Here is a 72,089-nt window from a genome sequence, read left to right as displayed (position 1 = left end):
ATGCCTCTCTCCTCTTTCATTGCATAGGAAGCCTAGGTGCCTAACTCAGATTTTGTGGATTGCACTTTTGTTCCTATTATACTCTAGATACCTAAAGGTAGGGTTACCAACCATATTTTGAGTGTCCAAAAAGAGGACACTCCACGGGGCCCCGGCCCCGCAACCAGCCCCGCCACCGCCCCAACTCCACCCCTTCCCCAAAGTCCCCGCCCCAACTCCGCCCCCTCCCCTGCTTCCCGTGAACATTTGATTCGCGGGAAGCCTGAAGCAGGAAGCAGGCAGCAGGTAAGCTGGGGGGGGTGGGGGGAGGAGGAGGCGCGGCCCAGTCTGGCCCCCTCCGGCGGCCAGCCCCGGCCCCGGCCCCAGCCCCCGGCCGCCCAGCACCGCCGGCCCAGCACCCAGCGGCACCGGATTTTCCCGGACATATTCGGCTTTTTGGGATTTCCCCCCGGATGGGGATTTGAGTCCCAAAAAGCCGGACATGTCCAGGAAAATCCGGACGTATGGTAACCCTACCTAAAGGTTGTAAAAGTTACGTGCTGTGATACTCAGCATTGTAATGCCCAAGTTCCTTCCTGAGCCCCACCCTCACTACCTAATTAAATCTACAAAACACACCACCACCACATTTAGACAACAGAGGTCAGTAGCACTGAGTGTCCATGACCACATTGTCCGACTTTATTCCAGGCATCTAAGAGCTCCACAGTGTTATAAAACACCTAATCTATTAAAACTTTTGCCATATTGCATCATTTTTGGCACAAGTCCTGTAAAAACTTTGAAAAAGCAAACTGCAGTCTGCTGTGTATTAACACTGCATGCACAGAAAGCAGAGGCGATGAGGAACCAATGTTATAATGCATAAAAATCCCTGAAAAGAATAAAAAACTCAAATATATACTAGATTTCACTTTAGGAAAAAATGTTAATGAGTGTTTCGTTTCAGTAATCTATATAAACTGTTACTTACTGAGCTCTAACCTTTGCTCCCCATGGCAACAGGGGCTGGGAACATCATGCAAGCAGCACAACCCCTCTGACTGAAAGGGGGGTGTACAGGTACATACTTCATGTTGATCACTAGTAACTCTATGGGTACGTCTATACTTACTTCCTGGTCCGGATGTAAGCGATCGATCCCGGAAGTGCTTGCCGTCGACGCCGGTACTCCAGCTCAGCGAGAGGAGTACGCGGCATCGACGGGGGAGCCTGCCTGCAGCGTCTGGACCCGCGGTAAGTTCGGACTAAGGTACTTCGAATTCAGCTACGTTATTAACATAGCTGAATTTGCGTACCTTAGTCCGAAGTGGGGGGTTAGTGTGGACCAGGCCTAAGTGGCAGACTGAAAAAGCAGCTCCAGAGAGAGCAGATTCCTTACCTCCACTTCAAAAATGAAGTCACTGTGACCAAGGGCCATTGAGTTGAAAAGAGGTTGTTGTTTTTTTAAGAATGGAAAACAGGAGACCTCCAAAAGCCACACATACTCTTTTACTTACCAAGATGATCCCCCCAAGACTTCCTTAATTTATGCCATTTATGCAGCTCTTTGTTAACCCCAGACTAGTAAGCATTTTTAAACAAAGTATCCTCCAGCAGTGCTCAAGTGAAAACCCTGAAACAAAACAAAAGAAGTAGTCTATGTGATACAAATCTATCCCAAAATAGTCAGTGTTTTCAATGAAAACATTTTTTAAAAATAATAAAACACTGAAACATTTTGCTGCAAAAACCAAAACTGCTTACCACTTGTATTTATAATACAAAATATTTTGTAGGTGGTAGGAACATAATTATTGTGCTGATATTAGAATATAAATGGTTATAATTCATAAAAACTGAAACTCAGTATTGGGTCAATTTCAGGACATTCTCTAGGAAAATTCTGTGCCTGCCTCTACTGTTCCTCTGGAGTTGCTCACTAGGGAGGATGACCCCAAAAACAGAAACTGAGGAAGGGGTAAGAAGAGACTGAAAGCTCAGAAAGGTGGAGCTTCACGTTTATATGACATCTACTAGCCAGATACCAATACAAAACAGGATCCAGAGATACCACCAAAGCAGAAAACCCAACACTGTCTCCTTCCCAGCAGCTGGTAGCAGGGAGATAGGAATCTCACCAGAACACTGCCCTTGGAATTCGCTAGTGGAGCTCTGGTCTCCCTCCCTATCTTTCACATGTACCTTTGAGCTCTCCCTCTGGTAGATGTCTAGTAAATTTTTCAAGCCCTGTATATTTAGAAAAACGAGTCAAAAAACACTACAGAAGAAGTTACGATCTTGGTCTGGGAGGTGATGTTTTAGGGCTGTCGATTAATCGCAGTTAACTTACGCGATTAAAAAAAAATCACGATTAATCGCAGTTTTAATCACACTGTTAAACAACAGAATACCAATTGAAATTTATTAAATATTTTGGATGTTTTTCTATATATCTATTTTCTATATATATATATAGATTGATTTCAGTTACAACACAGAATACAAAGTGTACACTACTCACTCTATATTATTTTTTATTACAAATATTTGCACTGTAAAATGATAAACAAAAGAAACCATATTTTTCAAATCACCTCATACAAGTACTGTAGTGCAACCTTTTTACCATGAAAGTTGAACTTACAAATGTCGATTTTTTTTGTGTTACATAATTACACTCAAAAACAAAACAATGCAAAACTTCAGCGCCTAGAAGTCCACTCAGTCCTGCTTCTTGTTCAGCCAATTGCTCAGACAAACAAGTTTGTTTACATTTACAGGAGATAATGCTGCCAATGCCACCAGAAAGTGAGAACAGGCATTCACATGGGACTTTTGTAGCCCGCATTGCAAGGTATTTATGTGCCAGATATGCTAAACCTTCGTATGCCCCTTCATGCTTCGGCCACCGCTCCAGAGGACATGCTTCCATGCTGATGAAGCTCGTTAAAAAAATAATGCATTAATTAAATTTGTGACTGAACTCCTTGAAGGAGAATTGTATGTCTCCGGCTGTGATTTACCTGCATTCTGCTATAGATCTCATGTTATAGTAGTCTCGGATGATGACTCAGCACACGTTGTTCGTTTTAAGAACACTTTTGCTGCAGATTTGACAAAATGCAAAGGTGGTACCAATGTGTGATTTCTAAAGATAGCTACAGCACTCGACCCAAGGTTTAAGAATCTGAAGTGCCTTCCAAAATTTGAGAGGGATGAGGTGTGCAGCATGCTTTCAGAAGTCTTAAAAGAGCAACACTCCAATGCGGAAACTACAGAACCCAAACCACCAAAAAAGAAAATCAACCTTCTGCAGGTGGCATCTGACTCAGATGATGAAAATGAACGTGCATCAGTCCGCACTGCTTTGGATTGTTATCGAGCAGAACCTGTCATCAACATGGACGCATGTCCTCTGGAATGGTGGTTGAAACATATGAAGGGACATATGAATCTTTAGCGCATCTGGCATGTAAATATCTTGTGACGCTGGCTACAACAGGGCCATACGAATGCCTGTTCTCACTTTCAGGTGACATTGTAAACAAGAAGTGGGCAACATCATCTCCTGCAAATGTAAACAAACTTGTTTGTCTGAGCGTTTGGCTGAACAAGAAATAGGACTGAGTGGACTTGTAGGCGCTAAAGTTTTGCATTGTTTTATTTTTGAATGTAGTCATTTTTTGTACATAATTCTACATTTGTAAGTTCAACTTTCATGATAAATAGATTGCACTACAGTACTAGTATTAGGTGAATTGAAAAATACTATTTCTTTTGTTTTTTACAATGCAAATATTTGTAATCAGAAATAAATATAAAGTGAGCACTGTACACTTTGTATTCTGTCTTGTAATTTAAATCAATATAATTGAAAATGTAAAAAAATCCCAAAATATTTAAATAAATGGCATTCTATTATTGTTTAACAGTGCGATTAATTGTGATTAATTTTAATCGTGAAATTAATCGCGATTAATTTTTTTTAATTGTTTGACAGCCCTAGATGTAATGTTAAACACGAATTAAGTCTTGAGTGGCAAAAATCTACAGTGTCTCCAGTTACATTAAGACAGACAGACCTCTCTAAACCTATGTCTGGATATCAAACTGACAGGCAGAAACAAATGGCTTTTGGTTGAAAGAGGGTTATCCTGTATGTAAGATTTCAATGTTCTGTAGCTAAATTTAAGGTCAGACTAACACTGTTTTCCATAGTAGTCATTGTTAGCACATTGTCATTTAATGATTTTTCTCTTTATTTCTGTAAAATGAAAGAATATTTTAGTAACCATTTAACTCTAAAAGAAACAGACCTTGGAACTATAACATGGATCAGTTACTGAGGGTGCCGCAGAGAGAAAACCTGATCCCTGACCTAAGGGGACACAGGGCCAGGATTAAGTAACAGCTTAGATAGAAGGTCACGTGCATAAAGACTGGTCTCTCTCTCCAAATAGTGCAGTAAGAGGGATGGTCAGAGACATTGTGAGATAGTGAAATAACCTTAAAGATCTTAGGTAGAATTATGATACACATTTGAGAGAAGTGTAGTTGATTTTAACACACGTCAATATTAGATGTAACTGATCACTTGCCAGGAATTTGCTATGTGAACTGCAGAGGCTGAAGTGAATTGGTATGAAGTTCCCACAGTGGAAGTTTTACACTTCCCCCATATGGTATAAGCCACCATGGCTATACTTAACTTAAAATATTAGGAAAAGATAAGTTCTTGGAGACCATCCAGAAGTTAATGGCTACAATTAAGATTATCATAATGTTTAAATTAGAGTTTGTAGCAATAAATATTAAACGGGTTTGCGAACTGTTGACTGTTTATATCATTCAGCCAACAGCTCTTCCCATAATGCTGAAACAATAAAATCCTTTGAAAAAAATCTTTCTTCCATATTTCCACAACGTGTGAAAATGCAATTTGTTAGGATGTAGGTCAGGGGTGGCCAACCTGTGGCTCCGGAGCCGCATGTGGCTCTTCAGAGGTTAATATGTGGCTCCTTGTATAGGCACCGACTCCGGGGCTGGAGCTACAGGCACCAACTTTCCTGTGTGCCGGGGGATGCTCACTGCTCAACCCCTGGCTCTGCCACAGGCCCTGTCCCCACTTCACCCCTTCCTCCAAGGCCCTGTCCCTTCCCACCCCCTTCCCCGAGCCTACCATGCCCTTGCTCCTCCCACTCCCACTCTCCCTCAGAGCCTCCTGCACACTGTGGGAGGCACGGGGAGGGAGGCGCTGATCAGTGGGGCTGCTGGCAGGTGCGGGGGGGGAGAGATGATGGGGGCTGCTGATGTATTACTGTGGCTCTTTGGCAATGTACATTGGTAAATTCTGGCTCCTTCTCAGGCGCAGGTTAGCCACCCCTGATGTAGGTGATCTTGGGTATGAGGCATATTGATATGCTTTAATGGAATTTTATTATGTTTCATGGTGGATTTATTTGTTAAAATTCCATAAGCTTCATTGAAATTCACTGAAAAGAGTGATTCTAGATGATGTCCCTTGACATAGTTCCATCACCGGAGGAGACATTCTAACTTTTATTGTACATAAAGCCAACTGATCAGCTCTCCAGGCATGACTGAAGAATAAGGAAGAGAGGACCTAACTTTGGAAACAAATTCCAATTGCAACTAGTCACTCACCTAAAAAGATTAATATTTTCATAGGTTAGGTCCAAATAAAGGGAGATTCCCCGATGCCCTACCCTGCCAATTTGTTACAAATTAATGTAAAGTGTCACCATTATTCTTGGAACTGGCATCCTGTAAAATGTAATACCCGAATGGTGAATTACAATTAGCGAAATTGTTAGTGTCATGTGAAAGAGAACATTTCCATTTGGAAACAATATAAATATAATTCTCTGTTCCAGAAGAAAGTTAGAGTTTTATCATAATGCAGTATTTCATTAAGATACACAGGCACACTCAGTCATTAAACATACACAATGAAATAATCAGTTAATTAAAATTACATGTATTTTTCTGATAATAAACTGTGCTTTAGTTTGATTTTCCAAGTGCAGCTAAGGAACTAATTTTTAATTATGGAGAGACAGTCCATAGTCAATGTTGTGACAAGCTTTCTACTGAAAGGTCACTTTACCCACAACTAAACTGATTTCGCTCAAGGTTCTCATAATTACTTCTGCCAGAAAAGTCTTGGTAGTATTTATAAAATTTGGGCATAATCAGACCAGGAATCCATGTTTTGAAATAAAAAGGTTTTAACTGCAAGTTTTTTTGCCAACTACTAAAAACAACTTGGCTGAAGAACTCCAAATCTAATTTATTCTGCTGTCCCCACTATGAAAGTATTCTTTGAACAAGTCTGCAAAAGTCCAGAAATTCTAAAATAGTCCACGTTTTAAAGAACGAAAATACAGCATTAAGATACTTCAAACAAGTTTAACATCAAAGCTTCTGCATGAGACTGACAAATCCAATTGCTGGCAGCAACTAAGAGAATTTTCCCTGACAAGAAGGCATGTCAATTTTTGCACAATGCTAGCTATCATTTTTAAATACACGTATTTTTAACCTTCAAAATTAAGATCTTTTTGTACCTGAGCCCACATACTGATGTGTTCCTGAGTCTGCAAACAACACTAGTGTCTTCTACTGCTTCAGCTTTGTCAAACAGAAGCAGAGTGAAATTAGCAAGACTCTTTTTAGTGTCACTGGTGCTATTAAGAAAGCTGTGATCAGCAGTGAAGCTGAGAAGAATCATGTCAATTTCATTTTGCTACTGTCTAGGAAACCTATGACCCATAGGAGAGGCAAACACTGAAGCTATTCACATGGGAGGACCAAAAGAAACAGAGAGTTAGAGATTTTCCTATGCTGTAGCCAAGAGACTAGGCAAGGAGCATCATAGCAGAAAGCTCTAAATGCACAACTGTCAAGAAGCTCCTGAGTGGAGGGAAGAGAGTGAGAATTCTCTTTTTTCCAACAACCAGAGACAAGTTTCAGAGGACTGAAAAGGGAGTGGGGGTGAAGAACTAGGAGGCTTAAAATTTTTCAGATGCCTATTAGTGCGATACAAAAGGTACAGTCCCCACAGAGGGCCCAGTACAATGTTGGATTTATTTTTCAAAATTATTTTATTTACACTTCTCTTAAATTGCATAGCCAAGGCTTGCAGTTACACAACACTTAGTAGCCAGAGTGAAAAATATCTGTACCCCTCCCTCACATTCACACAGACTGAACAAAATCAAAATAGGGCGCACTCAATCCAAAACAACACCAGGGAGCTGCACTTAATACTCAAAATGTGTATAGAAAAGGACACACTCCCTCTGTCTCTCTTCAGCTCTGCTCAAACTCTCCCACTTTCAGGAATCCCTCCTCACAGCACCCTACATGGGGGGCTACATCAAACTGAAGATGGTTCCGACTGTAGCTGCCCAATTATTGAGTGGAGTGTCACGGCAGAAGCACATTATACCAACAGGTGTTAGCTTTAACTTTTTAAACTCTAAACAAGTTGGCACCTGGTTATATAAGAGACTGCCCTCCTCCCTGTGTCATACTGCCACAATAGAAGTAAACTGCGGCACTTAATCTGGAGCTCCCTCATGATAAAAAAGGAGACAGCTATTACCAGGGTGTTATCCATGCATTCCCCTCCACTCTCAAACTCCCTCTAAATCCATTCAGATGCATTAACCTTCCAGTTACACTGCAATGTTCCACTATTTTCCTTTCTTTATTATATGTGTTGTAAATGTATTTACTGCTAGGTGCAACCAGGAAGTTAGCAATTTAGCTATGATGGAATGGGCATGTTTTTGTTATTTTGGATTAAGGTAGGATATTGTCAATTTTAATTGTACGGGCACCCAGAGCAAAGGATGGGGGGGCCTGCAAAAAAACACCACCACCAATAATAGCATCCGCATTGAAAGAATAAAATAAAAAAAATTGAGCTCTGGTGGACCAATATGTTGGAAGGAATTCAAGAGACAAGGATCTCACCTTAAAAATCCTGCCACCAGCCTTCCTGTTAAATCAGAATCTTGGCTGATCTCTCAACTCCAGCAGTATCACACAAGGAGAGAGAGTGATTTTAAAAGATAGTCAGGATCCAAAATAGTTAGAGCTTCATGAGTTTAACACACCACCTTGGATTATACCTAAAAAAGTAATTACAAACTAGCATAGTCCAAGGGGCACTTGCCAAAACACACCTTCTGCAAGAAGCACTGCTACTCTAGATATCACAGAGCTGAAAAGGTTACCACTTGGAAGGAGAAGTCAGTGCCCTATGAAGCAGAGATGGAAAATGTACATGCTTGACCACTCCTACTATCTAGACAGCAGCTGGAGGTGGGCGGCTTGGTTTCTCAGCAGGGTGCTGCCCCTCTGGACCTTGATGATGCGCCTTCATTGACATCTTTTGTATTGGCCTCAGGCTTATCAGGTCTAGTATGTTTCAAGCCAGTCTTCCCCCAACCTTCCCAAAGGTTATCAAACAACCTTATGCCTGCACACAGTATAATGGGGTATGAGACTCATTTTCAGTGTTGAGTACTATACTGTCCAATGTTCTACATATTAGCATGTATACAAATTCACCACGGGCGCAACCTATATAACTACAAATTAGCTTCTAAATAATGTAGTCTCTCTGGGGTAAGACAGAAACAAAAGCATCTTGCCTACTGTACTTCAAATACACACCAACAACCTGTGCAATCCCACTTTCCCAAATACAACCAACTGATATCAGAATCTTACAGTCATATTAACCCTTTGGTATCCTCAACAGTGCGGTTCCCTGCTGCTGCACACATCACAAACCCAGTACACCTACACAACTCAACTATGATTCAAACCATTACCTAAAATGCAGTGGATCTAGTACAAGATGTCTAATATTATAGCCTTTTTAAGGTCCATAGATGAACTGACAAAATATACTGGTTTTAATATGTTTAAACATGCATACTCAAGGTATACAGGGTTTAGTGGTGTCAACTTGGTGTCTTACTCAGACTTTTACTTACCTTACATGCACAGTGTCCAGGGCAGCACTGAGGTTGTTTGTTGAAATGTAACTGTGCAGTTCCACATTTTTAAGTGTTTAGGCCATTGAAAGTTTAATCTTAGTTTAGAACTGCCTGGCTTTCCAAGGTGTTTTTTTGTTTTGTTTTTAAGGGAGTAAGTAACTATACGCATCAGATTTGCCACGGTTATTAATGTAAGAGTACCATGGAAGCAGCAAAGCCACCACAGGCAGTTCCTCGCTTGTAAGTTCTACTGAGGGGCAAGTTTGTCAGACAGAGCATTACTGCCCACAGAAGCAGCAACTTCAGGTCTCTATCTAGGGTAAGTTTGAAGCCTGCTGAGGGGGGACTGTGAGTAGAAGCCAGAGTATGGTGCAGAAACCATGAAATATGACCTTAGTGGCAAAAGTTAGGATCACAGAATTACCATGCAAAAATGTCATGGTAAAGCCAAGTTAATGTTAAAAGGAAGCAATATGGTTCAACGGATAGGGTAGTAACCTAAGGAGTCATGAGATTCATGTTCTATTCCCAGCTCTACTGTGTAACTGTAGAGGGAATGAGCCCAAAATTATCAAAAGCAACCACAAATTTTGGGTGCCTGACTTGAAACATCGACTGTTTTCCTGAGGTGTTGACACACACAGCTCCACATGAAGTCCATGGGAGCTCAAAGTGCTCACCACCTCTGGAAAACAAAACCAAAAAAATAGACCATAAATGGCTAAAAGTTGGGCACCCAGAAGTTGTTGTTTCCATAATTAGAGGCCACTTCTGATCATTTCACTCTTTGTGGCCTTTCTCCATCTGTGAAGATGGAAGAATGATGCTTGGGTACTGGCTACCTTAATATCACCTTTGTAAAGCTACAATGAAAAATGCTCATGTGGGTGTAATACCATTATGATAACAGATGCAGACTTTTCTATAATGGTGAAGCGCAGATATTTTCCCTTTAAACTTTATGCTAAGTATTTGCATCTTAATTAAAGTGTGCAATATGCAACTTTAAAATCCAGACAAGGCTCACAGGACAAAAATTAAACTTGTCATAACCAGAATAGGGATACAACTGGCCAGGCAAGACACCCCTATGAAATCGGAGAAACCCAGAACCCACTGTTTTCTATAGTCAGGTCACTTAACACAGTTAACTTTTTAAAAATAATGCAGACCTCACAACAAGAGGACAAAAAGTTGCCCTATTAATTTATTTTTAAAAGGTTGAAGGAGGATTAAAATAAATGCATGAAATATTGCCTGCATTTGTTCAGAAATTAGAAATAGGAAGGATGATGGATCAAGTAAAAAAAGTTACAGGATCTACCAATCCCCATATGCGACAGGGTCACTGACACAACTAAAGGCAGGATATTGGATTTGAGGGTCGAACAATCTGGACCAGCCCAGCAATGCTACATTCTTTGAAGTTTAAGTGATGATATGAACATGAATGGTCTAGCCAATTCAAGATTTAACACTCTCCTACTAAACTGTGATTACAATTACAAACTGCAGATGTAAGAAAGCCAGTAGACAAACTGACAAGACATATACCAATTCACAAACATAGCATACCAAATTTGCTGCAAAACTATAGTGCTATGTTAACCACATACAGAGAATGCTAGGAAAGTGACACAAGTCCTCATCTCCCAGGTGGCTCTGGGTCAGACCTGGTCAAGCTGTTAACTGTGAATAATTGAGCCAGCTTTATTCAGGGAGCCAGGAGCACCATGACAGCACAGGTGTGGACACTGCTGGGGCATCGTGCAGGGGGCCAGCCCCATCTCAGACCTGCAGTTTCTATACATGCTGGGACTTTCAAAGGACCCTAAGGGAGTTCGGCACCCAAGCCCCACTGAAATTCAACAGGAGAAGGGTGCCCAACGCCCATAGGGTCCTTTACAAATTCCCGCCTTTAGTCCACCTAAGAGGCACCCCCCAAGGCGTGAAGCCCAAGGGAGAGCTCAGCCCCGCTACCCGCAGGGGCCGGGCCCGGGCAGCAAGAGCGGGGCCAGTCCCCACGCACCAGGCCTCGGCCCCCTCTCCCGGGCCCACACCCCCCCTTTCCCGGGCCCTGTGCACCCGACCCCGCCGAGCCGGCCCCGCTCTCCGGGCACAGCCCCGCTCCGTGCCCGGCCTCTGCCCTCCTCGGGCCGGGCCCACTCCCGCTGACACTCCCGGCCCGGCCCCGCCTCCGCCCCCCGGCCCTGTCAGGCCTACTCCCCCCGATCCCGCGGCCCGGCCCCGCCCTCACCTGAGGGAGCCTCCGCCGTGTCCGCGGCTGGCAGCGGGCTGAGGCCCCGGCCTTGGGCCCGTCGCACCGGGGGAGGGGGTCGGCCCGCTCCCTGCCAAGCGCCCAGGACACCCACGGCAGCCCGGCCGCAGCTCCGCCTCCTCCCGGGCACGTGACCGAGTGGGAGCGCGCCGCGAGACAGGACAGCGCGCGCGCGCGCGCCTCCGCCAACAACACGACTGCCGCCCTGCCTAGCTCTGAGCGCGGCTGAGCCGGAGAGTTGGGGAGAGCCTGAGTGCCCCGCCCAGACACCCCCCGACGCCCGCAGGGCACAGCCTGACCCCGCCCCCCCAGAGCCTGACCGCCGCGCCCAGACACCCCCCAGGGCACAGCCTGAACCCCCCCCGAGAGCCTGACTGCCCCGCCCAGTCACCCCCAGGGCACAGCCTGACCCCCCAGACACCTGCAGGGCACATCCTGAACCCCCGCCCCGAGAGCCTGACCGCCTTGCCCAGACACCGCCTTGCCCAGACACCCCCAGGGCACAGCCTGACCCCTCTGACACCCCCAGGGTACAGCCTGACTGCCCCTGAGAGCCTGACCACCCCACCCAGACACCCCCAGGGCACAGCCTGACCCCCATCCCCCCGAGTGCCTGATCACCCCACCCAAACACCCACAGGGCACAGCCTGACCCCCCCGACACCCACAGGACACAGACGGACCCCCCCACTGAGAACCTGACCGCCCCGCCCAGACACTCCCAGGGCACAGCCTGACTCCCCTCACTGAGAGCCTGACCCCCCCGAGACCTCCGAGACCACAGTCTGACCCCCCAAGTGAACCCCTGACACCCCCAGGGCACAGTCTGCCCCCACCACTGAGAGCCTGACCCACCAGACCCCCCCCTCCAGGCACAGTCTGACTCCCTCGAGTGAACCCCCGAGACCCCCGCCCAGGACACAGTTTGACCGCCCCACTGAGAGAGACCCCTGACACCCCCAGGGTACGGCCTGACCTCCCCCCCACAGAGACACTGGGGCGGCACCCCCACAGGAAAGCATCACCCCACCCACCACTGAAAGGAGATACCTGTCCTTCCCCACCCTCCCACAGGCACCCCAGTGGAGAAACTCACCACCACCATCCCCCATTGAGAGAGACTGGGATGCCCCCTCCTCAGCATCAAAGACATCCCTTGGGTTGGGGACCTCCCCTCCGGCTACTTGGGAGGGCCCCTCAGTCCCACACAGTGGGTAGGAGCAGGAAGGAAGATCATTCCTTTTCTCCATGGAGATAGCACCACTCCACAGCCACCTCCAGTCCCACAAAACTCACCCTCCCCCCCGCCCCCGCCCCATACACCACCACTCCCAATCCTTCACGCCCAAGGGAAGCACTTAACCTGAAATTATGAGAGATTCCCACCCCATCTCTGCTGAGAGGTCTGAGCCCCACCACAAATCCCATCACCCTGTGTGCCAGGCCTTGCAATGAAACCCACATTAAAAGCCCTTCCCCTACCAATGAGTGAGACTTGAGGAGAGTACCACTCCTGATAGGCACCCCTGATAACTACACACCACACCCTATAGCAGAATTGTATCATTAACTACAGTGTATCTACATGAGAGGAAAATCTCCCTCCCGCTCAGTGCAACAACAAAGGTTTTAAATACTGCCCTAAAATGTATCTCACTTGAGGAGCATCCCCCCCAACTCCAAACCACTGAGACTTGCCTCATACCTCATGACTTAGGATGCTGTTGGTTTTGTAACCAATTCTGCAAATAAACAACGGGCATTTCCTGGACCAGGCTGTAAAGGAAAACGGAAACCTTTACAGAAAACTAGTAGGTTGTAATATTTAAATAACTATAATGCTTCCCTCTGAGGATCTCAAAGCACTTAATAAACATTATTAGATCATGCCATACAACATCTCTCAGGGTAGGTATTGTTAGCTCTGATTTACAGATGGGTAAACTGAGAAACTTAGGCCATGTCTACATTATCACTTTTGTCACTATAACCTATGTCGCTCAGGGGTGTGAAAAAAAACCACCCCGAGTGACATAAGTTACACTGACAGAAGCACCGGTGTGAACAGAGCTAAATCAGCGGGAGAGCTTCTCCTGTGACATAGCTACCGCCACTGCTGAAGGTGGTTTTATTATGTCAACGGGAGAGCTCTCTCCCGCCTGCATAGAGTGGCTACACGTGCGATCTTACAGTGGTGCAGCTGCATTGGTACAGTATAGACATGGCCTTAGACTTGTCAAAGGTCACATTGGGGATTTTTAAAATGTGTGTGTATGTAGCTAATTAGTAGGTCCTCAGTACTGCAAGCTGTTCCATATGGGCAGATCTCTGCACTTGTGTGGAGAGCCAGTGACTTCAGTGAGTCTTTGCAAAGGATAACGGTCTACCCATGAAGAATAGCTTGAAAGATCAGCAGCTATAGGATTTTGTGCCTAATGCTACAAACCTGTATTCATACAAGTAGAGCTAAGGTGATACAGGACATCTGTGACATTGGGAACAGAAGTCAGATCTTCATGAACTCTCAGGCAACCAAGACTCAAATAGGGATTTAGGCCCAGACAGGGCCGCCCAGAGGATTCAGGGCGCCTGGGGCAAAGCAATTTTGGGGGCCCCTTCCATAAAAAAAAGTTCCAATACTATAGAATACTATATTCTCGTGGGGGCCCCTGCGGGGCCCAGGGCAAATTGCCCCACTTGCCCGCCCCCCCCCCCCCGGGCGACCCTGGGCCCAGATCCACAGAGGTATTTAGGCTCCTAACTTCCATTGAAATCAATGGAAGTTAGGAACCTAGCTACCATTGTGGATCTGGGCCTTACAGCTCAAGTCAACACCCTTTCTGGAGGTGTGTTCTTAGTGCTTTTCATTGGAGAACATTTGTTCAGCTAGTCCTTTGGGCCCTGATCGTTAAAGGCAGGGCCGGCTCCAGGCACCAGCCCACCAAGCATGTGCTTGGGGCGGCGCCTGGAGGGGGGCGGCGTGGCGGGGCCCCGGCCGGGCTCGCCGCCCTCCCCCCGGCGCTCCGGCCGGTCGGGGAGAGCGGAGCGCCGGGGGGAGGGCGGCGAGCCTAGGGCGGCAAAAAAGCCAGAGCCGGCCCTGGTTAAAGGAACGAGGCCTTTGGGAGTTAGGCACCTTTGAGGATCTGGGCTTTAGTACCTGTTTCTTTCCTCTGGGTCATACTGGCAGCCTTTGTCTGCCTACAGCCTGCTGAAGAATGAAGGAAAACTCACTGTGAGGGGATTCCTTCTGACAGCTCAGCAGAAAAGAGGGAGGGAGCCTCATTCAGAATCTGACAAGAAGAGGAGCTTTAGGCACATTTGATTTTACACCAGTGAGTTCCTGTTTGCCTGGAATATTGTTCATAAGAATAGCAGCTCCCTGTGCTCTGTTTTATTCAATTTCCTATCTGTTCAGGCAGTTTACACATCGAAAGTTTACAATCCTGAGAAACCAGCTATACTGAAGTTTAGACCGGACCGCTTTAGGGTCTGAAAATCATCCTTTTACCACTCCTGTCTTCATACCTTCTTCTGTGCTGCCCCCAATGTGGGAAGTCCCTCTTCATGTTCTAATCTCCACCAACCCCACAAAACCAGCCCACACTGAAAGAAATGAAGTGTTAGATTAGAATCTTTTTTTAAAAAAACCAACCAACCAACCAAACAAACAAAAAAACCCTACCTTCTTTAGGTTTCCTTCTGCACCCTTTATTCTCTTGTGTCTAGATTGCAAACTCCTTGAGGCAGAGACTGTTGTAATTTGTGTGTCTAGGTTAGCAGCCAACACATTATCAATGCATACATAGTAATAATTAGCCAGATGCATTATTTTTCAATGAAAGAGTTTAACTGACGGTATGATACTATGCGTGATGATTTGTCATCACTCTACCCTTTGAGCTAATCATGTAAGTGCTCTGACTTCATGATCTGGCCCTGGGAGGCTTGTATATGTAGAGAAGCTAGCTTCATGTCTAATGGCACGTGGAATCAGAGTCCAACTGTGAGGTTTTGAGTGCCCTTAGCATCTTAAAGAATTGGGGCCTTGTAGAGAGTAGGGGATGACACTTTTCAGTATATTATTGTCTAATTGGGGCTCTGTAAAATACTTTTTCCTGTGGGCTGTATATCCCTGTAAAGAAGGCCAGAGCTGGCACAAACACTATATGATTAAGATTAAGCAGCCTTTTTTGACAAAGAACCAGTTCTCCATCAAAGAATCCAGAGATCAGCTTCTCCATGCAGGTGAGGGGAAACATGTTCCCCAAGGCTGAAGGGGGGAGGAGGTGGCATCAGGGTGAAGGGGGTTGGTCTGAATGGGAGACCCCCAATGCAGGACTATGTAGAAAGCATCTGCAGCTGGCAGTCCAGCTGTGGGCTCTGGTTGACAGTCTGACTTTCACCTTAGTTTGTCAGACCAATATTTGCAGCCAGCAAATCAAATGTGATTCATCAACTGCAGACACATTGAGTGGGTGTCAGGGCCATTGCAGGAGGCTCAGGGTCAGAGGGATTTTAAGTGGCGGAATTATAAGGAGATGGAGGAGAGGGGAAATTACTTGCGGGGGAGGGAGAAAGGAGACGTTCTGTCAGTGAACTAAAGGAGGTTTACAGGCTGAGGCAGCTGTGAAAGGAGCAGTACTGGTTGTTTCACTCCCGACAGCACCTCTTTATGCTCAGACAGGCCACCTCTTCAATGATTTGTGCCTTGTGGGACAAATTCCCAGAATGCATTGCAACTGAACTGATTTAGGAAAACACTAGTGTGTTTATGGGGCTTCAATGCGTAGCTTCTCAAAATGGTTCAGCATGGCTAGTGTGGACAGACAGAGTCATTTGTCCTTTAACCAGTTGTATGTGACCAGGTAAAATACAAACAGCTCAATTCTCTATTGTAGGTCTATCCAATGGTGTCACTTCAGTGCTGCTGCTCTGCTCTCCCCCAGGAGCTGAATTTCACTCCTGAGGCTGTTCTAATTTGAGCCAAAGGGACCCAAAATATGAAGAGGTACAAAGGTGGCTGAAGGCTCCTCCAGCCTGTTCCTGTGCTGAGCACTGCTTGAGCCTCTGGCTTTAGTAGGGTTACTCCTGATTTACCCAGGTGTGAGTGAGATCAGAAGCAGGCCCAGTGTTTTTAAGAACAGCCACAGGGATGTATAGCCTACGAGGGAAATTTGAGAATAGTCCTAAGAGAGGCTCTTTCTCACCTGTTTGTAAGAAAAGAATAAATATTTCTTTTTAAAAATTGTTAAGAGCAGTATCCCCTTTAACACGTCCGACACACACCATTTGTTTTTATATTTGAAACAAATGTACCACACCACTGGAAAGACATACGTGACATGAGAAATAGACGTGCACATACGGTATATTAACCTTTCAAACCAAATCTTACTTAGTTTACTTGAAAAAGTAGAGCCTCAAAATGTGGACCCAAATTGGGGATGTTTGGATCTGGGGCTACTGTGCTGGCTCCTTCTATAAAATACACTGAGATCTAGGTTCTTCGGGCAGGGCCGGCTCTGGCTTTTTTGCCGCCCTAGGCAAAAAAGCCACCCGCCGCGCCCCCCTCCCCCCCCCAGCGCGGCAGGGGAGGGCGCCGAGCCCAGCCGCGGGCCCACAATCCCCGACCGGCCAGAGTGCCGGGGGGAGGGCGGCGAGCCCGGCCGGGGCCCCGCCACGCCGCCCCCCTCCAGGCGCCACCTCAAGCACATGCTTGGTGGGCTGGTGCCTGGAGCCGGCCCTGTCTTCGGGGCAGGGATGTACATAGAGTCCCTAGTGCAATTTTGGGCCTCTAGGTACTACAGTAATACAAATAATAATACAATGCAATCTATCAATAGAACACTATAAAGGATGAAACAAGTACATCATGAGTGCATAATACAAAAAGAAAACTGCATTTATTTCAGCCTTTTTTCATTGTATGTGAAAAAATGCACAAATACATGTGATTTCAATACAATCAAAGTCACGGCTATGATTACAATGCATTTTCATAGGTCAGTATTTTCAAATAAAAATGATCCTGTACAATAAATGTGGCATCGTTACACTTGTATTCATGACCATGTATGGATTTTCCAAAATGAAATACTATGTAACAATTCTGTTATAAGAACTTAATCGCTCCATGCCCACAGTAGAACTGCAAAAAGTGATTCCTAGTCTAGAATCTGTACGTGGTCTCTTTAACAAATATGGGGAGAAGGAGTGGGGAGCAGACATGTTTTGATGAGATTTTAATTGCTTTCTTACCAATCTGCACATACTTCTGTCTAGGTAGGAAAAAGGAAGATGACATGTAGATACCAAAGTGACAGGCACAGTATAGTTTAGCTATACTAGAGGGACCAGCTCCCTGAAGTTTTCTTGCAGCTGGTGGTCTGAGACCCCCTTGTGGAAGATTGGCACTAAGCTAAGGGACTGTCCTCAGTTATATGAACTTCCTCCTTATCTTGAAGGGCTTCAGCCTGGAAGAAGCTACTGTCGTTGAGGGACTTTCTCCCTCCTAAGTATCCCTGTGGAAATCATTCCCTTCTGCACAAGGGCTGAACACTGGAGGGCTCTATGTTGGCAGATAGCCTTGTTATTGGAGGTTCCACCATTGAACCTCCTCATCTGCCCTATCCACAGAGGCTTTTTTTTAAGGATCATTACAATCTGTTACTCCTTCTGAAAGCTGCCCTCCCAATGTGCTCCTTTCTCTGGCCTATAACAACAAGAAACCCTTTGCTGATGTATAGAACTTTCTCAAAACCATTGCAAAGTAAACATTCAGCCACTATAGCAGCACTTCCCACTAAGTCAGACTTTTAATAGGTTAAAAAAAAACCCACCTTATTTCTGATTAGTGCTATAATCTTGTCCCCTATGAAAAGGTTATGAGTTTTATCTAGTTATGCTTAAGAGGCCTGATTCATCTATCCCTCAGACTAATGTAAATCCAGAGTAACTCTACTGAAGTCCCTGGAGTTGCACTGGTGTGAAACTGATCTAAGTGAGGGGAAAATCGGGCCGAAAATCCTTCTTCAGTGGACCTTGGCTGTACTCAGTGCTTAAGTTGTGCCCGGGCTGAGCCCTGGCACCTCTAGGCTTGCTGAATCTGTTATGAATGTAAAAAAATTACTCGAGCCCCGGCACCTCTTTCATTACAAATTAAGCACTGGCTGTACTGGGAGAACAGATTCTCCAGAACAGAAGAGGGAATGTAGGGTAAAACAAAATAATTGTTACACATACACAAGTTGCTTGATGTCATTCTTACCCATTGTATATATCCTTACCTTTAGAGCTTTATACATAGCAGTCTGTGTTTGGCACAATTGGGAGAAGAAATACACTACTGTATTTAAAACCACTGAAATGTTGCTCTGAAGCTGCATTCATTAACTGCATTGATCTTCTGTGCATTAATTAATTGACTTGACACTCAAGGCCGGGTTCTGATCTCAGGTATTCCTGATGTACATTAGTGTATTACTCTGATTTTACAACATTGTAAATGGGTGGTAAAGAGTTTGACCTGCATTGCTTTTTCAGTCACTTCCAAGATCACGATACAAACGGTAAAGGCATTTTTTACCAAAATGTAATGTCAATTGTCTTCATAACACTTCGGGCCATGTCATACTATTGTTCTGTGTGTTCTCCCAGTGATATCAAGGCCGAATTCTGCATAAAGACTAAGGGTCAAATTCTGCTCTCATGATGTAGCAAATTGAAGTCCACTGAAGTCAATGGAATTACTGCATATTAACATATGTCCCTAAAAGCAGAATTTGTCTTTAAGGTTAGAATATGGCCCTTTAATTTCACAATATTTGTCTCATTTGTACATGAGGCAATACTACGTATTTTCTAGTAGAATGAAAATGAAATGAACTAAAATGAAATTCAATGGATCTTGCCATACTAAATTGACTACCAAGATTAGAGATGCTGCTCCTAGTAGAAATTTTCTGACCAAGCTTCAATGACAAGTGACTCTTTGTCAAATATATGCTATACTGACACCACTTTTTAACCAGAGTGAATAGGAAACTATTCATAAGGCCTTTGTTTCTGTTAGATGTGGCCTTTGGGTATAATACCATCTCCCTGTTTCTTTTAATTTTCTCACCTTCCCAGTATAGGCCCTGATCCAGCAGTACTCTTAGGAAAATGCTTAACTTTACCGCATTTGAATAATCCTACTGAAATTCCAGGTTGGGACACTTAAGTGCTCTGATGGATCAGAACCAGAGTCTTTACTTGTAAATTGTCCTTCAGGGCTCAGTATCAGACCCATACTGGTGAAAAGAAGAATTCGATTTGCAAATAGGACTTTTATCTTTCCAACTGAGCAGTAAAGTAATGTGCACTCTTTTGGATCACTATAAACCACAATTCCTGGAACACTTGTTTTACAATCATGTTCAGTAAACCTCCATATATGGGGGACAGATCATTGCTGTCATTGTCCTAGAAAAATCCCAGATTTCAACCCATGAGGATCAATGCACAAAAATGCCTCCCTCCCTTCCCTAGTAAGCCTTACAAAGTCTGCTCCAAACCACGCATAGTGTTATGAATGCGGTATGCAGCTTTCACTACAGCACTTCTCCTTTCTCCTGCCGTACTACTTGGCTGATGACTGACCCACACTGAGTCATCATGGAAATTAGACTAGATAAGGGGGTTAGACTAGATGACCCTTGTAGTCCCTTCTAACTCTATGATTCTATGATTTGTGATGGAAAATATTTTAGTTTATTCATGTCTGCTTAATAGCCACCTTGTCCTACCTTAGGGGTGTCTGCATTTCAGTAGTGCATGAAAGGGATCTCTCGGGTATGCCTTTCGTACCTCAACAGGGTGTGGTGTGACTTTATTAGTTATCATTTGTAAAATGTTGAGATCCTCGGCTAACAGAAACTACATAAGTGCAAAGAATTATTAGTTTGACAATCTGTTAGTTCATTGATCCCCTTAAGAAGATACTGCATACTCCTCCCCATTAAACTGCACTTGAGCCATAAAAAGGTATAATACAGGGATGGCCAAACTTACTGATCCTCTGAGGCGCATATGACACTCTTCAGAAGTTTGAGAGCCAGGGCACGCCTGCCGGGGCCCAGGTCTTCATCCCCATAAGATGCACCTGACAGGCCTCGGGGCTTCAGTCCTGCTCCTGCTGAAGCCCTGAGACTGGCAGGTGTGCTCTGCAGGACTGAAGCCCCCTCCCCACTGGGCAGAAACCCCTACCCCACCACCCCGCTACAAGGCAGAGATCCCAAGCTCCCCTCCCCCAGTCTGGTAAGTGGAGAATGGGGGTGGGGCTCCGCAAGCCGCACTATAATGGTCAAAGAGCCGCATGTGGCTCGCGAGTCACAGTGTGGCCACCCGTGGTATAATATGAACAAAGCAGTATTCACAAGATTCCAGCCCATTGGTCTCTCCAGGGTGAGAAGATCTGGAATTCTTTTCATAAAAGCATCACATGAAATACCAAGACAACCATAAGCAGACATACATATAGAATATGTACAGTAGCCATAGATATATTAACATCATGAAGGAAACCAGTACACGATAGGCTGTGAAAACGATGACAAAAATAATTTAAAAAAATCTTAAAGTGCTGGGTGACTGTCTATAATTTACTGGTGGAAAGAAAAGGAGGTGCTCAAAAGGTGACCAGAATCAATCTGTGCAATGATCACGATCATGCTTTTTATTTCCTCATTTTTATTGACAAGTCAAATGCTGAACGCTTCCTTCAGCCTGTCTTGGATGTTGGGGACTCTTAAAAAAAAAAAAATGATGTAAGTAGTGTTTGCTTTGTTTCCTGTCTTATCTCTATAACTTACGTTTTCTAACGCACCCACGACAACAGCATCTAAGCACTGGTTTGAAGTGGTGCTCACGAAAGCAAGGGATTCACCTTTTCAGAGCAGGGTTAGATGAGACAGTGTTAAAAAAGCCCTGACTCTACATGAACGCTTTCTACACTACAACTTGCACTGTGGCCACCCCCAGTGGTTCTCTTTTGGGGGCACCAGTGGTGAATTACGGGTGCCATTTTTGCCAGTGTAGACATAGTCTGACTCCAAGTCCAGATCCCAATGAGTCTATGCAATAAATTAAGTCAAAACATTGAGGGTGAAGGAGACATAAGGGTACTAAAGATGTGTAGTGATGCATGAATGGGAATTGATATAGGAATATCCATGCTAGTAAAAATCAGCTGAGCCACGGGGAATATTAAAGAAATCCCTGAAGTTCCAGGTACGACTGCCTAGAGCCAGTACATCAATCTGTATTATATATTGACTTATATGAGACAAGGGTGTCAAGCCCGGGAAAGGAGGGAGTTGAAAATTACAGCAACAGCAGCAATTGTCTGTTTGGCACAAAATATTTTGTTCTTTTTGTCATCTCCTTTGCTAATGTTTCTGCTGGTTAAATTAAAATGTTTAAGATTGGCATTTGAAATGACTGAAATCGCTAACGGGGCACTGTCAAAGTAAAAGTGTATTCCTAGCATTCCTTTAATAACAACTGAGATTATTACGACTCAAATTATTTTTTACAAAATCAAAGGGCTGTGTTGTGGCTTTCCAAGCCACTGTTGCATTGTTTGAGGTGGGGAATGCAGAAGGTCTATTCAGCAATGCAGAAACCCACAGCAAACACTGCTCGTTCCTCCCCGGGCCATTTCGGAACATGCACATAATTTTTGTTGTTGGTGTTTAAAGCCTTATCCAAAGAACGCACCATCTGGAGGTTGCTATAATATTGTTGCTCCTGCAGCATCCATGCTTCTTGGGTCTTTCACACCAATGATGAAGTTGTTGGTTCTCCTGGCTCCATGAACCAGGGAAAGCACGTCAACTTTATATACTTGATGACCCCTGGCTTCAAGGAATTCAATATCTTCTTCAGGAAATTCACCTGTCAAGATTTTAGAAGAAGTTATTTTAATTGAAGCCATTATTGCATGAGTTCCAAGTCTTTACCTTAAGCTTCTAATCCAGGGGTAGGCAACCTATGGCATGCGTGACAAAGGCGGCACGCGAGCTGATTTTCAGTGGCACTCACACTGCCCGGGTCGTGGCCACTGGTCGGGGGGGCTCTGCATTTTAATTTAATTTTAAATGAAGCTTCTTAAACATTTTAAAAACCTTATTTACTTTACATACAACAATAGTTTAGTTATATATTATAGACTTATAGAAAGAGACCTTCTAAAAACATTAAAATGTATTACTGGCACGTGAAACCTTAAATTAGAGTGAATAAATGAAGACTCGTCACACAACTTCTGAAAGGTTGCCGACCCCTGTATCCATTGTGCCAATGAACCTGCCCATCAGTGTCCTACTCTTAGGGATCTGGGAGGCAGAGAGGCATCACAAGAGTACAAGTTCAATGGCCTAGTAAGAAGCAGTGTCTCAAGACAGCACACCCAGTTCTCAGCAGCAAAGACGGTGTCTAATGGGGCAGTGTCAAGGTAGGCAGTCTTGAGTGAGGGTGTGGGTGGGAATGGGAGATATATGAGGATCACTTAGGGATGCGAAGGATGCTCCTTCTCAACGAAAGGGGAAAATAAACTGCTGCCATTGCAAAAACTGACGATAGGATAAATGTGGGGCAAGAAAATGAAAATCCAGCAGACAGAACTTCACTGTAGGCTTCACTGTAGGCCTTTGGGATTAATTTGGGATAAAATATTAGGGCTAACAGAATTAAACAGGAGTATGGGGAAAGGTGTAGTCCACCTTAAAAGTAGGTTTAGAAGCAGCACCATTCAGATTCTTCACAAAACCGACAGAAACCAGCACCCCTTTTCCTGAGCACAAGAGGAGAAGAAGTCTTTCATGCCCCTTATAAACTGTGTGGCAAAAAGTATTAATGGGTGAACTTCAGAGGGTTCAGAGATTTGGGTCAAAAGTTGAGACGCTCTCGAGCCTGGAAAGCCAAAGTGGAAATCTCTTTGCCTGGAACAAGGAAGTGCTCCCTGCTTGCTGTGCTTCAGGTTTTGAATCAGGCTTAAGATAACTGGGGCCTGATTTTCCAAACAGCCACATACCTGCAATTGCAGTTGAAGGCAACTGGAGCTCCAGATGCTCAGCACTTTCTGAAAATCAAGGCCCCATTCAGGAGTCTCAAGTTGGGCCCCCAAAAGCACTTCTTGTTTTTGATCATTTAAGATGTATTTTTTTACACCAAGATGATTTAAGAGCTGAGACACAACCTGAATTTCCCCTATAGTTTATTATTTGTATTCCAGTAGTGCTAAGGGCCCCAGCCAGAGTTGGAGGCCTCACTGTACACACACAGAAGACAGTCCCTGCCCCAAGAACACACAGTTACAAAGGCAAGACAGACACACAACAAAAAATGCCAACTGCCAAGAAGTACAAGCCTTATAAACTACAGTGCAATTTCTTCCCTGGTTCCTTTCATATAACCCTGATTTTCTCTACCTCCCTCCCCTGCTTTGTTATTTGTTGTGCTTTCACAATTTTAATATAAATCCTGAAGTGTGATTGCAAATTGGCTCAGGATACATCACCACCAACTAAGCAGATAAGTAAAAATCTCATGATAACTATACCTATATAAAGTGCAGGTAAGAGTATGGTTTAGAGTATTGTCTACCTGAAGCATTCAAAAACCACAAATCAGGCCACAAAATAATCATGAAGGTTTTTTTAAATAGTAAATTTTGGATTTTTTTTATTGTCTTCTGGTTTCTGAGCTTTTAAATTACATTCCAGTCCCATTTTCAGGCTTTTCTCTGCAACTATGAGGACTAGAAACTTTGGGGAGGGAGGGTGCATTTTTTTTTTTAAATGAAAGCAGAGATCTTCACATAATTCCAAGACACGGAGCTTCAAGAAAAATACTGAATAATGTGAAACTCATAATAAACTTGGGAGAGTTGGCAACACTGCAAGGACATCTAGACTGGTAGAGTTCTGAGCACATGAGAACCAGAAAGATATTATCATGGGTTTCCTCTTCCTGCTAGCTAGGTTGTAGGTGAGCGGAGTTATGGGCACGAGGAATGAAAAGTAAAAGAAAAAGTATTTGTGGGGGTAACGCTGCCTGTAGCTAGCTCTAGGAGAGGCAGGCACCACCGTGTATGAAGACTCTGGCTATATTAAAGGACTGCCAGTTTGAAGACATGTTCTTGGTCTTGCCTCATTCATTTGGATACACGTGGTGCCACGATCTCAGTACATTGGAGGTGTTTTCAGAGAAGAGCCACACAATTATTAAGAGCCAGGTGAATGGTTTATGAGGAAAGACTGGAAGACACTGAACACATACAGCTTGGCCAAATGATGATGGAGGGGCAAATGAGTATTTGAAGGGTGTGACCACCAAGAAGGGAGAGGAATTGTTGCGACTAAAGGGATGTAGCTAGACGGCATGGGATGACATTAAGCAAAGGAAAAAATATCAGGAGAAATGTGCTAATGGTGAGATCTACCAGACTATGGAAAAATCTTCACTAGAGGGATGGGGGTAACCCCATCACTTTGGGACATTTGGACAGGACAAAGCACTGGAGATTAGCCAGAAAGGCCCAATCCCAAATTGGCTGGGAAAATAATGTTAGCCTACTACATCTTTGCCATCTCCAATGTCTATGATACTTTATTATTGTTTTGTTTCAATTCCGTGTGGTCATTATTATATCTCATTGCTGAGTATAACGTACAAGTACTGCTCATCCTATACGCAGGGTGCTCAAAAATGCCAGCTCATAACGACTGTCTCTTTGGATATACACTTGGCGGTTTGTACGTGATGAAGACTTCGAATGGCTAAGTATGGTGATGCACAGACACAGGAACAGGAAGCAAGTCTTCTGTGTAAAACTGTCAGCTCTGTGGGATGTTTCTGCGTGGAGGCCTCCTGGCTGTACTGAAACTGGATGTACGGATAACGTGAGAGCACAGCTCTTCGATGGCAAGTGCCATCTCTTTTTTGCACACCAGGGATCATCCTAACCAGTCCACACAAAGCTGGGAACACACAGTCCCTTTTACAATTCAAGACATTAAATTAGAACTTGTCTAATTCTTTAGCTTTTACCCACAGAAACAAAATCCACCAACTGGTGACTTGTCCTGTGATCTCCAAATCCTTCGCTTTCTTTGATGCACATGAGACAATGTTCTAAAATGCTGGATCCCATGTCCAACAAGAATGACAAGAAGGATTTGGAAATCATGGAACAAGTAATGCCAGTCAATTTCACCCATATAGGTGAAAGTTGAAGGAGTAAAAGAAATGGACTAAATTGCTAGAATTTTAAATTTGACTTTGTGTCCCTTAAATTTGTCCCTCCTACCCACCAATCCCTATTCCTAAGCACACTGTAATTTGAAATGGACTTCCCTCTCCCCACCAACTGCATTGTACATTTAAACAGATGATGTCTCCTTGAGGCAGACTGCAGAGTAATCCCAGATGTATACGAAAATTCCCTTTGTTTTTTGCCATGATAGAAATGTAGTCTACCAAGATCAGTGCTGATCTCCATACTCACTGTCAACTTGCAGGATGTTGGATTGAAGCTGTGGGTGCAGCCGACCCAGTGACAGACTCTCACTCAGGTTCTTGTTAAGTGTTAAAACATTTACTAAAACCTACGCAAGAAAAAGACCCCAAATATTAACAACTTGATTCAAACACTAAGGAATAAGCATCCAAAGCAGCTTCCTAATTTGCAACCCCAACATTTTCAAATGTACCAATGTACACAGGCAAACGGATTTTTTTTGCACAATTACCCACTTTGTATGAACAAAGTGCATGTTTTTATACATGCAAATAGGTGTACCTGAGGATACTGCAGGCACATTTTTGGAGGCCCTTTAAAAAAAAAAAAATTAGTCCCTAAGGGATATATTTCTAGAATTGCATGAGGTTTTGCATATAGTTCCCATTAAATCAGCAGGAGTCATGAGGCTGAAACTCCAGAGAAATCTCTGAAAATGTATTTTTATGACCAAAAAGTGAATCCTTCTGATAGAACATTAGGAGGCAAGTGGGTGGCTTTAATCTTCCTCTGACTAATGCCTTCGATGAGGTAAAGTCACTCCGAGTAAAGTTGAGTTCTGCCCTTGCCTTGTAATAATCCAGTGCTGTTATATATACAGTCATGCCATCAGCAAGTGCTCCGTCTCATTACAAATGATAAATTAGAAAGAGCTATTTGCAGAGCTCACAATAGGAAGGATTTCAGGAAGGAATGTGCTAAACTGAACTTCTGTTGGGGATAAGAACCAAAATTCCACTCCCATCCTCCTGCAGTTCTCACAACACAACAGTTCTATTTTCTACAGTTCTTTAAGAAAATGACCTTTGAATAGGTTGTAGAAGGTCATACAATCTTTATGGAGGTTGCTAAGATTCTGTCTTCCCACATTTCTGAGAGCCGTCATCAGAGAAGGCACATAGCCCTGTTCCAGGGCTTGTCTACACAGCTAGTTAGTGAGCAGCAAGCCAGGTTGTGGATGTACACCACACTAGCCTGTTGTGAACTAACTGCCCATATAGACCTTGGTACCATGCACAAAAAGCTCCATAGTGCTGTACATTCACACCCTACCTTGCCGCATACTAACTAGCCATGTAGACAACCCTAGTGAAAAGAACGGACAAACCGCAGCAAATGTAGCTTTAGATTACCAATTACCCAGGACTGCATGGCTCAGAGGACTGATCTGACCATTTCTAGATCACCAGTTTGGATCCAGGCTGACTAGTAGCAACAGAAAGTTGTTGCTCATTGACACCAGTTAACATTTTTGTTGGTAGCCTCAGCAGAAAGTACAAAGATTGAATGGGGGAAACAGAGCTCTCCTTTCTACCCTGGTGACTCTCCCTCTAGGTCAGATGTGAGATGCTTTGGGACAGCAGGTGGGGGAAGAGGAAGCTTAACCTATGCTCACACAGTGTGGCTCGACCATATATGAGCCAACAGCTTCCACTGGACTATCAGACCTGCTCCTTTAGCTCAGCTAGTAGAGGCTCATGCTTTTAGACCCACAGGTCCTACGTTCATGCCCTGCAGATGACTCAACCGGGACTATCGTTACAAGTGAAACTCATCTTCCACGTCACACCACTGCCCATGTTTTACCAGAGGACTTCAGTCTCCATGGGCTGTTATCTTGAAGCAGAACTAAATGCACATTAAGACAATATTTTAACCTCTTCAAAAACAGGAATTGTGTATTTCATGTTTGTTCTGGTAACCAACATGTTGGTGTAGGAAACCCCCAGGGCAGAGCATGGGCAGTGGGTATAATAGGCCAGGGGTAGCTGCTGCCGCAGGACACTGAACTGGGGCTGCTCCCGCCCCAGGCTGGCTGTCATGGCTGGGACTGCTCCGGCCGGGGCTTGGATCAGTCAGCACGCTGAAGCTGGCCCGGGGCTCCTCTGGAGGCGGGGGTAGGGAGGACGGCTCGGGTTCTGGCCAGCCAGGGTCTTCTCTGGCTGTGGGAAAGGAGAGGCGGGGGGGAGGGGACTCAGGGCTCCAGCCACAGGGGCTCATGCGGAAGGGGTGGGATCAGGGGGCTAGCTTCCCCGAAGGGGCGGTCCACCTGCCGCCCATGGGGCAGGGAATACAAATACCAGCATGAAGAAACACTGGAAGATAGCTTGGGCCTTCCCCATTGCAAGTGGTTCAGAACGTGGTCAGATGCAGTACTCAAAACTGACCTGCGTGATGCTGCTCAAGGCTTTGTCGCCATTGTTAGCTCCCAGACAAAGATAAGTCCCACACATCCCTTCAGATGGTCGAACAATAGTGGGCAGTAAAAAGGATAGGGGTCTTTTTCCAGGCTGAATGAGATTCCTCTGTTGGTGAATAAAATACCCCCCAAAACTAGTAAACAGATCAGAACAAAGATTTTCCATAGCCCAAATTGCTTATGTTAACTTGTTTCTCTTTTCATTTCTGAGTCAATAACTCTAATACTATTGGCTTGATTATGATGCCATTCTCACTGCTATAAGAACATAAGAATTGCCATACTGGGTCAGACCAAAGGTCCATCTAGCCTAGTATCCTGGCTTCCGAGAGCGGCCAATGCCAGGTACCCCAGAGCGAATGAACAGTACAGGTAATCATCAAGTGATCTAGTTTACTACTAGTTTACATTTATCTCATACCTTTCATTCCAAGGCACCTAAAGCCCTTTACAAACTATATACAGAAGTCATTTTACCCACTACTAAAATGCAACCACCTCTGGAGGGGAAAGTGGCAACTCTTTAACAGTGCATAGCAATACCGCCCAACAGTTTAGCACAGGAAGTGACCAGCAGTGGTCAATGATGTTCTCTGTCTGAGACCTCAGGATGTGGTTTCCATTTTCTATCAACCTGGAGAGTAATAATTTTCAAATATAATCCTTATTTCCAGTCAATATAATGTGTGATCAGCCTGGGGGAAGTGTGCTTTCTACATGGCAGCCATGCTAGACTCTATATGGTTTCCTTGCAATACTATGCTATTTCACGTAGCCAGATCACACAAACAGGTAACCTCCTCCTGTAGTCTATATTCTATTTCTCTGCTGGATAGCATGGAAAGTGAAGAGAAAGCGAGAGAGCTCAGCCTGCATAAATAGCCTCTCTTTTTTATTGAGGAAGTTATTTGAGAATAAAAAGAGTCAAGACCAAACGAGTTCAAATTCAGAACTCTTCATGGAATTCATTACCAGGCCGGGAGAGGAGTGGTTCAATGTACTATTCAGCCAGGAAAAGTCCAACATCTGACTGTTTAGAAGGATTCCAGAGGGTGTTATTATTCCACTTCCAAATGGACGGTTCAGGGAACTGAAAAGGAAGACAAAGAAACCTTGTGAAAACCCTTCCAGTAATTCATATAACACTCCAAGGCTTGGTACTGTCAGAGCACGACCCCAGATTCCCCCTTGCACCTTGGTGGAGAATCTTCCATAGGTTTGTTTTTTTTTAGTGTTTGTGAAAGGTGCCAGCTGATAACGCCAGAGAATGAAGGTCTCTGTGTATCTAAGGAACAGGTACAGCATGGGTAGCAGCAGTGCAAGATTCTTCCACACACCCCTGTCAACGGGCCTGGAGCCGTCACCTCTAGGTGAGAAGCTATTTCAGTCTTCATACTCTCTGCTAAGGATGGCAGGTAGAGGTGGAAATCTGTGATGTGAACACCTCTCCATTAGGAACTAGACTAAGACCACCAAGTTATTTCAGATAGGCCATTGAACAGCCATAGATGGCAATGGCTGGCAATTACCAAGGATCTAGGCTGAACCAGTGAGCGTTAGGTGATGGGAATAGGTCTGTCACGACCAATCTCCGGAGTCATTCCTCTCACCATCACATTGAATGAACTTTCTTTTCTCTGCTCTCCCATCTCTAAACCCACCAGGACTGAAAAACTAAATCCTTTACCTTACAACTGCAACAATGTAGTCATCGGGTCCCATAACAAGGACCTGGCTAGCAGGGGGGCCGTTCTCTATGGAGAAGTGTGGAATATTGATAGCAGAAGGGAAGGACTGGGAGTCATTAATCAGCTGACGCAGGAAACCTGCCTTTGATTTACTGCAATGACAAGAGAGGATATGGGGGCGAAAAAGCAGTGAGTTTAGAAAGCAGAGCATCTCCTCTTTAGGGCACATCTAATATATAAATCCATCAGGCAGTACTCATCACAGGCCCGTCGGACGTGCCTGGAAGGAATGGAGGTTATTCAACTGTACTGTGAAAAGCGGGCTCCTCTGGGGTATCAAATGGAAAGAAATGAGACGTCTCAGTCACCGCATCGGGGAGGCAACTCTGTGGTCGTTGCCCTGGACCATTTGTTAGTCAGACTGTAGGCTGAAGCACCCGCCCCGTTGCCTGGAGTTCAGAGAGGTTCAATGGACGTGTGGCGAGTGAGAATGATGGAGCATCACTATGACTTTACCATGGGGTCCTGGTCCATGATTAGGGCTCCTGGGTGCTACCACAATACAAATAATAATGTGAGGCTGCCAAAAGGAAGGAAGGTGACGGCTCCCTCAGGTCTTTGTCGGGACATCCTAAGAATGGATACATATAGCTGTGTTGTGAAAAAAAGCTGCTGTGTTACCTGACTATGATTTTTGTAATCAAATGTATCAGGCAACCCCTGCCAGCTTGGAACACCCCATCTTCTTAGCAGGCATTGATCCTCCTATAGGTTAATTTATCTTCTACTAACTCCGTGAGGCAGACATTACTATGCTCGTGGCTATAAATGAGGTGGGAGGGCCTGTGGAGAAAGAGAATCTAGGGTGTGAGCTGAGCAGCCTTGAGGGAGGAACACTAGGCGCAGTCAGGTCTGGGAAGAAGGTTTGAGCTAATTTTATGTGGTATTATTGTTCATTTCTCTGTTAATAAAGCCAAACCCCAGGAAGGACTTTGCACAGCATACAGGCTTTCTTTCACAGCAGATTGGGAAAGGCTTTGATTGATAGGGGTCAGACGAAAGCATCGCATCCTGGTTACAGTTATATTTGTAGTGGGGTTGGGCCCCCCTTAGACCATATTTTAATGAGTTTGTAAGTAAGGTATAGCATGGTTTGTTCCTGATCAAATTATGTCCACACACACCATGGTTTAGGCACAGCTCCTAATGGTGTCACTGTGCTTTGACGCTATTCATGAAAGAGCTGTAGCATGTCTGTCCAACTGGAATCAGACCTTAGCATGATTCCTCTGATGTGTAAATAAGACCTTACTTCACTGTGTTCTTGTTATACAGAAAGGCCTTGTCTACACTAGCAAAATTACCCATTGTTGCCCATACGGGTCAGCAATGGCTGCAGCTGAACCAGCACTGAACATGGTGCAGCTGCAAGTGTAGACATCGACGAAGTGCATCCAGCCCCACTGCATTAATCATGGCTAAAACCTACTTTGAGATATAAGAGACAATGTTTCAATCCCAGATTTGTCAGAGAGCATTAGGGAGACAGGAAGCACCATTCTGGGTGTTGCGGGAAGGAGGGATCACAGACAGTGTCCTTAATGTACAACTTCTGATTGGCACTGGATGGGCTCAGATGGGAGGTAGATGCCTCCGCCTGAGCCTCGGAGAACGGATTTTAGAGGGGTAAAAGCGGATGATAAACATCAGGGTTTAGCCTGTTACAGAAAGAATCTAAATTAGGAAACCACATTGTAACGCCCCATAATCTTTCAGGGCCAAATTTGTTTTTGCTCATGTGAATATGGGCTGTGAAATAAGTGGATACATTGGTCACCCCTGAATACAGCACAGCTCATGCTTCTCAAGGCCCTTTGGGAACTGGCCTTTCATCAGTGAAACTTAAAGACCCACAGAACAAGGACCAGATATCATTGTACAACAGGATTATTACAATGATTCATATTCATTTATTCACCAAAGCATTCCTCATACTCAGACGTACCTGACCATGTCTTCTACACTATGGTAGATGGATGCGTCACAGACTGGGTCTCCCAAGCTGTTAGCTAGGTCCAGTGCTATTTTTAACGTCTAAAGTGAACACAAAGAAAGAAACAAAGAGAAACATTTAGGTGGCCCTGGAAGTCTCACCTTCCATTGTCCAGATGGAGTGGCACTTACTCTTCCAGCATGTCGGATCCAGCTTCTATTTTGCCCCAACTCCCTGCCTAGTAATCACCATCTTGAGCAGCAAGCCTTCATGGGTATTATAAAGTGTTGTTGCTTCAAAGGCAGATCTAGCTGATGAAGACGGCCTTTCCACAGGCCAGGTGTATGAAGCCAAGATTTCTTGCTATCCCTCAATGATCAGAAGTAAAGTGTACAGACAAGACAACCAAGGGACACGAGCTTTACATTGCAGGCAGCATTACATGAAAGTGGGGTATACCCAACAATATTTGTACAGCTGATGGCCAAGGTGAAATGTACGTACACACTATCTGTTCATCTGACTCGTGCTAGCACACTCCCATGTAAACAGGTTTCAGAGTCTCCAACGAGAAACTGCAGAATTGGAATTAATTTGCAAACTGGACACCATTAAATTAGGCTTGAATAAAGACTGGGAGTGGATGGATCATTACACAAAGTAAACACTATTTCCCCATGCTAATTTTTCCCCTACTGTTACTCACACCTTCTTGTCAACTGTTGGAAATGGGCCATCCTGATTATCACTACAAAGGTTTTTTTCTCCTGCTGATAATAGCCCACCTTAATTGATTAGTCTCATTATAGTTGGTATGGCAACACCCATTTTTTCATGTTCTCTGTGTATATATATCTTCCTACTGTATTTGCCACTGCATGCATCCGATGAAGTGGGTTTTAGCCCACGAAAGCTTATGCCCAAATAAATTTGTTAGTCTCTAAGGTGCCACAAGTACTCCTCACTCCCATGTAAGAAACACAACCATCAGTTCTATTACCTTCCCTCTACTTTCCAGCCGGTAATTACCACTTTCTGGAGCATTCATCACAACACCAAAAATCATGCCGGATTCCCATGAGACTCCTCCTGAGGGAGCTGCACATGCTCTTAATGCACAGTTCCACCAGCATCCCATTGCCACAAAACAGGAATTCGGGGTTTTTTTGCTACCTCTATTTCTAATTATAGGTCACCCACGTGGCTTGAATGGAAAATTTTAACCCCAGAACATTTAAAGGGACAGCATTTTAAAAGCACGATGGAGACATGCATGAGTGGTGCATGATTCCTGCATTTGGGGAGCCTGGGCATGAGCACCGGAAGCTCCCTAGAAGTGGTGGGGGGGGGGCCACTGGTGCCTGGACCATGGCCCCACCCCCTTCTCCGCCCTGAGGCTGTAGAACTGATTAATGAAATTGTTTTTAATTGTTCACTTTATTAATGTAACTTCATAAGTAAAGTTTTATGAATGAAACATTCATTCATAAAACCGGTTACCCCAATAACTGGCTAATTGACAATTAAGATGCTTGTTAAGAGAGTCATAGCATTCAGCCAGCTGCCCTTGTAAGTTTCAGTTTCAATCCAATTGCTGCTTAAATCACTGACACTTGCACTGTTTCAACATTGTAACTTCTGCTCACTGTTTGCCATTCATATACTTGTCTACATTGTAGCTTCTGTTCACTTTGTCATTCCTTACACTTGTCCATATTGTAACTCAAACTCCATTTTAAAACGCTCACTCCATTTTGCAAAACCCTGCTGTAATCTTATTAGTTTAGTTTAGATGTGTGAATGAGGTATGTATGGATGATGGAATCAACCTCCAGCGCCAGCCTGTCCTGATGAAATAGAGTTCAAACACCAATGGCTGAAGATGCAGACAACAGCCCTAACAAAATAAGAAGAGTCCACCCTAAAAAGAAAAGAACAAAGGTACAATAGAAGGAAGATCAAAGCCAGGTCCGCAATTGATGGGTGATCAATCACACCGAATCCAGAGGCAGCGTGACACAGCAAGACCTATAGACTCTGGATTCAAACTAAAAGTCTATTAAAAAGATGGGTGAGATGGAAGACTTTGGGTAATGTTCTGCTGCCAACATGGGAGGGCAGACCCAGCCCTTCCTTGTGCCCAGCGTTCCTGGCCAGTTAGCCGCCACAAGCTACGATCCCAAGCTGTGAAATCAAGCCACCAACTCAAGCTATGTTCAGGACTGGTAACTATACAGCAGCTGCAGAACATCTGATGTGTGTGTGTGGATGTGTGTGTGTGTGTGTATAGGTATTAGGTATTAGTCATAAATCAAATTGTGTTATCATAATAAATGTGGCATCTTTGCCTTATCCCCCAAAACGATCCTGTGTAGTTTTGTCTGCATAACAAAGCCCTCCCCCAGCTTGGCCTCCTCCCCCCGAGGCTCCCCCCGAGGCTCCACCCACGCTCCACCCCAGGCCCTGCTCCCACTCAGCCTTCTCCCCCGAAGTCCCCCCGCCCGTGCCTCTCCACGCTCTCCCCCAAGGCCCCCCCACTGCTCGCACCTCTCTGCCCCTCCCCCAAGATCCCCCCGCCTACCGCTCTTTGGCGGGTGGGGGAGGCCTCGGGGGAGGGGGCGGAGAGGTGCAAGTGCTGGGCGGGGGACAGGCCTTGGGGGAAGAGGCAGAGCGGGGGTGGGAAGAGGAGCAATGCAGGCAGCGCCATAGGGGAAGAGGACGACCTGGAGTGGGGCCTCAGGGCAGAGCGCGGGCCAGGTTATATGGCCCGGGCGCCCTTTCGATGGCGGTGGTCCAAAGGCATCCAGAGGGACGTGCGCCGCATCCTATTTGGGGAGGCTTAGCCTCCCCTGGCCTCTTATACCCGCCGCCCCTGGAAACAGGGCATCTTCATGAACACAGAAGCTTGCCAGGTGGGCCAAGCTTTCACACGTGGGCAAAGATGTACCACCAAGAGCCAACTTATCCACCCACGTTTGAAAATGCAGCCCTGTGTGTTTAGCTCGATAAGCTGGTTTCAATTAACTAAAGAAAGGAGGGAGAAGTGTTAGCCCAGAGCTAGTGTACATGCACATTTTGTTCCCTTCCAAAACTGTTGTGATTTGACTCAGGTTGATTGGCAGCTTCTTAGGATCAGGACAGCTTTATGATCCATTGCCGAAGGCAGCGTTACAAGAACAAACGTGCTTTTCAGTCAAACAGGCAGGGGGGACAAAGACAAATTTATTGGGAGATTTCAGTTTTAAGTTGGTGTTGCTTTCATTCTAGTTTCAAGTCATCGCTTAATCCTTTAGATTTATAGCCCAAATGTCTATTATGTTTTGTCATGTGTGGTGCATAAACAATTCCTCTTTATGAGTTATAATTTATCTTCCGATGTACAATAAAAAAAAATTCCCTGTTGGAAAACTGCTGCTTTCCACTAGTCAAGACACTATGGGAGGGATTTTCCTTTGTGCGAGCTAGCAGCCAAGGGTAAGGGTTGTAAAAGCCCCTTAGGCGCCTATAAAAGAATTCCCCCAGCTCCCCCAGAACAGGCAGGACACAGGACAGCTAAGGCCCAGCTGGCAAGCCTTGCTTAAAGGTACTTTTCCTTCTGCTGTGCCTGGCCTCCACCTTCTGTGTTGCATTTCCAGTGGGTGCAGCACAGAATCTCAGCCAACAGCTTAGTAACGTTGCAATTTGCTTTAAGGCCCCAATTTGAAAAACCCCACTGAGTGTGTTGTAGACGTCTACTAACATACCTGCGCTCACAGATCAGGTAGTTAGGTGTGTATGTGGCTGCATACGAACCTGCAGTTATTTGCAGGGGCAAACTGCAGGCATAAAAAGGGAGACCAACAGTACTGGCAACCCCAAGCACTCAAAAAACATGACTCAGGCCCCCAAAATCAGGAGATTGGCTTAAAAACCATGAGATTTTTAAAATAATAAACGTTGGTTCTTTTTATTTGCGTTCTGGGTTTGGTGTTCTTGGGGTGCACTTGGGTCACATTTTCAGGCTTTTCTCCACAAGTATGAGGGCTAGAATTTATTTAAAAAAAAAAAAGAAAGCTGAGGGTCTCAAATAATCACATGACTCCAGAACCTGGGGCTTTACGGAAAAATAAACCCACACCAAATATTGCTAGACTCACAATAAAATTGCAAGAGTTGGTACCACTGGAACAAATTAAGGCCCCTTTAAAAATCAGGACCCAAAATGTCTCTGCATTGCCACCAACATCAGAATAGCTGTGTTTTAAAGGTAAACTGCAAAGCCTTAAAAAAGGTTTTTAAAAATCACCCACTGTCACATTCACAGAGTTACTTCTCTGACTATAGCTGCACTTTGAATGTTGTCTATTTACATCAGCTTATTTTACTCCAAATACCTGTTACGTCTCTGGTTACTGCTTCCTCCTCAGTTCAAGGCACTGAGTTTGGATGCAAATCCCACTTACGCCCTGCTTAAAAGCCAAATGCTTCAAACCGTGCTCAAGACTTATACAGGTCAAACCTGGGAGTTTGGGCTAATGAGTCTATGGCTACGTCCTCACTACGGGGGGGGGGGGGGGGGAGTGTCGGGTCGATTTAAGATACGCAAATTCAGCTACGCGAATAGTGTAGCTGAATTCGACGTATCGGAGCCGACTTACCCCGCTGTGAGGACGGCGGCAAATCGACCTCCGCGGCTCCCCCGTCGACGGCGCTTACTCCTACCTCCGCTCATGGAGTACAAGCGTCGATTCGGGGATCGATTGTCGCATCCCGACGAGACACAATAATTCGATCCCCGAGAGATCGATTTCTACCTGCCGATTCAGGCGGGTAGTGTAGACGTAGCCTAAATCAAGGTCTGCAGAATTTGGTACCTAGGGCTTAAATAGTAAGGAGGGCCCTTTGCAAGATGGTGAATTCCATCCTGTAGGGGTATCTATCTACACAGTGCTCACTAAAACTCCCAAAGTCCTATCCAGCAGGCACTGGGCTCACTGTAAAACCTGGGAAGGATTCAACGGAGTAGGCTTTTCTTGACTTCCAAATCCCAGTCACAAACATGAAGCATCTGCCTACAGGCTATATCACCGCCATCCCCTAAAAGTCAATAACTAAGTGGCTTGTTACACTGATCTAACAAATAGGAAATAGACAGGACTGTCCTCAGCTGTGGTAATGACTGCATACAGGAAATAAATGGCAATACAGCTGTTCCTTTGCAAGGAGTTTTGTTCAAGCAAAAGGGGTTCAGATAATCAAGAGACTCAGGAGTACCCTACAGTACCTGCATATGTCTGGTACAACGTCAAAGTCCAGATTTAAATCTTAGCAGGCTGTTTTCCCATTAACCCCAGCGGGAGTTTCCTATGTAAATTCTCTGCACAATCTTTAGGGAAATAAAGCCCTTTTACGTCAACACAGAAAACTCAGCCAAGTGGTTAGCCCAGTCTTACCTCTGCTATCCAATGGAGGGTATTTTCCCTGGTTACCTGGCTCGTGATATTAAAGCCCTCCAGGATATTTAGAGCTGTGATCAGTGCAGGACCCACATGTGGAGGTGGAGGGCTGAGAACAAGATGACCTGTCAAGGTGAGAGGAGAGGAATACAGCTATTCACATTAGAAGCTGCTTTGTCAAGATTTTATAGGACTGTTCTATCTTTAACACTTTACTGTGAGGAAAGGAAAACAATCATTTCAAACGTGGGAAGGTAATTATAGGAGATTTGAAAAAGATTTCTTAAAAGACAGGTGTCACAGGGTAGCTGGTCCTTGTGAGTAGACCATGCCCAGCTCCCCCTTGTCAGGGCAGGTAAGCCCAACTGAGACAGAGGGGACAGAGCTACACTTGAGTCTAAAGGCCAGTCAGAAGGTAGGAAGAGGAGGAGAGACTGAGGCAGGTTGTGCCTGGGGAGAGGAATCACAGAGGAGTGGCGCTAACTCTGGTGGTGGGTTCCTGGGGAGGTAGCCTGGGGGCTGGTGTTCCAGAAAGGAAACGGAGCTAGCAGAATGAGAGGCAGGGAGCTGCAGAGTCACTACTTGGCCACCAGGGGGTACTTGGCCACCCTATTCCAATAGGATAATGGCCCATTTTTCTCCTTTTTGATGGATAAAGAAGACCTGGAAGGCTTTTTTCCTGCTTGTTTCTTACATCAGAAATTCAAATCTTGTCTATGTTGGGGAGTGGAGGGTTGTGAAAGACTATGGGTGACTGGTGAACTTGTAGGTTTATGACCTCACAGGTCCAAGGAAGTAAAAGACAACTGAATGTGAGGGAAGGGATTTGTATTCAGTTTGTTTAAAACTCTTTGAGTCAGGTTGCCAGTTGCTGCAAACCAATGTAACCCCACAGACTGCAGTGAAGATGCACTGATCTACACTGGCTGAGAATCTGGCCCTTTACCTTTTGTTTGTTTTTGTAAAGAAACCTGTATCTCAAATGTCTGAATGAGCAGAAAAAAAAAGAAAGGGTCATTTGTTAAAGATTCAACACCTTTCCAATGCAATTAAAGGATGAGGAAGTTAAGGCTCCTCCAAGAAAGACCTCCAGCAAAACAGAATGACCAGATTTCACAGTTCTGTTATGTTTACGATAAAAGAAAAACCAGGGAAAAAAATTACTCTTCAGGCCTTCTCTATCCACCATAAAAAGGCTCAAAAGGGCATAACCCCGTGTTTTTCCCCTTTGCAGACCACCTTTAAGGGCCATTTGCAAGCTGTACAAAACTCCTGGGCTATGACATGGCCTGGCTTACATCAGGATACAATATGGCATCAACATGTGGTCAAGTTGTGGCTCTGTGTGATGACGTTACATCAAAATGTCAACACTTGATTTCACAAGTCCCAAAGCTATCTGAGGGCTTGCCAATATCTCACAAGTGAGGATCAGCGTATACAGGCTTGTTCTGTCAAGGAAAACATGAACCTGTGTCAAATGCTGGAAGCATTCTTAACTTACTGATCATCACAGTCACTAGTTTGCAGCAGGAAGGTGACTGGGACAGTCTTAATGACCTAGGCAGATCTGTACCCTGCGGACACAAGCCAGTACTTTGATGAGGGTTGCAGCTTAGTGGCTTTGCTGCCTCACACTCATTTCTCCCCTAGCTTTGGGGGGCAGTTCAGATTTACAGTTGCTAACTGATGCTATCACGTGCCATAGGATGTAGCAGCCTGTGCACCGGAGAGGCAGGGCTGTCAGGACACTTTACCTTGATACACCGTGTGGACTGGATCCTCCACTACAGCATTGTAATTAATGAAGTCTTCTTCTAACAGGACTCCTCCATAGTTATGGACCTGAACAAAAGGGCAAGGCAGAGCATATCAAAACAGCTGCGTCAGTGAGTTATTGCAGTCAGCCTGCCACCCCAGTAAACAACATTGTATTCTGACTCTGGTTAAACACCAGTTCACCTCTTATTATGATTTTTGGCTGTGGTGTTCAGAGCCTAAGAGAGTTAGGAGCCCATTGAATTTCAATGGAATCTGAGTGCCTAACTGCCTTAGGTTTCCTTTGAAAAATCCCATCCTTTATGACTAAAAACTGCTTTTGATCCCTCCCCCTACGCCCAAGTGTCAATACATTGAGAAGTCCTGTAGCCCAGCCCCTATAGCATGCCCAGGTGATGGACACTATGAAACAGCTCTGCATCTCCCTCCATGGCATGATGGGGTGACAGGCACTGCTACAACTCTGCAGACTTCCATGGGGTGACCCAAGAGATGTATCTGGCCCATTGCCTTTAGTCTTCCTCCTCACATTTTCCGGAGTATGCACTTTACTTGCTCATTCTTCCAAAGAGACCTTTCCCCTAGGTTCCTTGCAGCATAAGAGAGTTCTCTCTCCTTTCATCCTTGGTTCTGTTCCTGTTTATTTCTCAGTCTCCTCTCCTCTATAGCAATGCCAGTGAAAGAGGGACATCTGGCTCCTTTTATTTTTAACTCCTCCTACAGACTGCTTGCTGCACATATCACTTGGCCAAAGCTATCCCATGGAGTAATGAGGCCTGCATCTCAGCCCTGGAGCCCATTAGATACCTCTGCAGTAATCATTATTATAATGAGGATACTTGGCTCTTCTCTAGTGCTTTTCATCTGAGGATCTCAAAGTGCTTGACAAATATTAATTAATTATGCCTCAGAACTACTGCAGAGACAGGCATGACCTGAAATGTTCAGCTCTGGTTCTGCTCAGAAGTGTCTGGATGTGGGGTTTTGGTTCTGGGAAGAAAATGCAATTTGTTTAAACAGTGAAGGTGATCGGAACAGATTGCCAAGGAGAGGAAGGCTGGTCCAGTGGTTAAGGCACTAGGACTTGGGAAACCTGGATTCAATTCCCTGCGCTGCCACAGACTTCTTGTTTGACCCGGGGCAAGTCACTTAGCTTCTCTGAGCTTCAATCCCATATATGTAAAATGGAGATAATAGCACTGCCCTACCTCCCTGGCGTGGTGTGAGGCTAAATAGATTAAATATTGTGAGGTGCACAGATAATACTGCCATGGAGGCCATGTCAGTGTGACACTCTGTGCCCCATAGTCACCATGGTGGTATAATTATTATATGTTTTGTACACAGTACGCCTCATTTTAAAAGTTTCAATCTGCTGAACATTAACATCCTGTTAAGTTGTATATGCTATCACTGTATAGGAAGTTATGACGTTTGGCTCTGTATGTGCCACTGAAACATATTGTGAGGTTGGGAACACCCACAAGCAGCCTTTCAGGTACAACAATAAAAAGGCCAAACAATGTTAATGGCCCCTTGAAGAGAATCAAACACTTACAAGGATTACCCCAGGAACTGTATAGAATGGAAACCTCTCAGAGATAGCACATACCCAAATGGAGACCGTTTGACTCATGTCCCAGCAAAAGATCTTTCCAGCAAGCTGGAAAAAGATATAAAAGGGGGAAGTGACATCATCACTTGGCCTCACTCACCCTACAACACAACACCTGAAAACACCTGAGGAACAAAGACTGAATTGCGAGAATAAGAGTCCCAGGCAGGACAGAAGAATTCCTGTCTGTGTATACAAAAGCTATAATCTGTTTATACGGCTAACAGGGTGAGACACTGCTTGATTCAAATCCTATCTAGTTTATAAAGCTTAGATTACATTTTTGTTTATTTCTTAGGTAATCTGCTTTGATCTGTATGCTCACTACTTATAATAACTTCAAATCTATCTTTCTGTAGTTAATAAATCTGTTTTATATTTTTACCTACAGCAGTGTGATTTGCTTGAAGTGCTTGAGGGAATCTGTTCAGGAACAAAAACTGGTGCTTTGTCCTCTCCACTTTGAGGGAGGGGTGGACTGGGTAATAAACTTATACTGGTCAGGCTTTTGACCAGGGCAAGATGGTTCAGCTCTAGGGTCCCAGCAGTGGCGAGGCCAGGTTTTAGCAGCAAGGGGAGTGAACACATAAAAAAAAAGGCGCCGCAAAGAAAAAAGAAAAACGAAAAAGAAAAACCCCGACTGACTCGCCGCTGAAGTGCTGCCGAAGACCTGGAGCGGCTGAAGGACCTGCCACCAAAGTGCCGCTGAAGATCCAGAGCGCCGCCTGGAGTCCCACTGAGTGAGTAAAAGCGCTGGCGAAGACCCAGAGCGCCACCGGGTGAGTAAAAATTTAAAAAGTGCCACTTTTCTGCTCAGTGGGAGCGGCCGCTCCCCCTGCTCCCCGCCTAGCTGCGCTCCTGGGTCCCAGGCTGTGGAGCTGGGAGAGAAGCCTTCATATGACTGCAGTTGGGTGTGTCCCTGCCTGTGTAAAGGTTTGTGTAAATGCAGGACCGGGAGCAGTCTGCAGCTTGTCACAGCATCACAGTGAGTAAGGGAGCCCAGGCTGGAATGCCAGAGGGTTCCGCAGTACCTCAGTTCCAGGTTGTACCCTGGCGAAACCCATCACAGTCAGTACAAAAAGACAGAAAGGCAAGAGATGTGGTGGATGCTCCATCACTTGGCATCTTTGACTCAAGACCAGATGCCTTTCTGGAAGATATGCTCTAGTTCAAGTACAAATTATTGGGCTCAAGAGGGCTTACTGACAGGGAAGGGAGGGGCAGCTCCCTTCACTCCAGGAGTGATTGTGTGAAATTCCATGGCTGGTTTTTTACAGAAGGTCAGAGCTGAGTGTGTGTACTCACAAAACCCTCGGACTCTTACAACCGAACACACACAGGCCTGGCTCCCTGCACTTACGTCCGTATAAATGAGAGTAAATCCACTGAAGTCAATGGAGCGACACCAGTGTCTGATGCGGTACGAGACCAGGCCCATGGCTGCTCTAGCTCGTGCTTTGGTTTTCCACCCCAAAAATCAGACTAAGCAGACTCTGCAGTTCTGGGCTCTGGTTTTTCATAATGAACCACTCAACGTAGCGAGAGGATACCGTCTCAGGTGGAACCATTAACAGATGAAGCACAGGAGCAGGAGAGTTAATGCTTTCCCATGCGGGGCATGTTCATCTGGGGCACAAACAGCCTGACGGGCACGTGCAAGTCAGGGTTTGCACTCACATGCAGTGCAGCATGCGTAAGCATCATCTCGTCTGCCTAAGGTGTGCAAATTCCCACCTGCGCTTGCCCCTTTGAAAATGTGGTCCATAGTTTTAATCCCCACTCCCTGCACCAAGCGATAGATACATCCTCAAAGATAAAGGCCCTAATTCAACTGCGTTACACTCCAGTAGCGCCACTGAAATCATTTGGCCACTGACTTGCACCAGCTGAGGATCTAGCCCAGTGGAGTCACATCAGCATAAAACTGAGCACAGCAGCTGCTAACCAGGCAAAAGGAGTGTGAATGATATGCAAAGGGGAGCAGGCATCTAATAAACAAACAGAGGTCATATCAAATTCCCAGAACAACACTCTTCCCACCTGTGCCTTTCTGCATTAGGAGGGAAAAAAGGGATCCGGTGTCTTGCAGACTTACCCGATGGCACATCTTAAATGTCGTTTGTTCAATCAGAACAACAAACCACTTGAAGCTTATCTGTGAGCTCAGTACTTTGCTCTTCTGTGCAGAGTAGGCTTTAATCAGGAGCTTAACTCCACTGCCAGGCATATTTTTTTGTGCTCCCAATCCTTTGCTTTACTCCTGTTTACAGAGCACCCTCGCTTTGCCTGGCAGCCACTTCTTTGCAATTCTGCAGCAGCAGAGGGTTGGGGGGAGGGTGGGTAACGAAACAGGGATTAGCACAGCATAGAGATGTGAGCTGTTCCCCCTTCTTGGAGATATGGAGAAAGGCCCAAGAACTTGTTGCAAGTTCTGTGTCATTACTCTGCAAACAGCAGCTTTTCACACTCAGGCCATGGCATTTTGGGAGCACTTGCAAAATGAATGTAACCCTGGGAAGGGAATAACTTTCAGGGTCATATGGCAGGGATCACCACTCTCCAGTGAAATCTGGAAGTGCAGCTTTTGTGTGCATGCAGTTTATTCTTTGGTGCTTATTTTAACACAGATGACAAAGATAACAAAAATAGCAAAGAGAAGAAAGGTATCTAATCTGGAGTAAAAAGTCAATATCAGATTTTAAAACAAGATAGGTAAGATCAAACATCTTCATTACTAAAGGCAAAGAGTAAAATATAACAAATAATCTTTGACGAGTTAAAGAGATTTGCCTATATTGTGAAACAATGGTCATTTTGCAATTCAGCCCCAGTTTGGAGTTCTTTGTAAAGAAAGATCATATGCTAATCGCCAGAATTATTCCTTTTTGAGAAAAGGAAGAGGAAGAAAAAGACCTAAGAAAAGCCCGAAAACTAAGTAAAAGAAGGTAGGAGAGGAATGATAGGACAGAGAGGGAGGGGATACATTGGAAAGATGGGAGGGGACTATGATCTCAGGGAGCACTACAAAACACAAGGTTGCCTGATGGGTATGGCTACGATTTAGTCATAGGTATTTTTAGTAAAAGTCATGGACAGGTCACAGGCAATAAACAAAAATTCACAGCTGTGACGTATCAATGACTTACACTATACCCCTGACTAAATCTTGGCGGGGGGGGGGGGGTGCTGCTACCTGGGGGCTCCCCGGGGGGTGCTACTGCAGGGGGTGCCCCGGGGGGCTGCTGCTGCAGGGAGGCATACCCCAGGGGGCTGCTGCTACGGTGGTCCCCACGGCCAGCTGCACCAGCCACTGCTCGGGTGGTCCCTGGGGCCAGCTGCCCAGGGCCGTCCAAGCAGCAGCCAGTGTACCTGGCCCCAGAACCAGCTGCTTGGGTGACCCTGGGGTCAGCCACACTGGCTGCTGCAGAAGTCATGGAGGTTGCAGAAAGTCACGGAATCTGTGACTTCTGCGACATCTGTGACAGACACGGAGCCCTACTAACGAGCAATTTAAATGATTATTCTGATACTTCCAGAAATGGGGACCATATATCCATACACTTATCTTGCTTGTGTCTACTGCAAACTGTTATTGGTTCCATTGCTGCCAGGCTCCCCAAGTCAGAGTACCATTCTGTGACAGTTGGGTGCACTCAGGACTGCCACCAGGTAGAGTTAAACATTTGGCTCTGATCAGAGCTCTATGCAGCCCACATTTTTTCCCAAGGATTTGAGGTTCCAAGTTGGATTGGTTAGGCCTAGCATGGTGTGGCCAGCCTGCATTTCCACTAGGGTGGAGAGAAAGAAATTTCACTATTTACCTCAGTCCAGAAAAGACGGATCACAGGGCAATCCCATAATATGTGGTGTACGTTAGCACTGAAGTGCAGCAATTTTAAACATGAAGTCACTTAGAAACTGGAACTTTTCATCTTTGTTCCTTTTCTTCAGACCTCCCTTCCCCCTGTGGCACTGCCGAACCAGAGGGGGCAACGGAGAACTTTCTGAACATGGTAGCCTCATTACAGCAAGTAGAACGCAGCTCAGAGCAGTCCAAGATGGTGACTGAATAGCTGAATGAGACATTGAGCACTGGCTATCATGACCTCTTGTTTATGTATCAGCATGGCAAAAAATAATACATGCTGCTTCCCTAGTGCCGTTCGTTGAGAATCCCAAAGCGTTTTAAAAGCATTAGTTAAGCATCGCAACAGCCCTGATTACCAACTCCCTTTTACAGATGGAGAAACTGAGGCACTGAGCGATTAAGCCCCATATTTTCAAAAAAGCCCCCTAATTTTGGTTGTCCAACGTTAGACCCTCTGGCCTGATTTCCAGAGGTGCTAAGCATTTGTACATCCCACTGATCTCAGCTGGGGATGCAGGTGTCCTCGGTAGCTCAGGCCCTATATAAAAATAAAGTTAGGCACCTAAAATTAGAGGCCACTTTTGAAAGTTGGTGCCTAAGTGACTTGCGCAGGGTCACGCAGTGAGACAATGGCAAGCCCAGGAGAAAACCCAGAATTCCTGACTCATAGTTCAGTGTTCTAACCAAAAGATAATGCTCGCTCCTTTATAAATCAAGCCTGTATTTATAGGACTGCAGGAATCTCCTGTCTATAGAAGTTACTAACATATCAAAACTAAAGCAGAGCAGCTGAGTAATGAATTGTGAGTGTGGGCAAAGGCTGGGTAGCACTGGCACCTCTCTGAACAGCAACTTACACAAAACCACATCAGTGGTCACCAGGGAATATTTGGCTACATTAACTATGGTTGTGACTCTGATTCAGACGCTTTGAAAAGGTTCAGGGAATGGGGTCTTCATGGGTGAGGACTTTCACCTCAAGGTCCCCAGTTCAAATACCCCAAAGCTGTTACTGACTGAAAATCATTACCATCGGATAGCTTTTTGGTGTGCAAAGAGTTAGTAGCCTCATTTAGTGGCCAGTTAGTAGCCTCATTTGGTGGCCAAATGGAGGACTGTTCTCTAAGGCCTTCCAGCACTTTTCCTAGGACCTAAATTGCCTCCAAAACTTTAACCATTCAATCCTTACAGACTAGTTTAATAGGGATTAAACAAATGGGGTTCTCCAGACAGGACTGTAAAAACCTATCGAATTTAAGAGAATTTAGATCCTTTCTGTAGTTTCTCTGGGACATTTTGACAGAGGAAAGAGTAGATTTCACTTTCATAGGTGATAGTGCCACTTCATTGGTCACTTATCCTGGTTTAAGTCGGATTAACTCCACTGAAGTCAATGGAGTTACACAGAGGTGGGAGAAAAACTGAGCGCCAAATTTTTATTTTTAAATCACTCGAGTCAAAACTGGCTACTGCTCACCCTCAGGATGCGTCCGTCCACATTTAAAACAAGGAACAGCTAGGTGGCACCATTATCTGTGCTAGGTTGCACTAACTATGCAATAATCCATGTGCAGATAAGTACAGACATAGCTCACCTCAGAAATGATCTCCTGGGTTAGATTTCCATCATAGAAGGCCGAGACCCCTTCTGAGCCAACGAGATCCAAAATGGTGGCTAGATCAAGTCGCCTCACAAACATTCCAGGCAACAAAGGCTGGCCGTCTGGAAGGAAAGTTTCTCTGAATTTGTCAGAGTAGTTCAGCTCCTTCAGTTCAGTGATAGCTCTGGCTGTAGCAAGAAAGGTAACAGCGGTATTACAGGAGGAGACCACCTAGGACATTCAGATCACCCCCAGAGACCAGCTGAAGAAGATGGCCGCCAATGATGCATCTGCAACCTGTATAGTTCTGCTCTCTGGTTTGTTAAGAGAGGTGTGTTTGTGTGTGTGTGTGAACGTGAGAGGGATTCCCATCCATTGCCCTCTTTGAAAAGTGACAGATAGTCATGGATCATGAGGGCAATAGGATCATCATGTGACCAGTCAACAGTAGGAGATGGGTTGTCTTGTGGCTATAGCGTGAGATTTGGATTAGGGGTCAGGATTGCATTGCTGGATCGGCCACAGATTTGCTGTGTGTCCTTGGGAAAGACACATTGGTCTGCATTTGTTGTGCACGCTTGAGTGCACATAGTGCACTTTCCCACATTGTGTATGGAGAGTGTTTGATGCATGAACATAAAGGCAAGCGTAAGTGTGCAAGTCCCCTGCCTGGAGTTGGACCAGTAGATCCACAGGCACTGTGGCTGGCACTAGGAGGTCTAATTTGCTTCTTCCTCTCCCAGCCTGGCCTGTTGCACCTTGACCTCCATCCACTAAGAACTCCACTGCTAGAGGCAGCATAGGAATGCCCAGTATAAGCGCAGTCCCTGCCTGCTACCAATGCTCATAAGAACATAAGAACGGCCATACTGGGTCAGACCAACAATGGTCCATCTAGCCCAGTATCCTGTCTTCTGCCAGAGGCCAATGCCAGATGCTTCAGAAGGGAATGAACAGAACAGGTAATCATTGAGTGATCCATCCCGTCATCCACTCCCAGCTTCTGGCAAACAGAGGCTAGCAACACGTCAGAGCATGGGGTTGAATCTCCGCCCATCCTGGCCAATAGCCATTGGTGGGCCTATCCTCCATGAACTTGTCTAATTCTTTTTTGAACCCAGTTATAGTTTTGGCCTTCACAACATCCCCTGTCAATGAGTTCCACAGGTTGACTGTGCGTTGTGTGAAGAAGTATTTCCTTCAGTTTGTTTTAAACTTGCTGCCTATTAATTTCGTTGGGTGACCCCTAGTTCTTGGGTTATGTGAAGGAGTAAATAACACTTCCTTATTCACTTTCTTCACACCAGTCAAGATTGTATAGACCTCTAGCATATCCCCCCTTCATCATCTCTTTTCCAAGCTGAAAAGTCTCCGTCTTTTTAATCTCTCCTCAGACCGAAGCTGTTCCATACCCCTAATCATGCTCCATTCCAGCAGGTCAGCTTTCTTTGGGTAGGTCTACACTGCAGCTAAAAACCTGTAGCTGGCCCGTGCTCACTGACTTAGACTCATGGGGCTCTGGTTGCAGGGCTGTTTAACTGCCGTGAAGACATTCGAGCACTAGGACTCTGTGAGGTGGGAAGGTCCCAGAGCTCAGGCTACAGCCTGAGTCCAAACGTCTACACAACAATTAAAAAGCCCCGCAGTCTGAGCCCCACAAGTCCAAGCCAGCTGGTACGGGCCAGCCGTGGATGTCTAATTGCAGTGTAGACAGACCCTTTTTGACACAGTCTGGCCATCTGCAGCCTCCCCAGCAGAGGGGCCATGCTCTAGTGAATGTGCCAGTGTAAAGTGACAAAGAGTCCTGTGGCACCTTATAGACTAACAGACGTATTGGAGCATAAGCCTTCGTGGGTGAATACCCACTTCGTCAGACGCATGTGAAATGTGTAAAGTGAATCAGGACTCCAGCTTCAGTTCAGGAAAAGTCTAATGCTAGCATAGGAGTGTCCACCCAGAAAATTATGGGAAAGACGTGTTTGAACATTAGGATGAGAGATGCCTCAGTAACGAGAGAGATTAGATCAGGTAAATACATGGATTTGCACTGCATCCGTCCGCACTATCAATGGGAGAACCCCAGAGACTCCAATAGTGCAGGATCTGACTCCATGTTTCCAACATGCTATTTCTAACGAGAGATCAGCCCAAACCAAAGAGTCCACCTAGGAAAGATCCATTCTGGATCTTTCATTCTCTGCTGTTCAGATTCTAACCCTGATGCAGTGCATTTCCCTGTCTGAAGACCATTAAATTCCAGGAAGTTAACCCCCATCCACATTCCAAACACATAAATGCAGTCCCCTTCTTCCTTAACATATGCAGGAGGAAATACTTCCTGGCATACATCACATAGTACCCCTTTGCTGCGTTAAGGTGCTCACCCAAGTCATGTGTGACATTGAATCCATCCTGGGCAATGCTAGCAGCAAGGCCCAAAAGTTCTGACCATGGGAGTCTGGCGAAGAAGAAAACACAAAGAGAAATCTGCATTTGAAATGGAAACACAGTAAAAGCAGAGCTGTTTTCAGGGGACTAGCACTGGGGTTAGGACAGGGGTAAAGTCAGGATATGTTTTGTTGGAAGTCTCTTTGTTGCAGCCAGAGAACAGAACTGAGACACTGCCCCCTCTCTGTAGCCTTGGGAAGTCACTTAACACCTCCCCTCCATGCTCCATCTATAAAATGGAGGTAATAAGATTGATCTACTACACAGGGGTGGGTGCGAGAATTCCCTGAGTAGAGCTGATCAGAAAACACAATACTTTCCATGAACGTTTTTGAATGAAGCAGGAAAAAAATTTCATTTGAAAATTTTTGCAGAATTTTTTGAGAAAATGAAAACCAGAAAAAAAATCAGTTTTTGAACAATTTTTTTCTTCATTTTAAACTCACTTCCTTGCTTATTTTCCCCCTGCAAATGGCAGAGAGAAAGGGATGGATCCCACACTTTTCAATTTTCATTTCTTTGTCGAAAACCCAGAAAATTTCAACCAAAATTAAATGTTTTGTTTTGGCCAAACATTCTTTTTTTTTGGTGGGGGGGACGGGACAAAATCAATCTGTTCTATTAGTTAATTAGATTTTTATCTAAGTTTGTGGTCTGGTTTTCACAGGGCTCAAGTGCCCTTAGCTGCCACTGAAGTCAATGAGAGTTGAAGTGCTCAGGTCATCTGAAAACTGGGCCATAGACATGTGACTGCAGGCACATCTGTGATAACTGCACATGCAAATCAGTCCTGTGATTGCATTTGTGAAATTCTGAAAACCCCAGACAGTGTTTGTAAAGTGCACTAGGGACAAAAAGTGGTATAAAAGTGCTGCACTTCAAAGGGAGAGACCTGGAAAACAACATGTCCCAAGGGAAAGTGAATCAGTAGCTTATCCAAGAATATCAAGAGAGTCCTGTTGCAGGATGAGCTGGGGGGACAGAGCTTACAGGGCCCTGCCAACAGCAAGATCCTATGGCCATGGAACCCACCCTAGAGCTGAATCTGCCACTGACCAGAGATTACAGCATGAGCAGCTGACGAATTGGAATAAGTAGGTGTTTTATCCTGCAATACCTTTCAGTAGAGTGCACTCTGTGCAGAGCTAAACCATATGAAATATTCTTACCTTCCATGTGACTGATGTGCCTTGTGCATTCCTTGTATCATGCCTGGCACCCCCACCAGGAGACCCGGCTGGACAAAAGAAAGCACAGAAAGGAAGAGTCAAGTCGCCCTAAGGACACCGTCTCCGATTACCATAAAGGAGAGGCCATCGCTCATCATACAAAAAGGTCTTAGCATATTTTCCATACGAAGTGAAAGATGCTAAAGATGCCAGAAATTTAGATACAAGGGTTGGTGACAACACAGTTAAGGAGTAAAAGCCTTTGGGAAGAAAGTGGGGCAAATTCATTCCTTATATAACCCCAATGAAGCCAATGGGATGAACTCAGTCCTGTGACATGAAGCCTTTGCTATTTATCTGTCTAACATTTTGGATATTTCTAAAAGTAGGTCTACAAGGCCAAAAAAAATTAATCGCACAGCAGTGAGTCACAGAACCTGGGGCTACAGCCTCTGGCTCGCGATGCTTGCGCTATGGTGCTAAAAATAGCCATGCAGACATTCATGCTCAGGCTCTGAAACCCAACCCCCTCCCTGGGCTTCAGAGCCCAGACCCATTTGTCTACATGGCTATTTTCAACTCCATAGTGTGAGCCCAAATCTGTAGACCCAGGCTCTGAGACTCGCTGCTACCCGGGTTTTTGCCATGTAGACATAGCCTCAGGCTCCTATCTCCTTGGTATCTCACTCTCTGAAGTAGACTGTTCTTACTTAATTTCCCTTATCCCCAAGCATGACTCAGTTTACTCATTTCCAGTCAGACTTGCTGGCTCAAGGGATTTCTACGTTGCACATGAAACATTTCCCCTCTAGGCCACCAGGACTAATCTGGGCTGGCTCAATAATGGAAAGACGGTCATCATCATGTAAGTGTTCTGTGGCCTCTGAAGAACAAGTGGGCGAGTCTCCCTTCAGCTCCTAGTGGACAAAAACCTAGAGCTCCTCGTAGTCAGTTACAAAAACCACCATCAGAACTGAGAAACCCTGCCCTGCTGTTGGCAGGCTCAGGAGAGTGGGCCATGGAGACCGAACTCCCCTCTCAGCCCTGGAACGAATGGCTCCAGAGTTGGACTGAGGAGCAGTGTGGGGGTGAGGATGCTTGACCTGTGTTTGTACCTGTTCTGTGAAGAGGGGATTTGATACGCCAGCACCTTTCACCCAGGCTAAATTCCCCTCTGAGTAACAGGCATCCCACCACTCGCTGCACATACATTATTGCTGGGAATCGGGGTTAGTGGGGACTGGAAGAAGACATGGGAACGTTAGCAAGGAAGCCCCACGAAAAGAAAATATAAAGGTTCTCCAGCCCACCTTCAGCTCCCAGGCCTTCCGAAGGCCTTCCTCCTGGATCCCAAAAGGGGCTGTCTCTCGGAAGTCAATCACCTGACTCTCGTTCTTCCGGATATCGTGGACCAGCATCACTCCCCCCCTGCAAAGGAAGAGCACATTGGGCATACAGAGCTCCTTGCTGTCCACTGGAGTCCCCGAGCACTTACTAATGCAGCTGTGAGCCTGTACCCCACCCCTGCCACCAAATCCCCTCTGCAGGGACATGGGGGGAGCAGAGGGATCTGGGGTTCAGTCCCACTGAGCTTGTACAAATGGCATCCTCTTACTCAGCTGTTCAACTGTTCTGCTCCCTGCACGTTGGGTCCTATCTGCTGACTTCATGGGCGCACACAAGCATTTACTCCTAGCAGGCAGGCAGAGCCATCACAGCCAGGGGAGAGGGACTTGGAGGCTGTTCAGTTTTGTGCAACTTCACCTAACCTGTTAGCTGATGCCAATGACAGAATCTTTATCACCGGTGATGATATAAGAGGCGGAAAGAGCTCACTCTGCGTTTCAGATCCCAATCTCTAATCTCGGATTTGTAAGCGGAGTACATTTGATCTACAGGTGAGCACAAGCCAAAACCCTGGAGCGGGGGTGTATTTGAAATCTAAAGCAAGGCCCCCCATTTTGAAAATGGCCCTATTTTTAGAGTGGGCCAGAGCAAAGTACTGGCTCCAAACACATCAGCTCAGACATGGGGGTGTACAAAATCCAGATCTAAAAGTTGCTACATGAGCCTATTTCTAACTTGTTCTGGAATCCTTATTAACTCCGATGATGACTGGTCGTTTGTTAAGCATCACTATTATCAGCTCTGCACAACACACACAAAATACAGTTAGTCGTCACTCTTAATAATTTACAGAACAGGGAAAATCCCAATGTCCTTGGCAGATGCCCACAGGGAAAAGCAGGGTTTGCTGTGAAGGCCTGGACTGGGATTCACGAGACCACAGTTCACTTCCCAGCTCTGTCACAGACTTCCTGTGCGATCTTGGCTAAGACCCCAGATCTGTGTCTCAGTTCCCCCTCTATAAAACAGATAGGACAGCACTTTCTTTCTCCCATTCTTTGCCTGTCTTCTCTGTTTAGATTGTAAGCTTTTTGGGGCAGGGGCTGTCTCTCCTGTGCATACATCCTAGCACAATGGGGCCCCCTTTTGACTTCTACGGCTATACAAACAACAATGCAACTCCACTTTCCAATGGAGTTATTACAGGAACTTGTTCAGTTATGGATTTTACCAGGTTCCTTCAATACAACCTTCCCTTTACACCAATATAGCAGCTCTCTGTGTCCTAACTGTTTATATGACCCAGAAGAAATCAGTTTCATCCGAGAAATGACTTATTTATAATTTCTACCACACTCGGGCTCCAGAATAAACATTTAGATCAAGAATGGGCTTGTGTCATCCTAGGAAATCATGCTTCTGTGTGTACAATGTGGCCTGTTCTGCTGCAGCTGAGATCACAGGAGTCATTTTACATTTAGTGACCCAAGTACTCAGAGGGCCACATATCATAATGGGCACAATCTACCATGCATTAGAAACCATTACAATACATCTAAAAGTTTAACAACTAAAACCTGGTGGGGGAGATCATGAAGAAAGGTATGAGACAGTAGAGAGGAAGGTGATGAACACGGGAGCAGCAGCGTTCAAACTAAAAACACCTTCAGAATCAAAAATGTTGAAGCTTTTTTTTTTTGAAAGTGAGATTATTCATTATTGTTGACTATTGCTCATAGATTCAAGGCCAGCCTAGTCTGACTTCCTCCTAACACAGACCATGGATTTCACCAAGTGATTCCTGCATCAATCCCTAAAGCTTGTGGTTGGACTAGTGCATATTTTAGAAGGGCAACTAATTTTGATTGAAAGACTGCAAGTGATGGAGAATCCACATTCCGTGGTACATTGTTCCAACAGCTAATTATTTGTGCATGTTGGTTTAAAATGTAGTTGTTCACTTGATGCTTTAATCCCCAATTAGAACACAGGAACTCTGTGCTTTAGGAGTCTTGGGTAAATTGCATATTTCCTAAATCCATTCCCAACTAGTCCATCCATTTGTGGTTTTGTTTTGTTTTGTTTTTTAATCCTAAACAGAGATTTAGTAACAGGCTTTGGGATCAAACCAGGGTTTCCACTTACAACAAAAGATTTCAAATCCGAGCTGATGAGACATTATCAGGTGACAGCATTTATGTAACATTCCCTGGGACTTCCTGGTGTCCTGGCGAGCAGAAGGTTCAAGTCTCACTTGCATAACGTCTTTCGAAACTAACACCGAAGGGAGGCAGCAGCTCCAGGCAGTAGGCTAGACTTCGGGGCGGGGAGGTCACATGGAATCCAAGATGGTGCAGTTGGCACTTTCCTCCAGCCCCCTCACTCTGCACATTCCTCCAGATTAGATCTCCTTACATTCACTTTGTCCCACCAGGAGTTGAGGGAACCCCCATATAGCAACATGCTGCTGCTGCTATTGTAACAGGACCATGATTTACAGGTGTAACAAATCTTATTCAGTCCTCCAAAAACACCAGGACAGATCCACTCAGCATACCTGGGGCAGGGGAATAGGGAGCATTCCACCCCCTTTTAATCTCTCCCGATCCTGGGGGCCAGATCCACCCCTACACATGCTAGAGCAGACTCAGGGCTACTCTAGCTTGTGCTTGCTGGAATTGCCTTCTGGGGACCCTTCAACTGGTCCTGGATCATCAGAGTGCAGCACACTCCAGCCATGCCTCTCTCCTGCCACTGGCCCACCTTAGCAATGCAAAGCAGCCAGAAGGATGGGAGAAAGGATCTGGTCTACCACTGTCACAATGATTTGGTAGCCACCCTTGCCTCCCCGCCAGCATGATAGTTTAGAATAAGGACTCAATTGCAACTGTGTTGGGGGTGGTGCGATGGCAAACCTCTGCAGCAGAAGAGCCTAGAAGCAGCATGCATGACTCAGGGCAGCATGTGTCAGACTGGCTCCCAAGAACTCTCCCCACACTCTCCCGGCTCTGCAGAGGGCAGGGATGGCTTTAGGCCAATTCAACCAATTCCCCTGAATCGGGCCCCGCCCCTAAGAGGGCCCCGCGCCCAAGCCCCGGTACGGCGTACCGGCAAGAGCCGGTGTGCTGTTCCTGGGTGGCCCGGCTTCCCCAGGGGGCAATTTAAAGGGCGTGGGGCTCCCAGCAGGGGCTGGAGCCCCAGGCCCTTTAAATTGCCACCAGAGCCCCACTGCTGGAGCCCTGGGGTAGGGCTGCGGGCTATTTAAAATGTCCAGGGCTCCCGTTGCTTCTACCGCCCTGGCCCTTTAAATAGCCGCTTCTCCAGGGCTCCCGGGGCTATTTAAAGGGCCGGGGCGGTGGAAGCAGGGGTGCCCCGGGCCCTTTAAATAGCCCCTGAGCCCCGGGCTGCTGCTGCTATCCCGGTGGGGGAGGGAGGAGGAGGGGGCACTTACCGTACAGGGTGGGCTGTACCCGCACCCCCGCCCTGCCCGCAGCCAGCCCCTGTCTCCAGCCAGCCCCACATCCCCTGCCCTGCCCGCACCAGCCCCTGTCCCCAGCCAGCCCCACACCCCCTGCCCTGCCGCTGCCCGCCCCGCACCCCCTGCCCACAGCCAGCCCCTGCCACACCCCCAGCCCTGTCTCCAGCCAACCCCTGCTGCACCCCCCTGCAGCCCTGCCCGAAGCGAGCCAGCCCCACACCCCCTGCCCTGCCCACACCAGTCCCGCACCCCCTGCCCTGGCTGTAGCCAGCCCCGCACCCTCTGCCCTGTCTCCAGCCAACCCCTGCTGCACCCCCCTGCCTGAAGCCAGCCAGTCCCGCACTCCTCTGTCTCCAGCCCTGCCAACCCCTGCCACACACCCCTGCGACCCTGCCTGAAGCCAGCCAGCCCACCCCACACACCCCTGTGTTCAGCCAGCCCTGCACCCCTTGCCCTGCCTCCAGCCAGCCCCTGCCCTGCCTCCAGCCAGCCCCATGTCCAGTGGTGCCCTGCAGTTCCCAGGGCAGTAACCCTGCACACCTGCTTCAATGAGGGGGGCAGGGAGCAGCTGGGACCCACACATGTGCACACCACTAGGGTGACCAGACAGCAAGTGTGAAAAATCGGGATGGGGGTGAGGGTAATAGGATCCTATATAAGAAAAAGACCCCAAAATCGGGACTGTCCCTATAAAATCAGGACATCTGGTCACCCTAGCACACCCCCAGGGAGTGGTGGGGACCCACACATGTGAAACGGAGCTCATTTCTAGTTCAGGCCCATCTTTTTAAAAAAGAACTTTAGGTAGGGTTAACATACATCCATATTTTCCCGGACACGTCAGGCTTTTTGATTCTTAAATCGCTGTCCAGGAGGAGTTTTTAAAATTTAAAAATTCCTCCCGGAAAAATACGGATGTCTGGTAACCCTATTGGTACAAAAAAAATATATACTGTGGCACATCCCTTAAATCAGAACTTTTTATAGGGAACCGGTTGCTAAGAAATGAAAGGCCTTTTTTTTTTTTTTTTTTTTAAATATACACTTTTTTTTTTAGTCATCCCTGCCGGGGCCCCGCCAAAAATGTTCGAATTGGGCCCCGCACTTCCTAAAGCTGGCCCTGGCCGAGGGGGTGAGGCCACAGCCCTCTCCCTTTGGGGAGGCTAATACCATCATCAGCACTAGCCGTGAGCAGTCCGTGTGCGCAGGAAGAGCAAGGACAGAGCATGGCCAGCCTGGTCTAGAGGCACACAGAGGAGAAGGATCTATGTAGCCTCTCCCCTGCTTTCACGGCTGTGAAGGGCCCGTCAGGCTCCATCCCTACAATGAAGATGCAGTGGAAGCCTTCCCCACCGCCAGCCAGCAGGTGCACAAAGGAGGCAAGAAGCACTGAGTCAAATGACACTTTGTGATCCCAATTCCTCCCGTACCCATCCCCAGAGCACAGGCTGCAGCACAGAGAGGAACTCCTCTCAGCTCCCTGGCAAAGCTCTGCACCACCTGCCTGACCAGACTCCTGGCCCGACCCTGGCCCCATTGCCCAGACCCAGTGCTCTCCTGGTTCTGCTCCCTCAGCACGCCACCACACCAAGCAGGCCCTCCCAGCAGAGGGGAGCACAACGACCGATTTGCACTTACCCGCCGATGCCAGATGTATGGGGGTTGATTATTCCTGCGCACAGAGCTGCGGCGATGGCTGCGTCCACTGAGGATCCCTGCTTGTTGAGCACCTCAATGCCCAGCGCCGTGCAGCGGGCGGCGTCGGTGACCACGGCACCCTGGTGGAATATCTAGGAGAAGCAAAGCCATGCGGTAGGAGAAAGGCAGCGCCATCTGCTGGAGGAAGGAGCATTTCCCACGCTCGCATTCAAGCCCCTGGCAGGGCCTGGTCTGGGGCCCATAACGAACATGGGCAGCAGAAGATGGTTTGTGTCTGTGTGCAATTCAAGGGGTTGGTTTTGACCTGTAAATGGCTGAGCAGTTGGATTCCTGACTACGCCACTCCTCGTGCTGGAGCTGAGACTGCCCGGCCTGCGTTCTCCTTAGACAAAAGGCCTCCAGCCACTGCTATGGTGAAGTGCCCCCTGGCCAAATGCTCTAATGCAGCAGGTCGTTCCTACAGCCACGCTGTAGCCCTAGGTATACCATGTTATGTCACAACCACAACTGGCACCTGGACAGGGCTGAGAACAGCTGGCCTCTTTGTTCTACTCAAACCTCTTCATGTTTTGTACGTTTTCAAAATCCCATAAAAAAACTTTTAAGAAAACACAAAGGCAGACACCACAAGCAACCCCCACAGCACGGCCCTCATTTCCCCTACACACAACCCCCATAGCAGGGCCCCATCCCCACACAAACAACCCCTGCAGCAGGGCCCCCCATCCCCGTGCACACACCTATAAAATAAATAAATAAATGGAGATATCCTATCTCCTAGAACTGGAAGGGACCTTGAAAGGTCATTGAGTGCAGCCCCCTGCCTTCACTAGCAGGACCAAGTACTGATTTTGCCCCAGTTCCTTAAGTAGCCCCCTCAAGGATTGAACTCACAACCCTGGGTTTAGCAGGCCAATGCTTAAACTACTGAGCTATCCCCGCAGCAGGGCCCCCTCATCACCTCCATGCACCTAAACAAAACCCCATAGCAGGGCCCCCATCCCCACCACACACCTAAACAAAACACCATAGCAGGGCCCCCCATCCCCGTGTACACACCTAATCACAACCCCTGTAGCAGGGCTTAGCTATTTGTCAAGGATGATCAGGAAACAGTTTGCTTTTACTATGTTCAGCACCTAGGTACAGTACTCTAATTGTGGGCACTCTAAAAATACACCAGAGACAGATAGATAGGTGGTTAGACAGACTGCTATCTAAACAGATATCTATTGCAAATGAACTTTGTGCATCAGCAAGTGTCCAAATAATTGAAAGAGCAAGGATGCTCCTTTCGCATTCTGAGACCTGCCCCAGGACATCTATCCAGGACCTCCCACCTCATTGAGCAGCATGGGGAGGACAGTGTGGTCAAGACCCACTGACACCTGTTTGCGACACACACACCCCGTTACATGACATCACAGCACACTAGTAAATGTTCTGTAGCCTATTTTGTCAAAACTACAAAGTCTTAGTAAAATGGGCCCGCACGGCAGTGCTGCCTTTCTTGTGAAACCCTTGTGGTGAAATGGGGAGAGACGGCCAGTGTGTAAAATATGAGGCATGTGCAGGGAATAACAGGGGGTTCCTCTGTAGTTTAAAGCATTACACTGCCTAATCCCAGTTAAAAATTATACTCCTCAATGACAGGTGCACCACACAATATACGGACCAGCAACACTATCATTTCGCCCTGTGATTGTCAGAAAAGTGACTATGTACCAAAGGTGCCTTCTGCCTGAATAACAGAGCTGCTCACTACATTTATTCAGGTCTGGGTTTATCTCCTGCTTGAACCACAGAGCCAGCCAGGGCAGGATGAGCTGGATTCTATTCTCTCCAGTGCATCATCACCAAAACCTCACAGATAAATCTGGTTGCATAATCTCTGTCCGCAACGATGATGCAAAAGCAGAGAGAACCCAGCTTGACTCTCAGATCCTGCAGGGACCTTACAGCACTGGCTGGTAGAAAAAGCTTTTGCTGTGTAAACGGTTCTGATTTGATGTGGAATCACTGAGAGGGAATCGGTATGGAGGCTCCCAATCTCAATTCTACAGTCCCTTTCTGGCATTACCAGCATTTGCTGGGTGTCTTAATTGCTGAGAGCAAAGGAGGAAGCTATAGTACCCAGCAGGCAATTCTTCCCATAGCTAGATTATTGTCCTTTAAAAAAAAAAAAAAAAAAAAAAAAAAAAAAAAAGCCTCCGCTTACCTGTGGGTCCCCAAAGTAGATCTGCATGATCAGGGCCACTGTGACTCCCATCGCAAAGGTTAAGCAGGCCGTGATGATCACAGTCAGCCCATCCTGGCGGCAGCTGCAGTCCGCAGAGAATGGGTCTTTGCTGGTCTCCCGCAGCGGCGAGACATCCTGACTGCCCATCTCCGATGAAGATGACGGCAGGCGCTGGAGGCGAGCTGATTTCAGGAAAGAATCTGGATCTTCAGAGGCAGGAAGGAAAGGGAATGAGGGTTAGGTATTGAGGAAGCTTGGGTTCTTATTCAAATGCATACGCTGAACTAGCATTACATCTGTACCCGTTCCAACAAAGTGATTATCTTCCCTATTGAGCTTTCAATAGAATTTCTGGCTCAAATACTGCTCTGGGTCGTTTTACTCCTACCTTCCTTTAACACTCGTTAGCCTTAAGGGGACTTTTCCCTGGAGATGGTGAAATTTAGACAGGTAACTTGTCTGAATTTTGCTTGATGCAGCAGATGGATGGACAGACCGAGGGCACCAACATTTCCAGCAATGAACCTACAATTAGTGCCCTTTTAGGCTTGGTTGTAACACAGATCCCATGTTATTCTGCTTGCAGACCAGTCTCAGAAACGCTGCAGAAGATGCAGTTAGACCAAAAACCCCATCAATATTACTTGGGCGCTGTGCTTAAGGTAAAGCAACTTAATCAAACGTACCCACATCAAAATAGTAGAGGGAATAGGGAAACTCTACCTACCTGTCTGTCTATCTAGGGTACAGTAGCGGTTCACAGCAACTCAACTAAAGCTAAAGGCATTCAGGAGGCAAGGAGACTGTTTCACTTTCCCACTACTTAAGGCTTTCGAACAATGATGAGGAGAAATGCAAAGTCTGGTGACTCAGTGTAATTACAATATCAGAAATGATACATCCAATAGAAGGAGGCCCTGTGTCCCACTGCCAGGCTTTAACTGGGAGGAAAAGGCCAGAACAGCAAACAAAGTGCACATCACTTCCACATGATTTTGAAAACAATTTACCTTACTGTTCAATGTCCTTCAAATCTATATTTTCTTCATCTGTTATTTTCATAGGGTTGATGATTGTGAGAAGAGCCTGCACAGAGGGCATTACCTGGGAGTTAATAGCCACTTGGGACGTGGGCCCGACTCAGCTGCTATGTAAATCCTACTTCAAACAGAGATTTATATTCACACTGGCCAGAGGTGTGGTGTCACCAGCATTCCTGCTCAAACACACTCCAGTTGGCTGAGATGAGGTCATGTGCTCAAAGGAAATTTTACGCCATTCCAAGGCTGACCACATTATTTACCACTTAGTCACTATTGGCTGACTTTTTTTTTTTTACTATATCCTAGCCAGTGATTGGCTGAGATTAATTACATGGGCCTATCACACCCAATCCGATTATCTATGGTCATCTAAGAGTGGGACCTTTCAGTGCTCTCTTGTCTGGGGGCAGTGGGTATTAGAGCTGTTACAGTCGTCTTCCTTATGCTTCCTCTCTTGTTCAGGTGAAGCAAGTTCCTCTTGAGTTGCAAATGCTGGCATCGTCAGAGCTCAGGTGCAGCCAGGGTTGCCAACACTCTCTTATTACAAGGGACATCCCTTATTTTCCCATCTCTGTACAACAAGATTGGGAGTTGCTGAATGCTGCAAAAAGCAGCAAGAAATATCCCTAGTGAATGTAGGTAAGTACTGCTTATTGATAATAATAATGATTATACATAGGGTCAGATTCTCCTCCCACTTATACCAGGTGCTCACCAGTGAAACACCATTGATTCGAATGGGATCACTCCTGGTTTGCACTAGTGTGAGAGGAGAGTCAGGCCCAGAGATGCCTTTGGAGAGTGATTGCGTAGCAGGTACAAAAGTTCCTGGACAGCATCCCAGCCTGGAGGATGCTAGGACATGCTCAGCAAGAAATCAGCATCAGAGTCACAAGAGGTGTTCTGCAGAAGTGAACTGGCTGGCAGCACCTAGAGCAGAGAAAGGGTGTGTGTGTGTGGGAGGGGGGAGGACTGTGGACGGAAGAGAAGAGCTGTTCTCTTGTCCTGTGATAAAAAGGCTGCATATTAACTGGAGAACAAGTTAACCAGTAGAACGATTGGCTCTTGGTTCAAATATGTGATCAGCGGACCTGCAGCTGAGCACTATCTGCAACTAGCAGTCATTTGTATTAACCCAAGGGGCAGCAGCAAGTCCGGCTTTAGGACCTGCGGGGCCTGATTTGAATACCTGGCGGCGGTCTGGGTCTTCGGCGGCACTGGGTCCGCTCCACGTCTTCCACAGCACTGAAGGACCCCCCACCGCCGAAATGCCACCGAAGACCCGGCGTGGACCCCCCGCTGCCGAAGTGCCACCAAAGACCCGTAGCGGACCGCCGCCGGGTGAGTAAAAAAAAAAAATTTTTAAAGGCGCCTAAGGCGCGGGGTCCGATTCCGGGGAATCGGTGGAATCAGCCTAAAGCCGGCCCTGGGCAGCAGGGTTCCACGCATCTCCCTGGCAAAGAGAGAGAGGCACCGAGCTGCCACCAGTCACTGCACGGGGAAGGGACTGGCCAAGAGGGGCCTTTGCCCCTGGGGGTCTAGGCCAGGAGTCTTGAGACATTCTCTGTCAGTCTGTAACTGTAGCTTTTTTTCCCTCTTGAGCCTAAAGCTATTTCTGTGGGATGAGCAGATTGGGATGAGGGGACCTGGGTCAGCGATGCTGAAGCAGGTTGGCTGGGGCAGCCCAAGAGAGGGGAGGGAAGGGGGTGGAGGGGTGATCTGGAAAATAATAAAAAAAACCCAAATATAACAAGTTGTGTCCCTCTGCCCTTTTATTTCACTCGTATGTTGTCTGTCTGGGACTGTCTGTCAGTCTTGCCAATGCGGCTTGTAAACTCTTTGAGGCAAGGCCTGTCTCTTCCTATATGATTGTACAGCACCTAGCCCAATGAGGGCCCTCATCCTGACGGGGGCCTTTGGGCACCACTGTAATATAAATGATTAATAAAATACTGAATAATAATATGCCTCAACTCCAGTCAGTAACTAACTCAATCAGCTAAGAGGGAGAATGGCTGCTGGCAGCCTGGTCTCTGCCCCATCCTCAGCCCCATTTGTCAGAGGAGCAGGAATAGTCCGGGGCTAATGTTAGGCTGTCCCTGCTCATCCTGTACTAAGGACACATTCCCCTGTCCTCACGGATGGGCTTGGCTCACTTACTAAGCCAAGCTGAACAGGTGGAGATGAAAGGCCCCAATTAACCTCTTAATGTCTCTACCAGCCTCCTTCCAAGTGCTTCTGGGGAAGGCAGCAGTTATGAGTTTCCAGGTCCTGTCTCATTCCTGACATTTTAAAACCACTAAGCCAAATTGAGACCTGGGGCAAACAGGTGCAACTCCACTGGAGTCAGGATGGGCCCCAATTCTAATCTCAGTTACACTGCAATAAACCAGGAGTAACTGCACTGGAGTCAATAAAGTTATAGCTTCTTACACCAATCTCACCGTAACTCAGGAGTAAGGACACTGCCAGGGCAAAGCATGAGAGATCAAGCTTGGCCCACTGTATTTATTTACCAACTTATAAAAGAACCCTTATCCCCTAAGGCAGGGGGGCCCAACCTACCGCCCACAAGCCATACACAGCTCACCAGAGCATTTCATAAGATCCCAGCCTGCTTCGACACAATATGCTAACAGCCCATTGATTCATTAGCTTTTTGTGATAGTGTTTATATCATTTTTCCTGTTTTCTATAATTGATACACATTTTAGGCACTCATTTCTTTATTTGTTTTTAAATAGGTTGTTTCTCTGTGCAGTATTGTCTATCTAAATACATACAAAACAAGACGAACAAACTAATAATCAGTACAGGTGACTTTAAATCTTATTGAAATCTTATAGAATCTGTTTGGCCCCCACAAGGTGGTGCTTAGGTTTATGTGGCCCTCCTGTGTAATAAGGCTGGGCACCATTGCCCTAAGGTCTAAGCACCTGTACAACCTTCAACCAAGACATAACTCGTTAATAGTACCAGACAGTAGCTCAGTCAAATCCCTCCTCCTGCATTTCATCTCTAGAGACCAGCGCTGCAATCCTGCCTCAGGTCACCCATGGAACCGTGTTTGATGTTCTCATCTGAGTCCCCAGTGGATGTTGGTCCATAGCAAAGAAACCCCACACAGTGCATCACAGCTGGGTGCCTCTTCTCAACAGGAGCTCAAGATGGACAGAGTGAGTCAGGGCTGAGGTGGGCAGGCAGTGGCTGCGTATAGGCTGGGGCAATGGGAAGAGGCCCAAGACTGGAACATCAAGGGGTGCTGCAGGTCAGGATTGGGATGCATTGGCAGAGCTGTGTGGAAACCCGGAATTGGAACAGTAGAAGGGCACAGGTCAGAAGTGCAGCGCATAAGCTGAACTGTATGGGGGGGGCCACAACTGGACTAGCAGGGGAGGTAATTACTCTTGTAGAGCTGGGGCAAAAGTGGGGGGCAAATTGTGCACATCCCCTGGCTCCAGCCAGCATTCACACTTCTCTCAATTCCACCAGCACCACATTCACCTGTAGCAAGAAAATCAAATGACAAATACCGATGCTCTCTTACTTGGAGAATCAAAGTAGCAGGAATCTCTGTGCAAAACCATGGGTGACTCCAATCTCAATGCTAAGCCACGCTTCTCTTGTACTACTATAGAACTCTGGAAACAGAGACTGCAGGACTGAAAATTAGACCTCAGCCATGCCTATAGTTGGGATGACAGAGCTCAACACATGCCCCTTTCTTTCCCCAATAAAACCCAGACCCTCAGCTCTCCTCCTACCCCTGCTCAAACACTGCCCATCACTTCGGAAGACACCCTCCTGTGGAGACTTTCACGGCAGACAGTTACACCAGGGCAGGCCATTTGTTCCTTGGGGTCCCAGGAACTTTGACACCCCACGTATTATACACACAGGAGTGGGGAGGAGAGGTAAGCAGGTGAATGTGGGAGGGTTTTGCAACCAAAAAATGGGATTTGAGCACTTGTCAGTAAGGGGAATTTCAGCAACTGGTGGGCTTTGGCATCTGTCATGGGTAGGTCTGAGAGAGCCAGGCTGTGGAGCTGGTCCCTAGGGAGGGTCCACGGGGAGCCAGCGTTCAGACGAAGTTGAAGGTGAATGTAGGGAAAGGCTGCTGCAAGAGCAGCACCCTCCAACAGATAAGGCCTGGTGTAACCACCCGTTAGCCCAGGGGTTCTCAAACTGGGGTTGTGACCCCTCAGGGGGTCCCGAGGTGGTTACATGGGGGTTGTGAGCTGTCAGCCCCAAGCCCAGCCATGCATGGGGCTGACAGCCCAGAGTCCCTCCAGCCCAGATCCACCCTTACCCCCGTTCTCCTCCAGCCCTGCTCCTCCTCCAAAGAAAGGACACCAAAATACAAATTTGCCCAGAGCGCCATTTTTCCTAAGGCCAGCCCTGGGACTGAGACAGCATTAGAGGGTTTGATTAATTCAGCTGCTGAATAAACTGCATGAATGTGTTTTTAATTTATAAGGGGGGGTCACACTCAGAGGCTTGCTGCATGAAAGAGGTTGCCAGTACAAAAAGTTTGAGAACCACTTCTTTAGCCCATACAGTATTGGCTTGGCCCTGCACCGCTCAGAGCTTTTAAACCCTGTGTCAACCTGCAGCTTTTAATCCTTGTTTCCCCCTGTGACAGGCAAATAATCCGAATACTGGGTGGGTGCACAGTGCCTGCTATCCGAGGATCTCCGAGACCTTCACAGGCATTAATGAATTCAGCCTCAAAACACAACTTGCAGGCAGGGATGCTCTTGTACCCCACTTTAGAGATGGGGAAACCAGAGCATAGAGAGACGACCTTGGGCCAGTCATGTCACACAGGATGTCCATGGCAGAGTTGGGAACAGCAGCCTGAAAGAAAGGACACTCCAATGGTTTGGGCACTAGCCCATGAGCTGGGTTCAATTTCCTGCTCTGCCACAGACTTCCTGTGTGAACTTGGGCGAGTCATTCGGCCTCAATTTCCTATCTGTGAAAGGGGGATAACAGCAATGCTGTGCTTCACAGGGATGTTATGAGGATAAAAACATTAATGATTGAGAAGTGCTGAAATAATGTGGTAATGGGAGGCCATATAAATACCTCAGTTAGAATCTAACCCTCCTGACTCCCCACACTGGAGCTGCCTGTCTATAGGCTCAGAAAGATGGCGCTTGTCCGGTTCCATCTGATTCTCACTGGAAGGTGCTCTTCACAATCACAGGAAATACAATTTTTATTAAATGAGAGCTTAGATGGGGCAGACAACAAAGACCTAGATTACCACTTCCTCAATTTGCCAAATAATGTCTCCTACTTGGCATTGGTGAGTGCACAAGTAGATTTTTCAAAGCCACTTGATGTTACATTCATGTAAGCGTTTATATTTTCATTTATACAGCGGAACAGGTGAGTAGGAACATGAAATATTCAAAAATGTCAGCTGTGCAATTGTGTAACAGATTTCTGCATGAAACTACTGCAGCACGGTGGGGAAATTCAGTACCTGTGCACACAAATAGCCAGAGTTGCATGCACCACCAGGATAATGGCACACATCAAATCATAGAAGGCTGTTGCGGGAGGGATAGCTCAGTGGTTTGAGCATTAGCCTGCTAAAGACAGGGTTGTGAGCTCAATCCTTGAGGGGGCCACTTAGGGATCTGGGGCAAAATCAGTACTTGGTCCTGCTAATGAAGGTAGGGGGCTGGATTCAATGACCTTTCAGGGTCCCTTCAAGCTCTATGAGATAGGTATATCTCCATATATTATAAACTAGGGCTGGAAGGGGCCTCAAGAGGTCATCTAGGCCAGCTCCCTGTGCTGAGGCAGGACCAAATAGACCTAGACCAGGGGTCAGCAACCTTTCAGAAGTGGTGTGCTAAGTCTTCATTTATTTACTCTAATTTAAGTGCCAGTCATACATTTTAACGTTTTTAGAAGGTCTCTTTCTATAAGTCTATAATATATAAACTATTGTTGTATGTAAAGTAAATAAGGTTTTTTAAATGTTTAAGAAGCTTCATTTAAAATTAAATTAAAATGCAGAGCCCCCCAGACCGGTGGCCAGGACCTGGGCAGTGTGAGTGCCACTGAAAATCAGCTTGCGTGCTGCCTTCGGCACGCGTGCCATAGGTTGCCTACCCCTGACCTAGACCATCCCTGACAGGTATTTGTCTAACTTGTTCTTAAAAACCTCCACAGCCTCCCTTGGAAGCCTATTCCAGTATTTAACTCCTTTTTAGTTAGGAAAAACTTTCTAATATCTAACCTAAATATCCCTTGTTGCAGTTAAGCTGATTACTTCTTATCCTACCTTCAGTGGCCCTGGAGAACAATTCATCACCCTCCTCTTCATCACCGTCCTTAACTTATTTGAAGACAGTGATCAGATCCCCCACAGTCTTCTTTTCTCAAGACTAAACATGCCTGGTTTTTTAACCTTCCCTCAGAGATCAGGTTTTCTAAACCATAGTCATTTTGGTTGCCCTTCTCTGGACTCTTTCCAACTTGTCCACATCTTTCCTAAAGTGTGACACCCAAACAGGACACAGAACTCCAGCTGAGGCCTCACCAGCGCTGAGTAGAGCGGGACAATTACCTCCTTTGTCTTACATACGATGCTCCTGTTAACACACCCCATAATGATGTTAACCTTTGTCACAGCTGCATCACACTGGTGGCTCATATTCAATTTGTGACCCACTATAACCCCCAGATCTTTTTCTGCAGTATTACTGCCCTGCCAGTTATTCCTCATTTTGTAGCTTTATATTTCATTTTGCTTCCTAAGTGTAGCAATTATCATTTGTCTTTATTGAATTTCATCTTGTTGATTTCAGACCAGTTCTCCAATTTGTCAAGGTCATGTTGAATCCTGTCCTCCAAAGTGCTAGCAACCCCTCCCAGCTTACTGTCATCTGCAAATTTTATCAGCATACTCTCCACTCCATCATCCAAGCCAGTAATGAAAATATTGAATAGAACTGGACCCAGGACACTCCTGTGGGACCTCACTACATAGGTGAGGCATGAAATTGTGCTTGCATTTTGCACACACAATGATATACCTAAGTTTTTGAAAAATCTTTCCCATAGATTCCAAGGTAAAGTAACTAAGGGGACATTTCTCTCTTGGGCCTGAAAGTGAGTGCAACCTGTAATGGCATGAAATGAAAATGGATGATGAAAACTTAGTAATTTATTAGAACGTGATCAAGGAAATGAAAAGGTAAAAACTGTGACTACTTGCAAATTAGCTTTCAGTCCTCAAAGACTTGACTGGGAGCTATACAAAACAGTCCTTGCCTTGACAGAGAGATGCATGCATAGATATTTGTTCTCAATCTGGTGACCCAGTGGTAGCAGCCCTGACCTGATACTGACCAGTCATCACTGGGAACCAAATACTTTGCTGGTCTGAGAGAGGGGAGCAACAGCTAGTCACATGGATCATTGTCACATCAGGATGGTATTAATGAACTAGGGGCCAAATTAATCCCTAGTGTAAATCTACTAACATCAACAGAGACTATAGAACTCTTTATAGTTACACTGGGGATGAATCTGACCTACAGTCTCTATACCACCTGGTTTCACTTAGACACGAGTTGGAGCTGGGGGTGTGCGGGGCAGGGGTTAGGAACAGAGGTGGCGCTGGGGCAGGTGGGGGGAGTCAATTTGGATCCATTGGAGAAAAATATGACTTTGATCATCTGTGAAGAAACAATTAAAAAAAAAAAAGAGTTTATCCAGAATAATTTAAAACCCAGCTAATTTTATTAAAACCAGGCAGTTGACAGGAACAATTCACAGCTGTTTGCAAGTGTCTATATGTCTTTGAAGCTGGTATTGCACTACCAAACCGGAGACCCAAGCAAACTAAAGTGGGAAACTGGGCAGAGGATGGTAAAGATGATGACACAGGATCTTAGCAAGACCCTTCTGAGCCTAATAAGATATAAGGAATACTAATAATTCAGAATAAAAAGGGTAGTGACATTCCAAGTGCTTGGTGTGACTGAGAGGGGGAGATGGGAGGATGGACTGATGCATGGGTATGAGGATGCTTGGATGAAGGGATAATGCAGGGCAGTAATGAACTAAATGGAGGGGCTGGTAAGAGTGAGGGGAACAGAGAGAAGGGTAACACAAAAACAGATGGGGTGTTCCCCTGGGAAAGGCTGAAATGCCAGGTTCGGTTGCCTAAATTCTAGAAGATTCTCCGAGCGAGAGAGAAACCAAGTGTGGTATTTTTGGGGAAAATGAGTAACAGGACATAACTGTGTTTTAGTTATAACTCCAAACCATTTCCAAGGATTCAGCATGGATCAAGGACATGGTTCAGTCTTGTCTACACTACAAGACCAAGCTATACTTCAACCATCTTGGGAGATAGCCACATTATAAGAAGTGATCACTGGGGTGGGTGGATCTGGGCAGTATCTGCCATGTTCTGGCTAGCACCGGGGGGGTAGGTTTCGGCCTGCCTGCTGTCAGAGAGCGCCCCACTCCCCAGTAGCTGGGTTTTGCCTGCGTTCTGAGAGCTTCCCTCCCTGCATGAGGAGATTCCCCACTGCACAGGGAAATCCTACCCCCAAGGGAGTGGGACTCCCACAGGCCCTGGCCGGCCAGCCTAGTCTGCCCTGTAAGGTGAGGGAAGATCAGCAGCCCAGCCACTGGAGAGTGCCAAGTCCTGTGTGAATTGAGGGGAGGAAAGGGATGGTCCCCTCAGCAGATCCCTGAAGGGCAGGGGAAAGACCAGCCAGTCAAACCCTGAAGACAGTGGGTGAAAGAACACCCAACCCCATTCTCCAAAAGGCTCCAAGAGTGAATCCTGAGTGGAACCAGGGCCAGGGGCTTTTGCGGGACCTGAAACTGAGGGGGCTAGTGAGGGGCGGGCGGCCTGGTCCAGGGTGACTGAGGGATTTGGAGCAGCTGAGATGGGAGTGCTGGAGTCTTTGGGAGCCAGGCCAGGAGAGGAGTGGGGGCGAGAGAGGGAGGCAGCAGTGAAGGGGGATGGAGGGAGTGAGACAGCAGTGAGAAGGGGCACTGAGAGGAGAGATGGAGGCAGCAACGAGGGAAGGGTCTGAGGATGGTGGTGAAGCACTGGAATGGGTTACCTAGGGAGGTGGTGGAATCTCTTTCCTTGGAGGTTTTTATGGTCAGGCTTGACAAAGCCCTGGCTGGGATGATTTAGTTGGGGATTGGTCCTGCTTTGAGCAGGGGGTTGGACTAGATGAGCCCCTGAGGTCCCTTCCAACCCTGATATTCTATGATTCTATGAAATGAAGGGATCAGAAGAAGCAGAAAATAGGGAAGGGGGGAAGGAGGCAGCAGTAGCGGAGGTGGGTGGATGCCCATGCACGGGGGGTGGGGGTGGGGTGCTTGGCGGGCTGCAGACGGGGATAGCGAGGGGTGCATGGCTTGGTGCAATGGGTGGTGCAGGTGGGCGAAGCGGGATACAGAACCGTGTGAAGGGCAGCCCCGGCTGGAGGCGTGCGGGGGAAGGGTGCCCGGTCCTGGAGGGGCTGGCTGCAGGGGAGGGAGCTGCAGCGAGGGGAGGGCAGCAGGGCTACAGGGAGCAAAGCAGGGCCGCCGGAGACGGGCGGCTGCAGGGCTGGCTGGAGAGAGGCGGCGATGGAGGGATGCAGGAGGCGGCAGGGAGGGAGGGACCGGAGGCGAGGAAGGATGCTCGGCCGAGGGGAGGCTGGAGGGCGGGGAGGGGGCGCCGGGGCTGCCGGCCGGCTCCTCTCACCCGTGTCCTGCTCTCCCAGGAACGCGTCCTCCTCCTTCCTGGAGCGCAGGCAGCCCTCGGCCGCCGCGCCGGCCGGCTCCTCCTCGGGCAGGCGGGGGAAGCTGGTGATGCTCATGTAGTCCACGGGCGAGTAAGCGCCCAGGGTGCTCTGCTGGCTCGCCTCCTTCTCCACGGCCGCGGCCATCCTGCCCCGGCCCGGCCCCGCTCGGCTCGGCTCGGCCCCGCTCCGGAAGTGACTGAGGCCAGCGGCGGGGAGGGGAGGGAGGAGCGGGCGCCCAGCCCCCGGCTGCGTAACGCAGGGACAACAGGTGCCCGGGATCCGCCTCTGCAAGGGAAAGGCCCCGGGGGTGGGGGGATCTCGCACCTGTGAGGGGGGATCCCCCAGGCTCTGCAGCTGGGGGGGGGGATGCCCTTCCCCCGGGGAGGGGAGATACAGCTGCTCATCACCAGGAATCCAGCGATTATCCCTGCATGGGAGCAGCGCCCCTGTTGCTGCACTGGGGGCATCCAAGGCACGTTCACCCCCCTTTCTGCACCTCCTCCCCCCAGCCAAAGACACCGCCAGGAGTCAGGGGCCATGGATTGTCCAAGGGAGCTGGGTGCCTACCTGTCCCTTGTGCTGTGTGGCTAACCAGGCCGGGTGAACCCCAGGCCCTTTGCAGTCAGGTGGGGTTCTGCCAGCGGCTGCACTGGTGCCAGGATTTCAGTCCCAGGGTCAGTCTGGGCTGAGCAGATGTGACCCCTCAGTAGCACCAGGGGCACAGTCTGCACCTGCCTTAGGGGAGCTGTCCTGGTAGAAGTGTGTTACTAAACCACCTTGCTCAGCCTTTGTACAGGCCTCAGGCAGGGGTAGCAGCGTAATTAGCTGAACTTGTTCTTCCCGCCCTTCCAACAGGAGCCATATGGTTGGGTCTTCTGGCCCAAGCTGCTAGCCTTGTGGTGTTTCCATTATGTTGCTCCGGGTATGTTGTTTGGTGCAATCCTGTTTATGGATAAAAGATAGACACACCGACCTGGTTTCCTGAACGCAGTAGAACCAAACAACAGCAGGCAGTTTCCTTGCTCAGAAATCCCCAAGTCTGCCTTTCCAAAGTATTCTGTGCTCAAGGAGCTCTGTCCATCTGCTTCTCTGGCTGGTAGTTGGCTTTCCTCTCACGCACACAGCCTGCCAAACAACCCCACAGCCTCTGTTTGCAATCAGGGAACCCCACAGACCATACATCTTACCTTCTGCTCAGGCCTTGCCCTGTGGCCCATTGCCTTGGGCGGTAGCTTCTATTGTTTCCAGCTCTCTCTCTCTACATAAAGGGTATTACTTGCTACTTCCACTGAGTCTGAAAGAAGGGTGCTTAGCACACCTGTTGACTTTAACTGGGCTGTGATTGTCTAGTCTAGTGATCAGAGGCCTGGTCTACACTACGACTTTAATTCGGATTTAGCAGCGTTAAATCGAATTAACCCTGCACCCGTCCAACAACGGAGCCATTTATTTCGAAATAAAGGGCTCTTAAAATCAATTTCTGTACTCCACCCCGACGAGCGGAGTAGCGCCAAAATTGATTTTGTCATTTCGAATTAGGGGTAGTGTGGCCGCAATTTGATGGTATTGGCCTCCGGGAGCTATCCCACAGTGCACCATTGTGACCGCTCTGGACAGCAATCTGAACTCGGATGCACTGGCCAGGTAGACAGGAAAAGCCCCGCGAACATTTGAATTTCATTTCCTGTTTGCCCAGCATGGAGAGCACAGGTGACCACAGATAGCTCATCAGCACAGGTAACCATGCAGGCCGATAATCGAAAAAGAGCACCAGCATGGACCGTACGGGAGGTACTGGATCTGATTGCTATATGGGGAGAGGATTCAGTGCTAGCAGAACTTCGTTCAAAGAGACGAAATGCCAAAACTTTTGAAAAAATCTCCAAGGGCATGATGGAGAGAGGCCACAATAGGGACTCAGATCAGTGCCGCGTGAAAGTCAAGGAGCTCAGACAAGCCTATCAAAAAACAAAGGAGGCAAACGGTCACTCCGGGTCAGAGCCGCGGACATGCCGCTTCTACGCCGAGCTGCATGCAGTTCTAGGGGGGGCCGCCACCACTACCCCACCTCTGACCGTGGATTCCCAGGCAGGGATAATCTCATCAGCTACACCTGAGGATTCTGTGGACGGGGAAGAGGAGGAGGAGGAGGAGGACGATAACGAGCTTGCAGAGAGCACCCAGCACTCCGTTCTCCCCAACAGCCAGGATCTTTTTCTCAGCCTGACTGAAGTACTCTCCCAACCCTCCCAAGCCAGTATCCAAGACCACGACCCCATGGAAGGGACCTCAGGTGAGTTTACCTTTTAAAATATAAAACTTGTTTTAAAAGCAAGGGTTTTTAATGATTACTTTGCCCTGAGGACTTGGGATGCATTCGCAGCCAGTACAGCTACTGGAAAAGTCTGTTAACGTGTCTGGGGATGGAGCGGAAATCCTCCAGGGACATCTCCATGAAGCTCTCCTGGAGGTACTCCAAAAGCCTTGCCACAAGGTTTCTGGGCAGTGCAGCCTTATTCCGTCCTCCATGGTAGGACACTTGACCGCGCCATGCTTGCAGCAAGTAATCTGGTATCATTGCATGACAAAGCCTGGCAGCGTATGGTCCCGGTGTTTGCTGGCATTCAAGCAACATCCGTTCTTTATCTTGCTGTGTAATCCTCAGGAGAGTGATATCGCTCATGGTAACCTGGTTGAAATAAGGGAATTTAATTAAGGGGACAGAGGTGGCCGTTCCTACTGGGCTGTTTGCCTGTGGCTGAAAAGAAATCCTTCCCTGCAGTTAGCCGAGCGCGGGGGGGGGGGGGGGGGGGGAGATTGGCCCAGAGCTTTTCACGTTTGGCTAGCAGGGATCTTCCCTGATACCAGCCACGCGGTGGGGGGAGGAATA

At 46.8% G+C, this 72,089-nt stretch overlaps 1 protein-coding gene across 1 annotated transcript; it reads right to left on the bottom strand.

Moving 5' to 3' along the window:
• Positions 1 to 22,066: 22,066 nt before the first annotated feature.
• Positions 22,067 to 69,343, bottom strand: GGT7 (gamma-glutamyltransferase 7). The gene is made up of 15 exons (XM_065414642.1): positions 69,160 to 69,343; positions 58,354 to 58,580; positions 56,115 to 56,266; positions 50,962 to 51,079; positions 49,652 to 49,719; positions 48,419 to 48,492; positions 46,029 to 46,222; positions 38,929 to 39,016; positions 37,169 to 37,296; positions 31,749 to 31,837; positions 29,743 to 29,895; positions 29,028 to 29,145; positions 28,024 to 28,161; positions 25,844 to 25,943; positions 22,067 to 22,230 (listed from the first exon to the last, which is right to left on the bottom strand). Exons 1-15 carry the CDS (start codon positions 69,341 to 69,343, stop codon positions 22,067 to 22,069), a joined length of 1,995 nt encoding a protein of 664 aa, XP_065270714.1.
• Positions 69,344 to 72,089: the final 2,746 nt, after the last annotated feature.

The sequence above is a fragment of the Emys orbicularis genome, chromosome 12 (assembly GCF_028017835.1).
Source record: "Emys orbicularis isolate rEmyOrb1 chromosome 12, rEmyOrb1.hap1, whole genome shotgun sequence".
Lineage (NCBI taxonomy): Eukaryota > Metazoa > Chordata > Testudines > Emydidae > Emys > Emys orbicularis.
This window is presented reverse-complemented; position numbering and strand designations above follow the sequence as displayed.

Excerpts from the sequence above, each read along its gene's own strand:
- GGT7 (XM_065414642.1), bottom strand. The coding sequence starts at position 69,343 with ATGGCCGCGGCCGTGGAGAAGGAGGCGAGCCAGCAGAGCACCCTGGGC. Across the intron at positions 37,297-38,928 it reads AGTCCACACGGTGTATCAAG|GTCATCTTGTTCTCAGCCCT; the intron begins GTAAAGTGTCCT and ends TCACCTTGACAG. Across the intron at positions 28,162-29,027 it reads ACCACTCCTCTCCCGGCCTG|AGGAATCTCATTCAGCCTGG; the intron begins GTAATGAATTCC and ends ATTCACCAACAG.